Source organism: Parus major, chromosome 2 (genome assembly GCF_001522545.3).
Source record: "Parus major isolate Abel chromosome 2, Parus_major1.1, whole genome shotgun sequence".
Lineage (NCBI taxonomy): Eukaryota > Metazoa > Chordata > Aves > Passeriformes > Paridae > Parus > Parus major.
The window spans coordinates 63,329,273-63,390,238 of NC_031769.1; the positions used below are offsets into that span (position 1 = coordinate 63,329,273).

Sequence of the window (60,966 nt, forward strand, 5' to 3'; positions counted from 1 at the left end):
TATTTCTAAACAATATTAACTATGCCAAGAGAGAACACACTCTAGGGGTTTGGAGGTAAGATAAACAATTACTAATTTCCCCTATGAGTAGGAGATAATGAGATAGGCAAGCATTTTTTCTGGTAAAATGTTTCTTCATTTCAACATATCTACTTTTAGAATCCAAGTTGTTAGCTGCAAAGGTTTTGTTTTGATTAATGTCATAATTTTCATTCATTTAAAAGAGTCAGAAATGTCAAATCATTGTTACACAGGAAGTTTTGGGCTTGGATCAAAGTGACATTTCATTTAGCAATCTGGATAAACACACAGCTTAAAAGCCAACTGAATGAGAAAGAGAAACTCTAAAATCTAAGCAAATACTTCCAACTACTGAATCCAATTTCTGCTTGTATACAAGTCATCCCTTTGGGACTGAGAAATCCCTCTGAATTTTGGCTTTTTAGAGCAACCCTTTAATTCAATTCAGAACAAAGATATCGAGATGAGGTAAGCCACTTCCTGACTTCTCCTTAAAAACACATATTAAAAATATTAAATTTACACAAAGAAAAAAAAATTACGAAGATATGAATCTCCCGAGAGAGAGTAGAGGCACATGCAGGAGGATACATAAGCTGTCTAAGAACTGTAAAATTTTCCTGCTTACCACACACATTAGGTAGATGTTGCAGCATTGCTTGTTCTCAGATTTGTAGTGAAATCTTTCAGGATATTTTTAATCAATCTCCATTATTTGTTGCTATCACTGCTGCATTGCTCAGCAAAGCCTTCAGCTTTTATTAGAAGTTAAAATAATTTTACACTTGTTGCTTACACAGCTGCAAAGCAAAGTTAACTCAAACCCCCAGAAGCTACCAAAGCCCATGACAAAAACAGAGAGAATTAAGTCTTGTGAATTACACCAACCACATGACTTTGCCTCAGGATTTGATGATGCCTGGAGCAGACTATGCCAAGCTTGCAATTTTGTCAATTATGTTTCATTTCACACATTGGGGCTGTCATAGAATGAATTGTTATCGTAGATGTCCCTGGGGACATAGAGCTCAGGCAGCCTCACACTACATGCTAAAAAGCTTTCTCAGACAGGGCTTGTCAGAAAACACATCTTCCACACAGACCCCTGCACTACCTGCAACTGAGCCAGAACAAGGAAAGCAGAGCCTCCAGACACAACCACATTCTGCACAGAGGATGCTGCACAACAACAGCCCTGGGCCCCCTCTTTCAAGGGATGCTGCCCCTAATGCAAGTCAGCTGACAACAGCAATAAATTTAAAATAACAAAACTAGGAAATCTATGTGTTAAACAGAGAACTGCATCAAGGACACATGCATCAAAAAACTAGAAGAAAAATGTACTTGCCCAACTCCTTATGGTTTTCTCACCTTATAAAATCACTCTGGCAGAAGCAAAACATAATTCTGTACCAGTATCTTATTCTTCTTAGATGGTGCCTAGAATGGAGAACTAAGCATGAAGGCAGGTTTTTTAACTCCCCTAGGCCTTTGCATGGCTTTGAATCTGTTCCTATCACCTGATCCTAACTGCTGTCACCTGCCAGTAATTTCCTGCCTTGCTCTCGCTTGTTTTGCCATCACTGGATGCTGCTGAGAGGAAACCTTGCCATTGCAAAAATATTGAAGAATATTTGAAAGGCACCTATCTGGTCTCTAAACAAATTTCCAGAAGTGAGGAAGCAAAAATATTTGTTTCTATCAGCTGCTTCATCAGCGACAGGTTGAGGTGGTAATTAAACACTGTATGGTAATGATGGACTTAGCTGGGGACTGCTTGATGGCCTGGAAATACTACGCCCATCAGTGAAGACACACAATCATCTAAGATATTGCCACTTCACACTGCTTGCTGTCGTCTCTGTACCTGAACCATACTAATAACATGAGTGAGTCAAACCCATTTCACTGCAGCCAAGCAATCTGGCCTAAGTCACTCTCACAGAATTGGGCATGAGCAGAGGACATTTTCTGGAAACAAGGTGATTTACAGCTCCAGTTACTTGCTCTATCCTTCAGATGAGCCATGTTAATGATCTAACTGGGAGCTCCCAGTTTGCTTCAGCACAAAGTCAGCTATCACTGCACAAATCAGATGAGCCCCTGAAGTGGATTGGGAGCATTATCAAAGTGTGTGAATGTGGCTCAGCTCCAGGGGAGAAGCAGATGCAAGCTGGGGTGTGGTACCAAGCAGATGGAAAATGGTGTTTCCCTAAACAGTCCCACTAGATCTGCAGCAACACATCTGCTGCACCCCAGTGTGCTCCTTCTTCCTTTTTCCACTCACTGCAAAAAGATTTGGGCTGAATATCCTATTCCACTGAACCTTCAGTCGATGTTCATACCCATGGAGAGATGACATAAGATATGACCTTTCCCATGTATTTGCTTGCTACATCACACTAGCTGTGAAACAAGAAAGACTCCATGAAGTGTGAAGTGTTGGATTTCAGATCCTATTTGGTGCTCATGCTTTCTTTGCCATATTTCTGCATCCAAATTTTATCCCTTAGCTAAGCTGAAGGGAATGTATCTTCCTTCGTGTCTATGGGAAAACAAAGCAGATGGTCTCAGTCTGAGGGACAGATGTCCACATCAGAAAACTGTCACCGCACTTGACACCTTCCCAGCCATACTGGCCAAAATCCTCCAGAAAAGAAAAAACACACCTTGCCATTTTGCATACATTTACATTCATTTGCATGCATTCAGGCACCTACTGTGCAGAATGCTCAGCCTACCCATTTTTTAAATTACACTCAACCTCAGAAAGGCTGGTGTGAAGATTACTTGTTAGAAGAGCTGACTGCCTGGTGACTTTGGTATGCAAGCTATTAATAAAAAGGACCATTCCATGACATAGTCCTACTCTCTTCCTGCCTTTTGTCACAGGGATGAGTCTAGACAAGGAAGAGCAGCTCTTAGCAGCACTGCTCCTACCCAGAAATTCTGTAAAGGCAAATGAAAACCCTTTTCTGCTAGATTTTCTAGGACACAAGCAAAGCATTTGACACTGTCCCACATGACATGATCCTTGTCACTAATCTGGAGAGACACAAATTTGACAGACTCACCATTCAGTGGATAAGGAATTGACTGAATAGTTGCACTGAAAGAGCTGTGGTCAACAGCTCAATGTTCAAGTGGAAAGCAGTGAAAGTGGTGTTCCTAAAAGGTTGGTATCACGACCAGTGCTACTTAACATCTCTGTCAGTGACATGGACAGTGGGATCAGCAGGTTTGCTGGTGACACTGAGCTGTGTGGTGCAGTCCGCACACTGGAGGGAAGGGATGGCATCCAGAGGGACCTGGACAGGCTGGAGAGATAGGACTGTGCAAACCTCATGGAGTTCAGCAAGGCCAAGTGCAAGGTCCTACACCTGGGTCAAGGCAATCCCAAGCACAAACACAGGCTGGGGGAGAAAGGATTGAGAGCAGCCCTGAAAGAAGATCTGGAGGGTTGTTAACGAGAAACTCAGCATGGTCTGCAAATGTTCATTTGCAGCCCAGAAAGCCAAATGTATCCTGGGCTATATAAAAAGTAGTGTGGCCATCAGGTCAAAGGAAGTGATTCTGCCCCCCTATGCCACCCTCATGAGACCCTACCTGTAGTAGTCTCATTCAGCTCTGGTCATAAGAAGGACGTTGACCCATTTTAGCAAGTCCAGAGAAAGCCACAAAGATGCTCAGAGGACTGGAGCACCTCTCCTATGAAGACAGGCTGAGAGAGCTGGGGTTGTTCAGCCTGGAGAAGAGAAGGCTTCAGGGAGACTTTAGAGCAGCCTTCCAGTACCTAAAGGGGGTTCTGCAACAGAAGACTGGAGAATGACTTCTTGCAAGGACAAGGACCTTTAGTGACAGGACAAGGGGGAATGGCTTTAAACTGACAGAGAACGGGTTTAATTTAGGAATAAATTCTTCAGTGGTGTTGAGGCACTGAAACAGGCTGCCCAGAAAAGTTGTAGATGCCTCATCTCTTCAAGTGTTCAAGGCCAGGGTGCACAAGGTTTTGAGCAACTTGGTCTAGTGGAAGATGTCCTTTTCCATGACAAGGAAGCTGGAACTAGATGATCTTTAAGGCCCCTTCCTACCCAAATAATTCTATGATTCTGTGATTCTATGAAAAGACTGGTGACATTGTCAGAGTACAAAAAACATAATCCCATCTTGTTTTCCTTTTTTTTTTTTTTTTATTTTTTTTCCTGGCAGGGAGTTTTCTCTTCCAACCTCAAACAACCACAGAAGACTCTACATATTTTTATTTTCATAAGTGAGGCAGCAGTAATTCATTGGGATTGTGGTAGCTGGAATGCCTGGGGGATCTGGATGTGGGCAATCTGAATTAGGGGAGAAGTCAATGAAACACAGGAGAATACTGAAGTGCCTTAGCACGAGGTCTGTTTCCCAATGTGCATGCACATTGCTGTCTGAGATCATAGGAAATTATCCCACATGGAGCCTTGCATCCAGTAGGAGGGGAGAAAAAAAGCCAGATAAAAACAAACCAAACCAAAACACAGCAGATTGCTCAATGCTGTCTGTAGGCCATTTAAAAGGGGACGAAAAAGAGATCTCTTAATGCAATGTGCTCGGCCAAAGCTGAACCCTGCTCACGGGGCAACCTCTACAGGGGCAGGAAGGACATTCTGCCTCCCCATCCTGCATGGGGAAGGTCCAGCTGTGGGATGGGACGTGATACTACCACTCAGGTGGCAATTACTGCTGAGAGCACAGCAATTATGGAGATTCTAGGAAATGTTCTGTGTGTTTTACAGTGCTAGTTATGGCTGCTTGGTGCAGCAGGGTGGGAATTTTTTTGTTTGCTTCATTTTAGGGTCACTTTGTATTGGTTTTTCTCTTCTTCTCAGCACTGGTGATGCAATGACACCATGCCAGGGAAGCGGGGCTGTCTGAAGTTGAATGGTAGCAAATAAAGAAGCAGAGAGGCAAGATACACTGCACAGCACTTCTTGTTCATCACCCAAGGCCTTTGCCCTGTGTCTCCATCCCTGCCAGAGCTTCAGAGTGACTCAGGGTTTGTCCAACCTGCCATGCACAGCTGTGATGGATCCCAGCTTCTGGGAGTGGCATAAAGGTGGCAGAGCCTTTTCCCACAAAAAAATACTAACAGCCACAAAGATTTTCAGCCCCAAGGACCTTTGCCAATGAATCCTGTCAGCTTCCTTACCACCTCCGTAGCCTATCAACAAATCAACTATGCTTCTCTTTCACAAGCCATTAGATTTCCCACTTCTTTCTTTGCACAAGGCAAAAACAGTCACAGAGGCTTCCCAAGCCGAGCCGGAGACATGGCTACATACACAGCTACAAGTGAGGAAAATGCCACTTGTTTTCACTCTCTACCCGACACATGACAGCCTGTTACACAAAATCAGCAGCAAAACTCCCCCCCACTTTTGCAAAAAAAATAACCCAACCCAAAACTTATGTAACTCTCCAACTAATCTTTGTTAATCTTGAGCAAGGCATTTAAATCCAGGGAATAAGCCTATTCTTCTCGTCCCTCCACCCCCCAGCCTATCTGTACAGTGAAAAGGGAAACAAACAGAAGCAAAGTTTGCAGCCTTGTGATTTTTCCTTTTGACAAGAGCAAAGTGGCATCGTGTCCTGAGACTGCTCTGAAGTAAACCCTCCTCCCTTGCCTTATCCTATGCACTGAGCACCTTAAGAGAAAAGCTGCTTTAGGAGCAGCATTCAGTTGCTCCTGGCTGAAGCATGGAAATCTCTACTCTCGCCACGTACCACTGCCTTGCTTTTGTCTGGTATTTTTTCATTGCCTATTCCATCTCACATGTGAAAACAGAGGAGCGGCCATCTGAAGTGTTCCTTTACGGTGGGCAGTGGAAATATTTGACAGTCCTCAATCTGGTAAGCAAATTGTGTTGTACAGCAATACCAATATGTCTATTTGTTTGTCTGCCATCTGCGCCTCAAGACATATGCAGCTGGTGTATTAGCTGCTGTTAAACTGCTTCCTTTGCTGGTTTTTGCCCCAAAGGAAATGAAGGAGACACCTGTGCTTGTGCTGTGAAATGTATTCACAGGTTTCATGCAGAAAGAATATTGACTGGTGAGATGCTTGGTTTTCAGAACCAGTACTTTCAAGATTGCTGCCTCCTTGCAAAAGAGATATTGTCAGTGAGAAGGACAGAAAAGCGAGGGGTTGTCCAGCCAGGTCATATACAAATTTGGTGCCTGTTTTCTAACCTTTGGTTCAAAACATTTCAGCACTGCTTGGAGTTTTACTTCAATTTTTTTAATAGGCTTTTATGTCCTCTAAATTACAGGAAAAGTGAAACAAAGCAGAATACTGTGCTAATTTAGCCATTCAGAGTACCTGCATCATTTGACAATCAGTTGAGAACACAAGGGAAAGAAATTCCAGCGTGTGGAGAGAGGTGCTTGTGATATTATTAAATGAGTTTCAGCAGTGCTATCAACTGGTTGTACATTTCCTAAAAGCAGACAGAAAAAGGAGACTGTAATATGTTCTGGTTTTTCTAATGTGCTAACATTTCACAGGATAGAAATCAAAGTGAAAGTACATGAAATACCCAAGGGAGAAGGCTTGTTCAAAGTCCAAGGTGTTCATCAGCAACTCAGGGAAGTAGTGCTGGTAAGGTGGAAAGACCAGGCTTGTGGAGAGGGTTCCTAAAGGAAATGTAAGAGTTTTCCTAAGAGAAAAATTTCAGACAGTCTTTCTAATTTGAAGGATGACCACAGAGATCTATGCAGCCTTTCAGCCATCCTGTGTGACTGCCAGAGTTAAATATCAGTGGGAGGTCTGGTCTGGGGCATGTTTGTCTCTACTTTTGCCTTTCAGAAGGACACACCCTATGCTGAAGTTCAGTGAAAGCCTAAAGGCTCCCCAGCTCCAAGTGGGGCTTTTGGGGACCTCCAGGGAGGTGGGGAATTTGGTTTTCTTCCAGCCTCAACCATTCTGTGACTCTGTGAAACATTTGCAACCAAGAGGCAGTGAATGAGGCAGTGGAAGGATGAGGACACATATATATCACTGCAGTGGGGTGGTATTTGTACTGCTAATTGCAATATTGTCTATCGGTAGAGCCATTTTTGGGGGATAGCTGACCCCACTAAAATACCACTCGAATTTTCAGGCAAAACAGCATCTCCACCCCCATCCCCTGGCACCATTATAATAAGATTTACCAGCCAGCTCTAAAGCATGAGATCAAAAGGACAAAGCAAGTAACCAATCTCCCAGTATTTTGGGATGAAGTTATCACTGAAATTATCCAGCTTTCCTTAGTGACCAGCAGGGAAAGGCTCCACAAGGCAAGAGCATGTACAAGCATAACTTTACTGTCCCATTATCATCCTGAGTAACCCAGCCAAAAAATAAATCCAGGCTAAGGTAGCTAATAACCATTCAAAGCCTTCCTTTCATCTGTCTAAAGGAAAAACATGCCTGTTCATACTTCTGGTACTTTCCCTATCATCTGTGCCATGAGGGAAGTGTGCCTTGTGTGAAAGAGCAGTTCATTTTGTTGGTGTAAACCTACTTCCTTGACAACTGAACTGCATGCCTCATTCTTTCTGTGTTGTAATCTAATCATCTATCCCTGTTCACATTTTCTTTGCCACTCATTAGAGTGGCATTAGATTATCCTCTCAGTTACTCTTTTCTGCAAGCTGGAAGACCAAGATTTTTTCATTTCTGTTCACAAAGGGTTGTTTCTTTCATTAAAGTGTCTATGTCACCCTTTGCAGCAGTTTTTCAAGTTTCAGGAGGGGATAGGTGAGGCAGGCCGCAGTGGTCAAGTCGTGAGCATATATGGGTTTATACAGAATCCTAAGTGTTTCCTTGCTTGTAATTTAATTCTTCTTGACTCCTCTTAAATCTCTATTTGTCTTTTTTGACCACTGGTAGGTAAGGAGATAGCAAGTTGAGAGAGCTATCCACACTGAGTCCAGCATAAGTGGATGGTGATAACTAGTAGAGAACCCACTGTTGAAAAATATATAATTGAAGCTGCTTTTTAATTTTTTTCTGAAATGCTTTACATTGCACTTATCAACACTGATTTTTTTTTTTTTTGCCTAGTATTTGATCACTCAGGCACTCAGTACCCTGAGATTCTTTGGCAGTTTTACAGTTGGGTCGCTTTGACAGGGAAAGAAAAACCCCATCAGATTCACAAAATGTACCACCGCAGTATTTGCTTCCTTTGCCAGCTCATTTACAGATCTGCTGAACAGCTCATGTCTTATTAAATCTCCATGAGTGAGGGCTCTTGCTCCACTTCCCCAGCCATTTGACTCCCAACTTTTAACCACTCACTGATCTGGTCCCAATGCTAAAATGGAGCTGCCAGCCAACAGGGAAATGGTTTGGGCTGAAGATACTGCCTATCTGTCATGCGGAAAATGTGGCAGTGGGACAGGGTGTGCAAAATTACTCCTTCATGGATGGTAGTCCTTCCTCTTCAGAGATTTACTTCTTTCAAGGATTGCCAAAAAATGAAGAGGGATTAGGGAAAGAAATGCTATCACCCCCCTTCCTCCTGCTGAACTGGGTAGCATTTTTTGGTAAAGCAGCAGCAAAAAGGTGGTGAAATGTTCTTGAGCTGCTGTACAAGAGAGGAAGAGGGTGAGAAAACAACATGTCCCACATGCTGTGGCGCTCCCTGTGGGGCTCCACTGGACCTAAAAACTCATGCCATGGTCTAGCATTAAGCCACTTCCTATTGTTGCTGAGGAGCATCGAAGACCAAAAGATGCCTGTCAACCACACTCGTCCATCGGGTGCACATCCAACACATTCAATTTCTGTCAGTCTGGACACAGTCCCAGAAAACACCTTGGGATTTCGGGAGGTCATGGGGAAGAAGAGTGGGCAAAAGCTGTACACTGGGCTGTTGTGGTTCAGTGGATCTGCTGTGCTGGGCAGGCCTGGGCAGTGCCTTGGAGGCCTCCCCAGAGCCAGGAACACAGAGACAGCCTTTGTCCGGCTCTTCTGCCTGTGTTCTGCCAGACTGGGATTGCCTGGCTTCTGGCACTGGCTCTCTGAATCACTTGGAAATTTTCCCTCCAAAATTTCTCTTATCTCTTTGGAATAGCATTTAAAAATTTCTTTCTGTGGAAAGCTGCTCTGGCTGCCTCACTGTGATCTGAAATAGAAATACTGGGAAAAGTAACATTTCCTGGGGATGGAAATACTGCTTGTCTCCCAGTTTTGCTGGAGAGATGCTGGAAGCATTCCTTCTAGATATGACCCTCTTTTAGCACCTCATTCAATTCCTTGTTAGTCACGTGGCTCTCCCAAGAGAGCTACAGCTCTGACATTGCTTCAGATTCATCTTCTTAATGATCACAGCAATCAAGATTCAGAAAGGAAATATTTTTGTAGGGGAAAAAGAAAGGATAAGTGGTCTTTGTATCAAAGAGGTTCATTGACCCATTATTGAAGAAGCAGAAATGAGAGATAAAAACAGTTTTGTATTCATTTCATTCATCTGTGACACAAAACAGTGCAAGCGGAATCATTCATTGCCTGAAATATCTGAACTCATAAAAATCTGCTCACTGCTGCAAATCCATTAGTAAATCACTGCATAATGAGCACACTGCACCTTTAAAAACTATTAATTGAGTTCCTGCCCCAATTTATTCCTTACGCTTTTGTCTTTCATAACGGAAATACCTTTCAATTGTCCTGAAAGCTGCTTTATACTTATTTCAGAATAGGCCCAAATAGTATTTAGTAAAGATATTTTCCAGGACACTATCATGTGAATGGGTGTGTGTCTACACCAAATGTTGACTTTTATGTCTAATAACTTGCTCAGAATATTGGATTTATCCCTCCCTAAAGGGCAGAGCTATGAGCCTGATTTATTTGTACTAGCTGGAGATTTCAATATACACATATGGCAAGATCTTATACACGAAAGTAAATCATGTCAGGTTACTTAAACAGAAACACCCTTCTGATCACTGCACCAGATAAAAATTGAGCTTTGTCACTGTGAGTCTCAGTTTGGAAAATTGATCTGGCCAAATTAAATGTTTCTACAGCACCCAGCACCATGGAACTCTGCAGGGTCTAGAGAGGAAAGCAGCCTCTCTCCAGCAGGGATAATCATATCCATATTCTCCTCTTTGGGTTAATCATTAGCTTTCTGAATGCTTCCAGTCTTCCTTCTGTTCGTGTGGGAACACTTTAGGGAATCCTGTCTATTTACAGCCTGTGGATTTATATTCCATGAGCGCCTGCAATGGATTTTTGAGTGCCAACACTGTTGCTTGGGAAATTCACAGGACATCTGGAATAATTTGATGTTTTCACTTTTTTTTTTTTTTTAATGTCAACATTTTCCCTTTAGTGGAGGGCTACAAGATTTGGATGCACCTTTCTTACAACAACAACCCCAGTGGGTTTGGAGCTTGGATTTTAATCTACTGGGGGTGTACAATGCCAGACTGCACAGTACTAGGGATGATCCTAGCCAAGTTCAGTTTTCTGGTTTGAAAACTACTTGTATAACCTTCCACAGCTCTTGGAAATACAGGGTGATCACTAAAGCGTCTGAAACACCTTTGAAGCTATGATGATGAACAAGGGTAGAGCTACAGCAGCACAAATCCAAGTTCCTGAGGCTGAATTCAAACTTCTTCAGGGGTTATTCTTCTCCATGTTTAGCCAGACAAATGGGTCAGGTTACACATTCAGATAAGAATTTTCCATACACAAGATAACATTGTCCTCCCATGTGTATAACAGAATATTTACCAGGCTGAGAATGTGGCTGTTTTGGGACTGTTTCTTTTCAGTAATGTTTATTTTAGTTAATTTTGAAGCGGGGAAAGAAGCAGCCTATCCGTGTCCCATGATTAATGTAAGGCTGACCATGAACAAGATAATAATAGCCCCATCCTCTGGGAACCGGGCTTCTCCCTAATTGCTTTATTGGCAATTAGTCACCATGTGTCACTGGACTGTCACCACCCTCATGTTCATTTTTCATGCCTTCTACAGAAAGTTACTGCTGACTCTACAGGGTGTAACAAGAGCTTCTGTTTATTACCAGGCTTTTCTTAGCTCTTTGAGGACTTGCTATTGGTGTCCTGGTGAGGCCAAGGATTGGGACAGACATTTGGGCTGAACATGTGTTTGTGTCTAAGCACCCTGCACGGCAGCATGGACTTCACTGAACCAGACCCATGACTTAAAGGGCTGAATCTCTACTGGCTGAAATAGTACCTGCTAATTGTGACAAGGGGAGGGGAAAATCACACTTAAAACAGCTGCTTTAGGTGCCTCAGAATTGAACAAAAATCTATGTGGGTTCTGATGAACCTGCTTGGGTTTTTTGTTTTGTTTTTTTGTTTTGATATGTCTGTTCACCCTAGGCCTTGATAGGAAATATGGGGCTTTGCAGCTGAACTGGGTGATGCACAACCTTTGATACTTCATCCTGGGTGACCCTGGGCTGGTTACCCAGCCTGTGTCAGCACCTCCCTACCTCCACTGCTGTGGGTCTTCACAGGGAGAGGGCAAACCCAACAGTGGCACTTACTGTTGTAGCTCTGGGCTGTGGAAAGGATAGGGAAGGAAGACTCTCTTTTCCCTGTGCTGGGAAGAAACAAAATATTTTGGGACAGTTCACACAACTACAAACTATGGTCATTTTGTTGCTCAGGAAGACTCAGTCTCTGGAAACTAAAGCTTTCAGAAGCCCTTGTTTGACAACAGGCATGGTGAAATCATAGTCTCCTCCTCCCCTCATATATTTTGATAATAAAGGAATTTCTGGTGGAAAAACATTGCACTAATCCTGTCCTCTCCCAAGCACCACCCTTCTCAGCTTCTTCAGAAATTGATGAAGTAACCAGCCACAACTTCAGAGACTTTGCTCTAAGTAAATATATGATTCAGAGTAAGATCATGGCAAAAGAGATCTCATCCTGAAAGCTGTAGCCCTCTTTCCATTTAAGCATCACCAGCTGATCCAGTGTTTGCAGTAGGTTGCATTTCCCATATTGCATCGCTCTGGGACAACCTAGCCTTAAAAAGAAGAGGTCACCCCAGGAGTTAAGTGAACAGAACTGACTTGGTGCAAAATGCAGGACAGTGGGAGAAGTATTTTACTGCAAGGTTCTATTCTGCCTTTGCGTGTCTGACAAATCTGGTTCATCTTGATTTGCTGTGTAGTGTTAGAGAAAAATGAAGCAATTAGAAAAGCAATATTGGTTTAAACCACAGTAATATGACAATTTTACACATAATTTGGAGAACTGTTTTGTAACTGTGCACATATCTAGTTCTTTACCAAACCCTCCTAGTGCCCTCCCCAAAAAATCCCACCCTCACTACCTATACATGATTTAAAGAAAAAAGGAAAAAGACTTCAAACCAAAACACAACCTCCTAACCCTAAAATTCATTAGTTATAAATTGTTTCATTCAAACTTCAGTAAAACTTCATTTTTAGTTGGTGATGTCTGGATCTTTGCTTCTAAGCACTTGAAATCCTTTTCCGAATCCCTTTGAGTTCAGCAAAAGAGATTCTGTTTTTGTAACTTCTGCACCTAATTCTCACCTTGGATCATTTTGAGCTACTTGGCACTAAGATCAACTGCACTGGGAGTCCATAGAAAGAAGAATCAGTGTTGGCTAAACAGTGGAAAAACTATCTAGCAATTGCTTTACAGGAAATATCCTGGCATAATTTGTTCTTTCCTGCTGAGATACATCCAATGGTCAACCATTAACATAGGAAGTGTGACCGAGCTGGCTTTGTACATGTCCCTTCTCTTCACCCATCTGAATTACATCACATATCTCTGTTTAGTCTGTTAACTGGGATACTGCTAAAGTTGTCTCCTGACCAACTTTATTTAATCACTTTGGGTTAGTAGAAGAGATTTAGCCAACAGCTATATCCCTCACACAGGCTTGCAGCTCACAAACAAAACAGCTCCCTGAAGAGCAAGAACAGATTTCATTGAGGAACATGCTAATGAAAGCTGGATGAGTTTCCCTCATTAGGTGTAATTACTTTAGGTTTTGCAGGCTGTCTTCTATGGGGTGTCCTTCCTGGCTGATGTGTTGAGACTAATTAAGAAACTGCGATGTGCTAAGTGCGTAATTTCCAGCAGAGACCTTCTTTTCAGTGTCCTGGCTTTCCCAGTGTCCATGGTAAGTACCCTTTGTCTCTGGATGTGAAAATAATGTTTGCATAAATGATTAGAAGTGTATAGTACCAAAAGCATGTGTATGAAATAGGTAAGAACCAAGGGCTTTCTTATACCTTTGAATTTGGAATGGATTTGGACCATTTAGAAAACAATGCTGAGCCTGTTGTGGTTGAAAGCAAAGCCTCTTGCACAAACATTAGGGTTGCTGTCCTCAAGCGGACACAGATTGACCCCAAAGGGTGAATGAGGTGTAACCCCTCTGTTAATCTCATGGTCCAAATAGCTGTGGACTTATCAACTTAGGGCTTTTCTCTAAAGGGCAGCACAGGTCAGGAGGACATGAGAGGCTACCTTAGAGACAGCAAAACCTCACATCTCCTTCTCTGATGCCAGAGTAGCTTTAAATAAGCACTGGAGAGAAACAGATTCACGGAAAAATAATTATAGTCACAGCCTACGTCAGATTCATCATGGATCACCTACTCCCTCACAGACAATGCTGTTTATCAAGATGCCGTGGGTTGGACAGGAACTGATGGGTTATTTATACATGTAGGTACACCCTGTGAGAGTGATGCCTGCAGCCACCTCACCAGCTGAATCTCAGAGGCACTGTTTAAACATGGTCCACAAGCAGCTCAGCTAGCTGGCTCCATAAAAAGCCCTGCCAGGGATGGAGTCAGAGAGATTAGATAATTATCTTCCCTGCACAGCAGTGTTCACTGTGCTGCTTTCATATCCCACCAGGCATCTGCACCATGCCCACAGGACTGTGGCAGTCTCACTCTTCCAGCATCTCACACCCCTGACTTCTAACCCCAAGCATAAAGTGTTCCCAAATACACAGACAGGCCAAAAAATTGCAAATCAGCTTCCAGGTATCAGTAACTGAAACCAGGGATAATTTCCTCCAATTACGTTGTCCCACGAGTTTTACTATTGGGAAAAAAAATGGGTGCTCACAGTGTGCAGCTTTCACCTGCAGTTTAGGAATTAGGTTTATGAATTGTGAAGGTAAAGGGTAAGTCTATGTGAACTGCCTTATCAAGATCTGTTTTTACTTTGTTACTGAGCAAAACAAAGGCTTGACAGACAGTCCCTTGAGGAGAACTACTTGACCATCAAAAGATCCCATCTGCAAAGGGAAAGGGAAAAAAAAAGCAGCAGCAGCTAATCTCAGATTCCACAGAAAATGTCAGGGTTGGCAGTTTATAAAGCAGGGTTTTTTTCTCTCAGTATCAACACAGAACACTGCATCTCTGAGTAAATGTGAGATAACATGGGTTTATCTGGCAATGTCATCATTTTTCATGTAAAAAAACATAGAGACGTTTTGCCTTCTCAGAAATGAAAGCACTAACCAAATCCTACCAGTTCTGTTTGTCTTCTATTTTTAAATTTCTTTCATTCTGCATTTTGGTTCCAGTTTGTGTGTATATCTTTTTGGACACTGTATACCTACAACCGAGAGCTGGTTTACCCCAAAAGTCTTGATGGAGTCATCCCGCTCTGGTTAAATCACGCTATGGTGAGTAAGAAACACCTCAGCCTCTTGCAGAGAAAAGGGAGACTTTGCAACGTGTGCCTCACCATTGCATTGTGCTGTTTTCCGAAAGAGCTTCACAGCTCTTCCCTTCTCACCTCCTCCTTCCTGCTTATCAGAATCTGATGTTGAGCTGTACACAGCAATCAGATGCCTGTGCTTGAAGCTGCCTCAAGAAGCCTTTTAGCACACAAGGAGTGTCAGTGAATCGGTGCTTGTCAAACCTCTGAAGTCAATGAAATTATGTGTAGTCACAAGGAAAGAAAATCTCACTTATTGTGGTTCAAAAAAGGAATTGTGTCTGCTAACAGAAATCTCTGAAATACAAAATGGCTAAGAGTGTAACAAAGCAGCTCTTAATTTTCAAAAAAAGGTGAAATAACAAAAGAGACTCTGACAGCTCTACAGCTAATAAACTAATGTGTGCACAGTTTTGAATAGCTGGATTGCAATGATTGTTTACAGATTTTCTATAAATACTTTCCAGATTTCTCCTTCATTTGTTCTGGCTGTTTTTATGATGTGTTGAATAATCACATATTTCTCATCAGTCAAGTGAAAGGAGGCTGACAGTAACATGGAAACTGTGGGTGGATTGCAAGGTCAGGGAGGCCTCGTGGGGCGAATGGGAAGTGGGAGAGAAGGGAGAGGTTCAGCACTAGGCTGAACGAGAGAAGCCAAAAAGTATGAAATAATTTTATAGAAGACTCATTTCTCTCCAGACCTCATTTCTTAAGAACTGTGCCTTGCCATCCACTGCAGCAGTCCCCAGTGAGTGTTGAAGGTAAATCTGGGAGGGTTTGGGGTGTCTGGCTGAGGACAGCTCAAGGTTTGAGCAGCCCCTTGATTTAGACAGGTGCATTCAGAGTCGTGTGCCTGGAATCCAAACACACAGAGGCATGTCCGCATTGCTGATACCCGAGTGGTGAACCACAGCCATCGTGCACTTTTAACCTCGTCACCTGCTCTCTGTCCACCAGTTCATTTCCACCAGGACCTTTCTGTGGCTGTCCAAACCTCTTCACAGGTACAAAAGGGGACTGCTCTTTCTGAAAACCATCATCCACCAAAATGAACGATTCTTCATGTCCTCAGCATCATGCTGGTTTCAGGTCCAGGATTTAGTAAGGGGAACTGGTTTAAAAAAGCCTCACAGTGGTGGAGGTGCTGGGCAAGGGGGGAGGGGAGTAGCACAAAGTGAAGCTCAGAGAAGATAGGCTTTGCTGCTTGTTTTAATCCTGTCTCACAGCTGAGAATTTGCCCTTTCCATTTCCACATTTGTTTATGACATGGGAAGGTTGAGAGCTGTTAGGGCATACATTTTTCTTTCATGTGCAAGAACTCTTTGCAGGAACCCCTCAAACATATCAGTTATAACTTCTTCTTACCCTACCTACATCTACGTTTCATAACAGAGTTATTTTGACTACAACAAAAAGCTTTTCTGTAACAGAAATGTCAAAAACAGGTGTTAAAAAAGGAAAAACAGCTCTTCCTGAAAATTATTTTGACGAGAGAGAAACTTCACATAAAGCAAACCTCTATCACAACCTGGTATTTTATTTCTAAAGCTCTTAATACACTGCAGACATCTTGTGCTTGACAGTTCCTTGGTAGGAAATCTTCCTTCCAGTCACTATCAGGCATAAAACATCTGCCACCAGCATAGACTGATCCCTGCTATCGACAATCCTTGTGTTTTAGAGCACCTTCCAAAAGGTGCCTTCAGGCTTAGCTGAGACATTTCTTCCTTCCAACACAAAACATCCACTGGAAACACTAGGGAGACCCAGAGACATACCAACACTTTAAGGGACAATCTCCAAGTTCTGATTGCCAAGCAGACACTTTTTCTTTGGGTTCATTTCCTTGCATATTGCTGTTGCATGATGGCTCTGAGATTACAGGCATTTCATGACAGATTGAGGCAGCATGTAGCTGGCTTTTGAGGAGAAAGACATGGGTGTATCAGTAGTAACCATCAGTGCCATATCATTTGCAGTAGGAGTTCTTTTTTTTAAATCTCGGTCTATTTTAATGTTGTAAATATGGAAAACATATGTTGTTATGCAACTGGAGAGTGAACCTAAAAAAATAACCATGCAAAACCACTACAGGAATACTGAGCTCCTTGGCTTTGTGGTGATGCTGCAGCACCTTCCTTGCAGAAATGAATAACTGTCTTTTTCCTCACATGGCCTGCTTTTACGGCGGGAAAAAAATGTTGTTGCCCACTTGGCAGCCCAGAGCTGCAGAGAGAGCACTACAGTTTAGCCATATTTTTGCACTCTGAGCAGAAACATTTTGTTTTGCAGACAGGATGGTTAATGTAGAAAGGAATTTTGCTCATATTTGAAGGAGACCAAATATTCCAGACTGTCTAGGTTTCTCTCTTTGCTTTCCTACTGAGTTTAACCCAAAGGCTGGGCTTCAGTTTTCACTTTTGTTTGCCTGGGATAATTATGTTTTACCATCTATATACAAAACCTTGACCTTCGGGGATGAAAAAAGTCCGCTCTACTTATGTCTCAAGCACAATTATTTTATTTGAACAAGATTTTTGAAGTGGAAGATGGCTGAGACAAAAGATACTCTGGCCAATTTGTCAAGTGAATTTGTTTATTTCTTTCCTAGTCATCTCTTTTCAAGCTATGTCTGGATATTCTCCAGAAGGAGACTAACTGCTGGAGACAGCTTGGATTAAACCATATGCATGTATTATTCAACTTAATGGCAGTATTGGGGAACACTACACCTTGAAGGGTCTGACAGAATTGAATGCTAAATAAAGTGTGCCATTGGTAGGTCAGAAAAGGCAACTCAAAAATGTTTTGATCTATAACAAAAGATACATATAAATGTAGAGCAGATGTGCTCACAGAAATGGTAATGGTACAATTGTGTTTTTGTAAAAGGAGATTTATATTTTCAGTCTGTAGGCACAGTTCTTCTCAAAAGCATGATTTTCTTTATTTTCAGACTGCAGCTAAGTTGAGTTTGGCCACCTCTTTTTCTAATTTACCCTGTAGCTGTGTTACCCTTTCACCTTTACAAAAAACAGCATTTTAGCTCCCCAGGCATTCTGCTGACACATGGTTATGAACGGTGTATGTTCAGAAGATTTTGTAAGCTAAAGAGCTGAGAATAAACAAGGAAGGAAGGTAAATGGAGGCTCAGAAAAAACATCTCTTACCTGGCAGACTTTTGGCAAAGATGACAACAGATCTCCCTGAACTTCGGAAGCTGTGGTGCACTTTGCCCTGTTGTGGCTGAGCTGTACCTGAAAATAAAAAGAGAAAATGCAAGGGAGTGAGAGAAGAAGCAAGGTACATACAAGTAATTTTCCTTCACTGAAGCAGGCCACCAATGCCCCACTGTAGGAGTACCAGCAGGACTCACCTTGTCCCGTCTCATCTTGGTGCTTCTTGGCATATAGAAGCTGCTTGTGTTCTGCCTACGTAACTAAAACTCACCTTTCCCTGTGTGGACACATCTACATCAACAGAAATGGTATTTCAGATCAGTGTGATTTACTTCCATCTGGAAAAAATTTAAGTTATGTGAATATAAGTTACTCTCATGTGAGGGTATCTATGTGAAGGATTACATCTTACTACAGCTATTTTAGGAAGCTGCTGCATCACTAACCAAAAGAGGGGGCACAAATTCAGTTTGTAGGGCAGAACCCTCTTGTCCAGGCCACTCAAACTCAACTCCTACTCCAGGTGTGTACACGAGAACAACCTCAGGTTCATCTCTGACCATCTTAAATGATTCGCTTTTCAAGTGTTATTTAATCCTTAATAATTCTTACATTTCTACACAAGGGAGAAACATTTCCATTTGTTTGCATTTCACAGTATCTCAATTTTAAGCTGTCTGGCAACTATGGACATTCACAGGCTGCCAATTACATTCAGCTTTTGGCAAAAGAAGAAGAATGTGTGTGTGAGGAATATGGCACACAAAATTAATCACCCCACACTTTTAAGTGCAAAGATGCTTAGCTTTTCCCAGCACTATGCAGATTTTTTTTGAAGTTTCCATTTTTGTTGACATAAGCCCATTTCTCAGGGAGAAAGTATGAGTTTCACAGACAAATGTTATGGCAGGGAATCCTCCCGGGCTGCTGCTACCCCAGCGTGCACAGGTGCAGTCTCTGTAACCCTCCCCACAAAGAAACAGCTGGAGAAAAATATTCCACAGCAAAGGATGTGTCACTTCAGTCCCATGTCAGCCTCCAGCTGCAATGCAACATCACTTTCTTAGACTACATATCTAATGTCAGGGAGAAAGGCAATTAAAATTCTGGCATTGACATTGAGACAAAACATTTGCTAGTAAGCAATAGGATATTCAGACAGGGCCTTATTCCCAAATATGCATGTGTGCAGGCAAGAAACTTTATCTCTGAAGCTCTTTTACCTTTGATCATACAATTGGTCTAACGTTTCACCCATTTTTCATGATAACGCTCCCAAACTACCTACACGTCTGAGAAAAAAATATTAATGTTTCTTTATGAGTGAGCATGAATGGATCTGGAAAGGGCAGAAACAGATAGTAGCTGATGGTTCAGAGAGGGGTGCTGCTGAAATTAAATTGAGCAATAGCTTCCTCGCTAATCTCCTACACACCTGCTCAGTAACAGGACTCCCTGTGCCTCCTGCTCTATCCACAAAATAAATCTGTGGTTCCCTGAAAATGCGCTGATGGCTGGAAACACAAAAGACATGCAGCAAGCCTAGGAGAGAATTATTTCTTCAACTAAAAATGGCAAGGTACTACTTAAAGAAATAAAAGGAACAATAATGCATAAGCCCTTTCCACCCTGAAAAACAGAGAGGTTAAGAGAAGATGAAAAATGTATAGGGAGAGATTACAAAAGAAAATTTTGAAGGAGGCCTTTGAACACAGTCAAAATAATAGCAAAATAAATCAAAGGAGGGAAATAGTTCCAAACTTAGGCCAAGAAAGGAGAAACCATACAATGATTTAGAAAATTATGAGCATAAAACTAAACAGAGGTTATGGTGACAGGAAGCTGTTTAGTTTTATTATGTTCAGATAACACAGACTGTAATTGTTCATGAAAGCATCCAACTGAAAGAAATTTCCACAGACAGGAGGATGTTTCCCAACAAAGAATATCTGAGTAAACACCTCAAGAGACAACCAATGAACTGGCTTAGAGCCTCATAAGGCAACACCAAAGTGGGCTTTTCCTTTTCCTTTGCAGTATCGTAGTGATGGGGAAGAGAGAAGCATGAGTATTGGCCACAACTGGTTGTCAGCACACAAGCTCTGCAGGGAATTGGTCTGAAAGGAGAAACACAGGCAGTTTTTCAAAAGCAGTTGATGGTCTCCAACCGTGCCCAGTGGAGTTTAGTTTGGCCAGTGGTAACTGTTTGTGAAAAGATCCCTCCCTAAAGTCTCACATGTTAATGGAAAGCAGACATGGAGGGTATGTAAATGCAGACGAATCAGAAACAAACAGCTCTGGTCAACCGAGGCATCATTTCCTTCGCTCCGGAGTCAAACAAGGTCACACCGAGTCAACTGCCACACACGCGTCAGGAGCACAAGTGACCTCAGCAGCTCTAGGGAGATTATTCATGGGCTCAAAGCTCAGCCTAGGCTAGAGCCTGCAGCTGAGCACAAAGCCTACCCAACCCCATCTTCTCAGCCCCAGGAAACTCACTCTTACTTGAATCCTCAACGGCAAAATGAGGATATAGCATTAAATAAATACACAAATTACGGAACATAAAAATTCCATACGGTCTTAGCAAACACTGGAAATAATATTCAGAGAGGACTGTTTATCTCAGCTTAAACTCATGAACCTGAAATGTATCCTGGGAAACACACAACACAGGGTAGGAAACAAAAAGTAAGGAAGCAGGGGAATGTTCTTGTCTGCAGGAGATAGGTTAACGCGCCAATATCTGAGATAAAGTTCAGAATATGTTTAAGAAACTTTCTTCCCCCTGTATTCATATGCCAGAGTTTGTATGAGCAACAAAAAGAAATTTGTAGAAATTTTATAACTAGTTCAGATTCATCTGAGTTTTTCAGGAAAGAAGAAAAGAAACTAAAACCAACTGGAAAATCATAATGACTGCCAAAAAGAGACACAAAGGATTTTAAAACTGAATGTTTGGAAGCAGAATTCAGTGCTAAAAAAGTGTGATTAGTTAACTAAATATCTCTGATAATTTTGAAAGTCCCATCACTTTTGTCTCTTCACTATAGAAAGAAATAAAAAAAAATTCAGCTCTTGCAAAGCTGAAAGCTTTCTTCAATAAACAGAGGTTGTTAGACAAATAAATACATTAATATTTCAAAGAACATAAAAATAAGTACCTACAGGATCCCTGCCAAGTGTAGGAAAAGCTCTCTGATTCAGTTGGGTTCATTGATAGCCTGATCAGTACACACAGCTATTGTTTGAGCCTGTTTTCCTTACCTTAGAGTAAAATAGGGTTGTTTTTTTCCCCCTCCCTCTGTGATAATTATTTTTGACAGTTTCACTGTTTATATGTGAAACTGAGAAACTGTTAATTGAAATAAAAAATGAGTCACTGTTTCCAGCAAGTTTTGCCAATGTTTTGATCTGTGTCAATCTGAGCTTAATCATTAAGTTTTCTTTAAAGGAAGAAGCAAAACTGTATATTTTAATTTGGCCCCATACAAACACTGTGCTCCTCAGACATACATCAGTTTAAGAATACGAAACACTGTTGAGTAGGACTGAAAATATATTTAATGACTATACACCAGAGACCTATGTTTAAAAATAATGCGTATGAGAAAATACTTTTTTTTTTTTTTTTGAGAAGGGTATGAGAAGCCTTTATAGCCTCTCAGCAGATCTGATTAACCATGATATATGGTCTATCACTAATGATGTTGCCAAAGTCAACGTCTGTGGGCTGTGAGAGGGAAATCATGTGGAAAGCCAACAGTGTGTCGTAGGCAAAGGGCAGGCTCTGGGCCCTGCAGCCATCCACACATTCCCCTGGTGTCTGCTCTACAAATACTCATCTGCTGTCATAAACTTGCTTGGGTATGTGATAGAAATTCCTCTGTGATTTTACTGTTAATGCACAAATTCAGCCTGGCAGAAATAGACTCTGGGATAGCTAAAGTGCAAGGGAAGATTTTCCCACATGTTTATGAGCCTGGGGTGTATGTGTACATGAAAAGGGAATTGGGGGGCAGAGGGGAAAAATGAAAAAAAAAAAAACTCTTTATATCCACAAAGGAAAAATAATAAGATTTTTAAAAGATCATCCTGGGGGTGCTTGAGAAAGCTCAGAACTCTTGCAGAACTCTGTCTCAAGAAGGCATTTTTGCAGCAAATTTAAATGACTCTACAAAAAAAACCCATCTAGCTAATATGCATGGCAAAATATATTTTAAAAGATACAATTATTTGAATGGAAACACAGCACACTATCATGGGCCAATGACATCACTGGACTTGGGAAGAGAGCAGCTTGCAGCTTTTCTACGCCACAACAATTTTTTTTCTTTTTAGGTTTGTTTTTTTTTTTTGTTTTTTTTTTTTCATTTGTTTTTCCAGATCAGGATAGCTCCAAGACCTTTAAGAAACTGTTTGCAAAACAAGAGGCAGACAGTCCTACTCCTGAATGCTTTTGCTGTCCTTGGACATGGAAACACTCTTACAAGCAGTGGAAAGCTCATTGAAACAGGAAGAGCAGAAATTTCAACCTACCCCTTCCACTAAAGTCCTGGCTATTCCCAAAAGCAGCCAGATTTTCCAGTTTTGCCAGTAACTGTCAGGTTGTTATTGATTTATAGGCCCCTGAGTGTTTTCTCTAAGTGGAAGAGCCTGACAAAAATGAGTAGGTAAAGCATATCAGCCTTTTCTAAACCAGCACAGACTAAAAAGCAGATCTCCCAGCAATCTTTTGCAGCCTGCTGCTCAGCAGCAGTGCCAATGCACGGCGTGTTTGAGCAGCAGGCTGCCCTTCACAGCCTCTCCCTGTGACCATATCCTGCTGTCCACACGTTGTCTGTCTGCTGCTGGAGCGTATGTGCTTCCCAGCAAGAAGCTACATCTCTCTTGTGGAACACTGAGCCACTCACCCCTGGTCATGGACAGGTTGGACATGGAACACTTGCCCATCACGCTCCTCACTGCATCAATCTCTTAAGCCTTTGAAACTTCTCATTTTCCTTTCCTCTCTAGATGCAACAACACATTCAGTGCACTCACAATTTCTATGCATGCCTTTGGGCTGCCTCATTGTTCATACTTTCTGGCTCTTTATGCTGCTCTTTCCTGGGCATGCTCCAAAATACCTGTCAAAATGAGGTGCTCTAAATCAGCGTGCCAGCCAAAGGCTTAGGCTAAAGCCTCAAAATGAGGACAAGGTGCAGGTTTTCCATCATTGCTGCCTTGCCATGGGCATTTTGGGTTTTGTTCAAGGACAAACTGTTGTTCAACTATGGAAAATAAACTCTTTCAAATCTTTTTGAAAGCAGCTTAACACATAGATTTCTGACTAAAAGAAGTTACAGGGATTATATATGAAAACTGTGTGCACTGAAGATATTTTTCTGGTTAAATTAATCCAAGAATCATTTGTACTGATACGAGACCTCTGCAATCAACCAAGCAGGTTGTAGAGCTGAAAAATATCTTTGTGAAACAGAACAGGAGAAAATCCCAGTGCCAATTACTGAGAGGAACCAGAACATCAAAGAAATATTTTCTATCTCTTTTCTCTGAAAAAGGATAGCTGAGGTGGGAATAGTTATTTTGATAGAAGGATAGCCATGTATGAATAGCAGCTCCTGGTTGTGGTAGGAGGGCTGAGGGAGGACACTCAGCTTCCAGGGAGTGGTCACTTGGAAGCAGCAGACAAAAGTGGATGTCCACCTCTTAAACAAATAGCTAAATATCTGTATGCTGTTGATAGCTCACTGTACATTTAAAGAATTTAATATGTATTTTTCACAACCTGTAGCATAGATATATGGCATATTACCATATGAGATACTGACCACAGTTTCTGAAAAACAGAACCATTTCATTGGGACAAGAGGAATCTTCATACCATACATCCAGCAGGTTATGCCTTTAGGGAGAAAGGAAAAAAAAAATCCTTAGTTTGACCTTTTTTTCTATTTAAAAGTCTATCTTTCTCTGTTGCCCTCCTCCCATACCTCCCCCATCTACCCATGAAACTATTTACTTAATTAGCAGGAATTTAAGTACCTAATCAGCTACAGTTGTTGCTATAGTTTTCTCCTGATGGATTTCATTGACTAGTTTTGCTTTGTTGTTCCCCAACATTGTTTAAGCCATCTGTATTGCAATTCAAATTTATTGTTTCCTTTCACAGGGAATACGAAATTTTCAGTGGGGAAATTTCACCCAGGAAAATTATTTTCTGAAATTGTTACAAATCAGTCAAAAATCTAAGGAATTAGCATCCCATGAATCCCTGCATTGGCCATTTAACATCTGAGCCCATAATGCTTTCTGCTTTGCTCCCAACGTTCCCATGGTGAGGAACATCCCTCTTGAAGGCAGCTCCTCACCTCAAAACAGTTATTGTCACTAAACTGTCTGCCCAGAGCCGCAAATCCTCCATGCTCATACAGTTACCATTAAAGTCCTTGAAATTGAAGCTACAATTCAAACTCTTCAACGAGAAAAGCAAAACAAAAAAAACCAAAACAAAACAAAAAACCAACAAAACAAAACAGAGAGAAAAGACATATTTCTTCATCAATTTTAATCCTTTCTGACTCTGGAATAAGCTTGTTTTAAGTTCCTTCACACCTTCAATCACAGCTAACTCAAGTCCCTTGTATGTTTACAGCTCCATTTTTCCATTTACACAGGGAAGCACAACACACTGGGATTGCACTGGAACAAGTAATAAATGACACTATATAAAATACAATGACTAGAAGAGAACATGAAGGCAATTCAGCAATTGCTTAGTGAGTTCAAGGAGCACTCTTCTAACATCCTCAACCACACATAATGATAGAGTTCAATATCTTTTGTACCCTAATAGGAATTATAAAAAAAATATTGCATTACAAAATGCAAAAGGAGAGCTCACCTGTTATAAACATAGACCATGCTACAGGCAAACCTTATTTTTACGTTATATTAACAAGAAAATTTTTATGCTTATTACTCTAGGGGTACTTCTTCATTGTAAAAAATACAGTATGCACATTTGTGTACAATTATACTCAGTATTGTTAAATAATTTTTTGCTTCTGAGCAGGTGCCTGAACTTTGTGATCAACAATGACTGAAGGCGAGGCACTGTGACCTGTCAGTGACACACTCTCTTTTTCCCTCAGCACACAGCTGTATTGCCATTTGCTCTCCTGGAAATCCTTGCCTTGCCACATCGTTACCCAGCAAAGAAGAAGGGATTGATCCTACTGGGACTTGTCGCTTTTCTGTATATCAGTTGGTAAGAATTTAAGTATTGTTTTTGCCAAGCAATCTACTTTTTAAAATAAGGCCAAATGCTTTATTTTAGATCTAGAGTTCCCACCCAGACACATGGAGGACAGCAGTCTTTTCTGTGGAGAAATCATTTAAACTTCAGCTGAGACCCATGAAAATTATTTCTGAACGTAAGCAAGGCAGGTTTCTTCGAACCCTGAGACCTTTACATAAAGGTCTTGTAAGGTCTCTTATAGGAAAGTAACTAAGTTGCCATAAATTTAAGGATAATTTGAGTAATTTCTTCTGGGTTGGAGTTTTTACTTTCACCGGTACCATCAAATTTGCTTCCACTCTCTGTCCTGCTCACTGCAAAACCACCTAAAATCCCTGAAGGTCTGGGGGTTATGGGAGCAGGAGAGGAGTTTAGTGTTTGGCAGGAACACGTGGCTGGTTTTAGAAACTTGAGACAGAAAATGATACCCGGAGCCAGGTGCAAACTGGTGGGTAATGAGGAGGCATCTGCCCCACCACCACCTCCCACTCCACCAGTGGACACTGCCCACTTTTCCAGCAATGTACCAGTTGACCCCCAACCTGTTGGAGAATGATCCCAAGAGAATAAACTGCATCTAATCTGCACCTCCCACAGCTCATAGCCACCTGCTGTGTGTGTGTCATGCACCCCTGGAGTGGGCTTGCTCATTGCATCCTGGCTGCAGCACCAGGATATGGGGGCACGGCCACCCCATGTAACTGTGGACAGCTGCCAACACTTCAAAGCTCTCAGAGGATGCTTTATATTGAGACCAAACTCAGGAAGGGGGCTGTGTAATTTCAGGGTATGCCATGATAGAACTTTCCAGAGCTGAGGAAACATCCAGGCTCTAGGGTGGAGAATACAGAACACCTGTATAACAACAAGAGGTCAGCAAGAAAGCGACATGTCCTCATGCAAAGTCTTCTGAGAAGTCACTGGAACTATGAGGAAACCCATCCTTCCCATTCCTACTTACCAGTTCTCTCTCTCAGCTAGAGACCATCTTCAGCCCAGGGAGTGAAAATCTGAAATAATAATTTCAGACAATAAACTGCTCAGATGAAACACTGGAGGGACTTGAAACCCACCAGAGTGGCTGTGGAAACAAGGGACTTCACTGATACATTATAGAAGCAAATTAGGAGCCATTTATTCTAATCCAGCCCAGAGCCTAATAGGATTACGACCATGGCTTCCTAAATTCCTTTTCTATGTTCTGAATCACCCTATTGCTTAACACCAGATTTGTTTTGCTTGTCTTATGACAACATTTGGGTTTTACTGTCTTTGACACCAGACTGCTCTTAGCATGTGAGCCATGCTTTCCCCTGAAATGCCTATCAGCTGAGCAATTTCATCCCTCAAGAGACATGGCTCATATTAGGACCTGAATTAGGACCAAAGGATAAAGATCAACACAAGCATCAACACATCTGAGCCCTTCCAGTATCTTCTGCGAGTTGGTGCTGCACTGTGTTGTTAGGGTCCTGAGTGGAAGTTGGTCCCTTAGAGTGCTTGTCCCCTGGGTGCTGGGGCCCTGATGACTGGATAAAAGATATTAGGATGTCAATACCATCCACAAATCAGCAAGGAACCCCCTGCCTCCTTTCTTTTTGCCTCCACTCTGTGGTTCCCTGCAAACCACAGACGTCTTTCAACCAACAGAAAAGTTTTCTGGCCCTTGCAGTGAAATCTCAACACATGTACACATTTTACTCTTGGTGCTAAAACCTGGTGATTTAATAGCCCTATTTGAGCACCATATGTTTCACAAGCAACAGAGCCCTTCCTCCAAGCCTCTCCCTGGACTGTCATTGCCATTGCTGCAATGTCAATGGGCTGAGAAGTGTCTGGTCCCTCTGAGGCAGCAGAGAAGCTGAGCAGCCAGTTACACCTCACACCAGACACCTGCCTCTGAGCAGGGTGTCACTGTGGCTTTGAACACCCTGCACAGTCATTTGTTTGGATTTGAAAATACAGGTTGGAGTGCTTCATATGAGACACACCAGCTGGCCAAACTGCATGAAGATAATTTAGTTCTTCGCTACATAAAAGAAAGGTGGTTGTCACTCCCTGTTTTACTGTTGGAATATGATATGAAAAGAGGAGCCCTGTGCAGTGAAGAACACATGCTGACATTTGCACTGGCTCTACTTTGCACCTGGACTTCAGTGTTTCTGCTCAGCTTCTCAGGGGCCTTTCCTGCAGGCTTTATTTTCTTTTTTCTTTTTTTTTTTTTTTAATTTTTAATTACTTAGGTGTTTCACAGCTCTGTTTGTTAGATGAAAGAATCTTGAATCATGAAAATTAATCCCTACATTTAAATATTTCCATGCTCAGTCCAGACAGCTCTGCTATCAATTCCCTCAATTTCTCCACTCTGTTCCATAGGTGAGGATAGTAAATCTTAATTTACAGGCAAGACAAAACCATCTTTTTATAACCCACTCCTTCCTTCTTTTCCTAGAGAAAGGAAGAAGCATCTTTTCAGCCTTTTTTTACCTCCTTAGCATTTGCCCATTCCTCAGTGTCACAATACAGTTTCAGGATAGGGTGGCAGACCATTTGTCACTTCTCTTTGAGGCATGATGTTCAGGGTAAGGTAGCAGGCTGGGTGCCATCAGAAAAAATTGCAATTGCATTCCCATGTTAGCACTGGTGGTGGAAAGTATGGCATAATCCTCAGATGTGGGGGTTTTTTTAATAAAAAGTTAAACCTTTTAGGACCATTTGGACTCAAAAGTTTAAAAGTTTTAGGTAAGTACTGTCCTTGTTAAAATGGCACATCCTGATAACAATCAATGAAGACTTACCCTATTTTTGAAATTCTTTACATAATCAATACAAATATAAATAATTTTATTCACAAAAAAAATTCACAAAAAAAGTATTTTTTTTCCTATGCTTAATACATAAAGATCACTTTTGTATTCTTAAATCCAGGCATTCCCTACCAACCACTCTTATAAGCCACAAATAATGAACATATTACCAGCGAACTGACAGGCACTACAATATATTTTCTGAGAGAATAAAAAAGGCAGAAAGAGAGAGCACAATTAGAAGAAAAGAAACCCTATAAAGCAGGCATATTAATCCTCTTCCTTTTCCTTCTTTTCCAAACCATGCTTTGCAAACAGTTCTGTCACAAAAGGGTGAAGAAACTACATCTGTTTCCCACCCAACTATTCCTCTTCTTTTCCTTCTCTTACAAGAGAAAAGGTGCTGGAGAATTGACCTTGCCCTCTCACCTTCTGAAAACCTCTTTCCACTCCTCAGAGCAGTGGTCAAGAGCAGAAAAATTGAGACAGAGAGGAACAGCTCTGTGTCTCCACAGACTCTAGGGATCTGGATAGGGGCTGAAAAGCTGTTGTAGCTAAAGAGTAAACATATGTGAGAGCTTATTTGAATAAGCTTCACTTAGCATAGCCAAGTGCACATCCCTGTTCCTGAACATTTTGCTATTTTACTGTGCTTTTACTGCTGTTAATAGCCAATGCCATCAGGGTGACAGCAGAATATTGTGTGCATTTCAACCTACACTGAAAGCCATCTAATTTAGCACTGGCTCAAGTGTGCTTCACAGCAAATAGCCCAAGTGCCGAGGAGATGTATTGACAGCCAAGCTAATTTTCTCTGTATCAAGCCTGTTTTGATAACTCAGCCCCTCAGGAGTTGGAAATTTTGAAGTGGTTCTTCTAGCTGAATGGTCCTAACCAAAGGTAATTTCTCTCCTTCCTTGCCTAGGGTCCTGTGGATTTATTCTGTAACAGGAGAGTGGGTATATCCTCTCTTTGCTTTGTTCAGCCCCCCTGGGCTAGCAGCCTTTTTTGCCGGTAGCCTTGCTGTCATCGTCTCCTTCTACAACTTCGGAGAGTTCCTCAACCGTATGATATGGGGTCAGTCCAAGTTTTCTTCACTACTTCTATGCATATGAATAAAATACCCCTAAAATGAATTTCTGTGATTACCCAGGCAGGCAGGGAGAGGAAGAGGGCATGAGTACCCTCATGAGGGGAAGGTGTTGGGATGGTGGCATTTGGGTGTCAGATTGCGATTGTTGGGTCCCATCCACGTGCTAACAAATAGGGGACGAACTGGAGCAAGGGTCCCAACCCTAGCAGACAAAGGTTGGACCAGCTTCCTCTAATTTGGCTCAAGAAGCACCTCTTGCCAGCATAATCACTGGATTTTGAATTTCTGCTCAAAGAAGGGTCCAGAGAAGCCACATGTCTTGGGCTAAAACTTTTATACCTGCATCACATGTTGTTTGTCAGACTAGGGAATAGCAGTGTTTATTGCAAATTGACAGGAATGCATTAGTGTATCCAAGAAAGAGCTCTGTGGCGGCAGCTCCTTGACTAAAACAGCACTTTGGAAAGTTTTACAAACTCTTGAGAATTTTTCCCTTCTGCTTTGCTAGGGGTATAACCAGCTGTGACCTAAAAAAATGAAAAGCAGCTTCCTTGGACATAATGGGCAGTTGGAGGGGAAAAAATAAGTAGTTTAGGAAAGCATATTTAACAACTGGAAGAAAGAGAGAACTGAGGAAGCACCTTTGGGGGTTTGGCATGGAATGCTATTACTATTATTATTGTTTCTGTCATTATTATTCCTTCTGGTTTCCTCTCTTTTTTCATTCAAGATTGAATTTTTGAGGATGAAATTGTTTCTGTCAGGAAAATGTGTGTATTTTATTTAGGACAAATGTGTGAACATTTGCGATTTCTTAAACTAGCTTTCTGATGAAAGAAAAAACACTGCAAAAACACCTCTGAAAATAAATAAGACAACGTCCCTCTGTTCTCAGGGAACATTTGATGCCTTATCCATTTTGTGAAGTCTCACATGCCTGTCAAGCCAAAGCAGTGTCTGTAGCTAGTCTCTCACTATCCGCACTCAGCTACCTAAAAGCAGCAGATTGGCTTTCGAATGCGCTGAGTAACCAACTTCACCACTTGCTACCTTTGCAAACAAGATGCTTGCTCTACATGTCCATGTTTGGAGATTTTGGCCACATTCTATTCTGCATAAACATAATACAAGATGAGGGTTGCTGGTAAATGAAAACAGATCTGCAGCCTTTCTGCACTAGATCTGGTTTAAGAAGCATCACATAAATAGTAAGTATTACTAATCAAAGACTGCACCATCACTACATGATGGCATAAGTCTTTATATGAGATATCTGATACATCTATATATCATATTTTTTCATCACTGAGTCCATATTAGTAATTTCAGGTCTAGCATATGCCTTCTGCATAAGATGGAGATAATAAGAATTAAAACAATTTGATTTTCAAAGTGTTAAATGATTGGACAAAACATTGTGCCAAGCAGAGATCAAATTAACTGCAAAAATTAGATGCATATTCAACAGATGACTAAAGAAACCGGAACAAGCACTCAACTTTACTGTGCACACAGAGAGGCTGAAAAGCACCTCAGTTGTGATAGCATGAATGTAACCTCAGAGTATGTATATAAACAATACACAATATTCTCCACTGATATCTGGTGTGCTCTTGGGATCCCTGGAGGCCTCATCTGTGTGGTGGGTCTGCCTCTCCATGAACAGTTGGTATTTTTCAAAGGAGCCACAGAATCCTGCCCTTAACAATTATATGGTGTTTTCATCCACATGCAAGACACTCTCCTTGAGCTAGCGTTCCCCATGCTGGTGCCAAGTGTTTTTCCTGATCCACTTCCCAGCTGCGTCCACCCAAGAGAAGAGCAGAACTTCCTTAAGCTGGTATCTATAATGAAGTCCCACTAAGTCTTGAAACATAGCCACAGGGAAGCTATTCCAAATAACAGTGTGCCAGAGTTTTAATATATTCCTGACTGAGACAATTTTTGGTTCAGCATTGCCAGAGAAAAAAGAGCTGCAAACTGAATGGAAACATGATTCCAACATACCTTTGTTCCCACAGCAAAAATGGCTCCATGTACTTTTTTCATCATACCCTTTCCTGTCTCTCCTTCCCATCACAATATGGCAGAAGATGCAGTGGAAATGATCCTGCAGAAAATAAAAACCCAAAAACCAACCCCCCATGTAAGGCAAAGCCATCAGTAGTGGTAGAGGACAGATCTCTTCATCTTTCCATACTCTCCACCCTGCCCACCTCCTCCCTCCCGGAAAAGACAAAGTACAGAGAAGGGCACTTTTGATCTCTCTTTTGCTTCCTCCTCATTCCCCAAAGGCAGTTTGGGTTACAGGTTAATGCAGTTATCTACTAGGTTCCTATAGGCACATCTGAAAACACCTTGTCTAAGAACACCTGAAAGCCACCAAGCAATTAGACCTGATACTGGTGGGATCTGACAAGGCAGAGTTCTCTGACTGGGCTGCTGGCACCAGGATTCTCCCCAAAGGAAAAAAATCTGTGGCTGTTGCTTCCTTTCATTTCTTTCCCACTGGAATGAAGAACAGTTGCCCAGATGTGTTTATTCAAAGGTGCAAGAAGCGATTAACAAACAGCTCCACCAGAGTGGCAAGCCTGGCTCCCTTCTGGACTTACATCCTGAGGCAGACTGTAGGCTGCTAATGAAGCTTGTTCCACAGCACACCATGCTTCATATGGGCTCTTCCACACTCCCTTATAAATCCAGGCCATTATTATTTTTCCTAAAACCAGCTACATAAATATTTACTCTTTTCTACACTTAAAGCTTTATTTAGTTCCAACTTACTCCAAAGTCTATAGATGGCAGCTTCCAGCTTCAAGCAAATAAGTGTTAAATCTACATCCTGTGCTTGACCGAAGAGATGCAGCATCATTTCTGAGAGCTGGAAAATCTAGGCTGCAGAATAATATAACCTTTTTTTTCCTTTTCAGGATGCCAGACCCTTAATTCATTTTATTATTTATAGACAAACTGTTTCATACAGTATCGGAGGTTTTAAAAATGTATTATCTCTCATGTGCCTCTCCTCTCCCTCCCCTTGCACAGTTGGATTGGTGGTAACTAAGGCAACCCAGCTGCACAGCCTGAGAGGCACAGAAAATAGTACCAGTAATGACTTCTTTTTGTTTTAAATCCCAGAGTTTCTAGAGTACAAGACAATGTTGAGCAATAGAGAAACTCCAAAGAGGATAATTTGAAACAATGAGCTGATTCTTTTACTGCCATAAATTTACCTCAGCCAAGAACTTGGCTGCAGGGTCTGAGTACCAAAGATGAACCATGTCATAGTTTCTCCCCTTCCTGATGGGTGGAAAACATCACACAGGGAACTGACCTCATGTTTCTTCGACCAGTCAAACTAGAATCCTCAAAAATCCTAAATAATGTAAAGCAGTGCTTGCTTGAGGTTTGCTCTTGTTGGGACAACCAGATCCTTGGGAGAAATTTGGATCAGAGCTCCCTGTCAGACAAAGCAACCTTTCAAGTGAGGTCTCTTATCTAAAACCAGCATTTGAAGACAGAGCACTTTCTTTTTTCTGCCATCTAACACATCTCAAAAAAAAAAAACCAAAATAACATTCATCATCTGCTTCATTTCAATACTCTGAAATGCAGCTGGAGAGGAGCTGTAGCTAGCAACAGCTACTTGCTCCACCAGTGATTGATAAGCCTCCTGAGGGACACCTGGCAAACCACTTGCAAGATTTTGTGTGTCCAAGGCCTCTCCCAGAGAAATGCTTATCCCCAGGTGGTAGAACCATCCTTTGGGAAAGAAACAGGGGAAGAAAGGAGGCTGATTGTTGGAGCGTGCAGCAGCTCCAACAGGCCCACCTGGATGCTTGCTGTCCTCCAGAAGGGAAAGCTTTGGCCAGCAGCTGGCTGAGGAACACTGTCAAGGGCAAAACAAAAATTAAGGTTATTATAATGCAAGGAATAAGGAAGAACAACAGTAAGAACCATTGCCCTGAGAAAAAAGAGAAAAATAATGGTGGATTAATTTTCTCATGCTCAGTGCAGAGAGATGCACTCTTCCAGATCTTCTATGAGCTCTTAAATATCTCGGGAAGACATTGCTGAAGCCTATTTACCTAAGGCTGAAATGAAGTTAAACAACAATCTTCTCTTTAGCCTGTTTTTCCTTTTTTTTTTTTTTTTTTTTTTTTNTTTTTTTTTTTTTAATTTTTAATTACTTAGGTGTTTCACAGCTCTGTTTGTTAGATGAAAGAATCTTGAATCATGAAAATTAATCCCTACATTTAAATATTTCCATGCTCAGTCCAGACAGCTCTGCTATCAATTCCCTCAATTTCTCCACTCTGTTCCATAGGTGAGGATAGTAAATCTTAATTTACAGGCAAGACAAAACCATCTTTTTATAACCCACTCCTTCCTTCTTTTCCTAGAGAAAGGAAGAAGCATCTTTTCAGCCTTTTTTTACCTCCTTAGCATTTGCCCATTCCTCAGTGTCACAATACAGTTTCAGGATAGGGTGGCAGACCATTTGTCACTTCTCTTTGAGGCATGATGTTCAGGGTAAGGTAGCAGGCTGGGTGCCATCAGAAAAAATTGCAATTGCATTCCCATGTTAGCACTGGTGGTGGAAAGTATGGCATAATCCTCAGATGTGGGGGTTTTTTTAATAAAAAGTTAAACCTTTTAGGACCATTTGGACTCAAAAGTTTAAAAGTTTTAGGTAAGTACTGTCCTTGTTAAAATGGCACATCCTGATAACAATCAATGAAGACTTACCCTATTTTTGAAATTCTTTACATAATCAATACAAATATAAATAATTTTATTCACAAAAAAAATTCACAAAAAAAGTATTTTTTTTCCTATGCTTAATACATAAAGATCACTTTTGTATTCTTAAATCCAGGCATTCCCTACCAACCACTCTTATAAGCCACAAATAATGAACATATTACCAGCGAACTGACAGGCACTACAATATATTTTCTGAGAGAATAAAAAAGGCAGAAAGAGAGAGCACAATTAGAAGAAAAGAAACCCTATAAAGCAGGCATATTAATCCTCTTCCTTTTCCTTCTTTTCCAAACCATGCTTTGCAAACAGTTCTGTCACAAAAGGGTGAAGAAACTACATCTGTTTCCCACCCAACTATTCCTCTTCTTTTCCTTCTCTTACAAGAGAAAAGGTGCTGGAGAATTGACCTTGCCCTCTCACCTTCTGAAAACCTCTTTCCACTCCTCAGAGCAGTGGTCAAGAGCAGAAAAATTGAGACAGAGAGGAACAGCTCTGTGTCTCCACAGACTCTAGGGATCTGGATAGGGGCTGAAAAGCTGTTGTAGCTAAAGAGTAAACATATGTGAGAGCTTATTTGAATAAGCTTCACTTAGCATAGCCAAGTGCACATCCCTGTTCCTGAACATTTTGCTATTTTACTGTGCTTTTACTGCTGTTAATAGCCAATGCCATCAGGGTGACAGCAGAATATTGTGTGCATTTCAACCTACACTGAAAGCCATCTAATTTAGCACTGGCTCAAGTGTGCTTCACAGCAAATAGCCCAAGTGCCGAGGAGATGTATTGACAGCCAAGCTAATTTTCTCTGTATCAAGCCTGTTTTGATAACTCAGCCCCTCAGGAGTTGGAAATTTTGAAGTGGTTCTTCTAGCTGAATGGTCCTAACCAAAGGTAATTTCTCTCCTTCCTTGCCTAGGGTCCTGTGGATTTATTCTGTAACAGGAGAGTGGGTATATCCTCTCTTTGCTTTGTTCAGCCCCCCTGGGCTAGCAGCCTTTTTTGCCGGTAGCCTTGCTGTCATCGTCTCCTTCTACAACTTCGGAGAGTTCCTCAACCGTATGATATGGGGTCAGTCCAAGTTTTCTTCACTACTTCTATGCATATGAATAAAATACCCCTAAAATGAATTTCTGTGATTACCCAGGCAGGCAGGGAGAGGAAGAGGGCATGAGTACCCTCATGAGGGGAAGGTGTTGGGATGGTGGCATTTGGGTGTCAGATTGCGATTGTTGGGTCCCATCCACGTGCTAACAAATAGGGGACGAACTGGAGCAAGGGTCCCAACCCTAGCAGACAAAGGTTGGACCAGCTTCCTCTAATTTGGCTCAAGAAGCACCTCTTGCCAGCATAATCACTGGATTTTGAATTTCTGCTCAAAGAAGGGTCCAGAGAAGCCACATGTCTTGGGCTAAAACTTTTATACCTGCATCACATGTTGTTTGTCAGACTAGGGAATAGCAGTGTTTATTGCAAATTGACAGGAATGCATTAGTGTATCCAAGAAAGAGCTCTGTGGCGGCAGCTCCTTGACTAAAACAGCACTTTGGAAAGTTTTACAAACTCTTGAGAATTTTTCCCTTCTGCTTTGCTAGGGGTATAACCAGCTGTGACCTAAAAAAATGAAAAGCAGCTTCCTTGGACATAATGGGCAGTTGGAGGGGAAAAAATAAGTAGTTTAGGAAAGCATATTTAACAACTGGAAGAAAGAGAGAACTGAGGAAGCACCTTTGGGGGTTTGGCATGGAATGCTATTACTATTATTATTGTTTCTGTCATTATTATTCCTTCTGGTTTCCTCTCTTTTTTCATTCAAGATTGAATTTTTGAGGATGAAATTGTTTCTGTCAGGAAAATGTGTGTATTTTATTTAGGACAAATGTGTGAACATTTGCGATTTCTTAAACTAGCTTTCTGATGAAAGAAAAAACACTGCAAAAACACCTCTGAAAATAAATAAGACAACGTCCCTCTGTTCTCAGGGAACATTTGATGCCTTATCCATTTTGTGAAGTCTCACATGCCTGTCAAGCCAAAGCAGTGTCTGTAGCTAGTCTCTCACTATCCGCACTCAGCTACCTAAAAGCAGCAGATTGGCTTTCGAATGCGCTGAGTAACCAACTTCACCACTTGCTACCTTTGCAAACAAGATGCTTGCTCTACATGTCCATGTTTGGAGATTTTGGCCACATTCTATTCTGCATAAACATAATACAAGATGAGGGTTGCTGGTAAATGAAAACAGATCTGCAGCCTTTCTGCACTAGATCTGGTTTAAGAAGCATCACATAAATAGTAAGTATTACTAATCAAAGACTGCACCATCACTACATGATGGCATAAGTCTTTATATGAGATATCTGATACATCTATATATCATATTTTTTCATCACTGAGTCCATATTAGTAATTTCAGGTCTAGCATATGCCTTCTGCATAAGATGGAGATAATAAGAATTAAAACAATTTGATTTTCAAAGTGTTAAATGATTGGACAAAACATTGTGCCAAGCAGAGATCAAATTAACTGCAAAAATTAGATGCATATTCAACAGATGACTAAAGAAACCGGAACAAGCACTCAACTTTACTGTGCACACAGAGAGGCTGAAAAGCACCTCAGTTGTGATAGCATGAATGTAACCTCAGAGTATGTATATAAACAATACACAATATTCTCCACTGATATCTGGTGTGCTCTTGGGATCCCTGGAGGCCTCATCTGTGTGGTGGGTCTGCCTCTCCATGAACAGTTGGTATTTTTCAAAGGAGCCACAGAATCCTGCCCTTAACAATTATATGGTGTTTTCATCCACATGCAAGACACTCTCCTTGAGCTAGCGTTCCCCATGCTGGTGCCAAGTGTTTTTCCTGATCCACTTCCCAGCTGCGTCCACCCAAGAGAAGAGCAGAACTTCCTTAAGCTGGTATCTATAATGAAGTCCCACTAAGTCTTGAAACATAGCCACAGGGAAGCTATTCCAAATAACAGTGTGCCAGAGTTTTAATATATTCCTGACTGAGACAATTTTTGGTTCAGCATTGCCAGAGAAAAAAGAGCTGCAAACTGAATGGAAACATGATTCCAACATACCTTTGTTCCCACAGCAAAAATGGCTCCATGTACTTTTTTCATCATACCCTTTCCTGTCTCTCCTTCCCATCACAATATGGCAGAAGATGCAGTGGAAATGATCCTGCAGAAAATAAAAACCCAAAAACCAACCCCCCATGTAAGGCAAAGCCATCAGTAGTGGTAGAGGACAGATCTCTTCATCTTTCCATACTCTCCACCCTGCCCACCTCCTCCCTCCCGGAAAAGACAAAGTACAGAGAAGGGCACTTTTGATCTCTCTTTTGCTTCCTCCTCATTCCCCAAAGGCAGTTTGGGTTACAGGTTAATGCAGTTATCTACTAGGTTCCTATAGGCACATCTGAAAACACCTTGTCTAAGAACACCTGAAAGCCACCAAGCAATTAGACCTGATACTGGTGGGATCTGACAAGGCAGAGTTCTCTGACTGGGCTGCTGGCACCAGGATTCTCCCCAAAGGAAAAAAATCTGTGGCTGTTGCTTCCTTTCATTTCTTTCCCACTGGAATGAAGAACAGTTGCCCAGATGTGTTTATTCAAAGGTGCAAGAAGCGATTAACAAACAGCTCCACCAGAGTGGCAAGCCTGGCTCCCTTCTGGACTTACATCCTGAGGCAGACTGTAGGCTGCTAATGAAGCTTGTTCCACAGCACACCATGCTTCATATGGGCTCTTCCACACTCCCTTATAAATCCAGGCCATTATTATTTTTCCTAAAACCAGCTACATAAATATTTACTCTTTTCTACACTTAAAGCTTTATTTAGTTCCAACTTACTCCAAAGTCTATAGATGGCAGCTTCCAGCTTCAAGCAAATAAGTGTTAAATCTACATCCTGTGCTTGACCGAAGAGATGCAGCATCATTTCTGAGAGCTGGAAAATCTAGGCTGCAGAATAATATAACCTTTTTTTTCCTTTTCAGGATGCCAGACCCTTAATTCATTTTATTATTTATAGACAAACTGTTTCATACAGTATCGGAGGTTTTAAAAATGTATTATCTCTCATGTGCCTCTCCTCTCCCTCCCCTTGCACAGTTGGATTGGTGGTAACTAAGGCAACCCAGCTGCACAGCCTGAGAGGCACAGAAAATAGTACCAGTAATGACTTCTTTTTGTTTTAAATCCCAGAGTTTCTAGAGTACAAGACAATGTTGAGCAATAGAGAAACTCCAAAGAGGATAATTTGAAACAATGAGCTGATTCTTTTACTGCCATAAATTTACCTCAGCCAAGAACTTGGCTGCAGGGTCTGAGTACCAAAGATGAACCATGTCATAGTTTCTCCCCTTCCTGATGGGTGGAAAACATCACACAGGGAACTGACCTCATGTTTCTTCGACCAGTCAAACTAGAATCCTCAAAAATCCTAAATAATGTAAAGCAGTGCTTGCTTGAGGTTTGCTCTTGTTGGGACAACCAGATCCTTGGGAGAAATTTGGATCAGAGCTCCCTGTCAGACAAAGCAACCTTTCAAGTGAGGTCTCTTATCTAAAACCAGCATTTGAAGACAGAGCACTTTCTTTTTTCTGCCATCTAACACATCTCAAAAAAAAAAAACCAAAATAACATTCATCATCTGCTTCATTTCAATACTCTGAAATGCAGCTGGAGAGGAGCTGTAGCTAGCAACAGCTACTTGCTCCACCAGTGATTGATAAGCCTCCTGAGGGACACCTGGCAAACCACTTGCAAGATTTTGTGTGTCCAAGGCCTCTCCCAGAGAAATGCTTATCCCCAGGTGGTAGAACCATCCTTTGGGAAAGAAACAGGGGAAGAAAGGAGGCTGATTGTTGGAGCGTGCAGCAGCTCCAACAGGCCCACCTGGATGCTTGCTGTCCTCCAGAAGGGAAAGCTTTGGCCAGCAGCTGGCTGAGGAACACTGTCAAGGGCAAAACAAAAATTAAGGTTATTATAATGCAAGGAATAAGGAAGAACAACAGTAAGAACCATTGCCCTGAGAAAAAAGAGAAAAATAATGGTGGATTAATTTTCTCATGCTCAGTGCAGAGAGATGCACTCTTCCAGATCTTCTATGAGCTCTTAAATATCTCGGGAAGACATTGCTGAAGCCTATTTACCTAAGGCTGAAATGAAGTTAAACAACAATCTTCTCTTTTTCCTTTTTTTCCTTTTTTTTTTTTTTTTTTTTTTAAGTACTTTTGCATTCAATGCATTTTCCAGAATCATGTAACATGTTTTCACAACTGATTATTTTCCCTGAGTTTTATTTTTGTATTTATGGGCTTTTGAAACCAAGCTCCCTTAATACCCTGTAGCCTTGGGAAATCCAGCCTATGTGGCAGCTCACAAATCTGTGCAATATAAAGCAATACTATAATAAGATTGAATTCTTGATGCTGTCATTATTCCGAGCAGCTGTTGAGATTGCAGAAACCCGAATGGCAAATGAAGGGATGTGAAGGGCAACTGTGTGGAGTATGAAGCCATGCTACCATTGTACTGGTACAGGCCTATCAACAGCAGTTTTTGACTGAATGTTAAAATGCTGATGTTCTGCCCGTAGTTATTACTCCAGACACAGGTTCCACCCTTTGTTATTACGGTATCCAGAAGGGATTTTTAAACTGAGATTCCTTTCCAGAGGATTTGTTGTATCACACCTTTAGAAATGAAGAATAAGAGTACAGAGCCTAACTATTCCTTTAAGTAATAATTAAAGGAATATCTATACTATCATAGAGATATATATTTATCATATATAAATAATGTTTATATCCATAATTTCACTATATTGCTGATATTGAATGGAACTCAGATTTTACTGGATCTAAATCCCAGAGTTTGCAAACTAAATATGGATATTTACTTTTGACTCATCCGTTCCTCCTAGTTGTACCACAAACCTGTGATGGCACATTTATGTCCTTCCTATTTTGTCACTCCCCAAAGCTGTTTATCCCTCAGGCAGAGATGACTGACTGTGTAAAAGAAACCTGCACTATTTGTCACAGGTCCTACTTTTAGTGATATGTTTATCTGGTGATCCACTGGAGGCAGACTGGATCAGAACCTCTCTCACAAACCAGGGCTTACGAATTCATCACATGGAGGCCAGATATTAACAGGTGCTTGTTAACATGCTGGTCCTGGCCTGCCAGACAATTTTTTTTCTTTTTGGTTTGGGTTTTTTTTCCCTCACCCATAAATATTTATTTGGTCAGTACACACCAATACAATACAGCAATTAGTGTTTCAGAACCTCTGAGGTCTACAGACAAGGAAAGATCATTTAAAGGAGAGTTTCCTGTGAGTGAATGATCCTCGGAGGGGAAGAAGAGAGGCTGAGATAATGTGTTAGAAAAGGTACCCATAAACAGTTGATTATTGCCACACTGGGTGCCCCACAGTAGCACAATAACTGGTGCTTCAGAAAGCTGTGGGATTTCAGTAGGTCCTGTGCTGTCCTGACCAGCCATGTGAGGATCCCCCAGATATCCGAAGTGCAGGGATTACTCATCTGCTGCCCTTCCAGACAAGCTTTACTTTTAAAGCTTTTCACATATTCTTACAACAAGCTAGGTTTGCTTGGTGACAGATACTTTCTCCCACTGGCAAAGCACAATTATTCTCAATGGGTGTGGCCCATGGCAGATTTCAAATAATTCCTCAGTCATTGAGTAATCTGTTACTTGCTGGGGACATCCCAGGCTCATTTGACTTCTGCAGCACTTTAGCATTAGCAGCTGGTCCAAGACATGCACTTGCAGTTTACTCCCACTCCCAAATGGGTAGGGTTCCCTGGGGATGTTGGGAGGCTGGGGCCAGTTTCACCATCCTCCTCATGCCTGATGTGTGAAAGGACTTCTCTGTTGTGCCTTCCCCCTCACATCCCAATAATGTCTTCTCGCTGTCTCCAAACAGGGGATTCAATAGTAATACTGGACCACAAGTGGAAAGGCAAGTGAATCCTCCTCTTGAAGCCAAGCAATCTCTCCATGAATGCTGAAGCCATGAAGTAGAGGAAAATAAATGCAGCTGTGATAAATCCTTTCTCCAAAGCATTGCAGATTCTGGTGAAGCCATTATGACATCAGACATATGGAAAACTGGTGGAAAATATTAAATGTTTGCCTCTTTCATGATAACTCTGCAACTGCTATGAATAAGAAAATTGTGTTCATCTGTTTACACAGATTTCTCATCTCTTGCACAACGTACGTGAGGATGTGTCCATGGTTAAAAGCTGTCACTGGTAAATGCACTCCCTCATGAGCCTCGCACCACTCTGTAAAAGACCTGTGAATGCAAGCCAGCTCTTGTTTGGATTGCCCTTCATCAAGTCTGGAAAAAATTAAGAGGAGAGATAATTTTAACAGTGCTGTGACTTCCAAGCTAGCTAGATAACAAATTGGGCTAACAAGCACTGTAATTAGAAATGTCTGCTCAGAAAGTTCACCATGAAGCCGAGTTCTTATAATGAGAAACTTTCTGTAATATTAATATGCTTAATATCTGCCCTCCATTTTAACAGGAAATCTGAAAGCAACAGTTTCTTCCTTTTTCTTGGTTTCAGTTAATCTCACAGCAAAAGTAACCTAATTATACTGACTGTATGATTGCTTTGACAGAAAGCATGTTAATTTAAAGCACTGTTTAACATAAAGCTGCCTGCCATATAATTACACTCCATTCACATGTTTACTAATTTTCCTCAATATAGTTGATTTCTGTTATTAGCCTCAACATTTTGTTAACATCCAAAACACTGGAGATCTGCTTTGCAAACTCCAATAAACATGCAAAACCGCGAGTAGCATAAGTGTTCCTTAATGGTCAATGTGAAAAAGAAAAATCTCTCTTATTATTCCTGCATTCAAAGAGGATTTGAAACTAGTTGCAGTACTTAAATGTCTAACTCCATCCTCATTGCCAAAGCCCCTCGCTTAGAGCTACTGTGCACACAGTTCACTGGGCTGCTATTTTCACCTTTCAAATGCCGCTGGAGCTTAGCAAAAACGAAGCACATTGTAAGCTGCCTGTGAGCAATAAAAAGATAATGCGTATACATGAGATTGTTCTTCTCATGTGTTAAGCACCTGATAAAAATTCTAATCTGGGAAGTTAACATGCTAGGCCTAGACTGTAAACTAAGTGAACTCAATGAGAGACTGTGCATGCATTCAATAATTCCCAGCCTATCTAGATAACTCGCTCCAGCTAACTTTGCAAGGGGAATGTAAGCAATTACACATGCCCACACACAAACACATTCCTCCCTCCTTTTTTGTTGAAGCTGAAAGATGCTGGTCAAAGGAAATACATCAGAGAGACAGACAGAAGAAAAAACGTGAAGGGAATTAGGAAATAAGAGAAAGTTATGGAAACTCCCTGTACAGGTTTGTTGGGTATTTTTGTCTCTACCTCTCTTCTTTTCAAATTGTTTTCTTTCTTACTGATACTCCAGTACAAACAGTTGAATTGTCAGAAACTCAAAATGAAGCCTGGGCCCCAGTACAGAGGGATAGGTCTTTCCACTTCCAACCAGAGGAGCCAAATGGCAGACCTCACCCTCAGCTCCTGCTCACACCAGGGGTACCTTTGGGATTTGATGTGATGACTGAGCTGTTGGACTACAGGGCTTTGAGGAGAATCATGTTTATTTCTTTGAAAGGGGCTCAGAAGAGACCCTTCTCTCTGCTACATCCTGTATGGAGAGAAGCTGGATTCCAGTCATACAGTTCAGGAAAGCAATGAGGAGTGCCTGTCCCCAGAATACTGGGGGTCTTGGGTTTGCTTTGCTCCTTTCTCTCATGTTCACAAAGGCCCGAAAGGAGGAAAATGTCATTGCTCACAAACCAACATTTTCCCAGTGACTTTTCAAAAGGCTTTACTGAGACACCCTGGATAAGGATCTGGCCTTGACGACATTTACACCAGATTTCTCTTTCCAGTCCATCAGTCTCTCTCGCTTCATTTTAAGTATGCAAAGTCAGTCAGAACTGTTTATTTATAGCTGTCGATGTTCACGGCTGTATAAATTAGCTGTTATTACTGAATGAGGTGCCCGCCCACTCACCCAGAGCAGCTGCACAGGAGCCCTTTCATGCTGCTCCACAGAACACAGCCCCAATGGGGAGGGAAACTACGCTGTTCCAGGCAGACGAAGGGACCATGGCTCAAACCCCTGGGCGAAAAAACAGCAATTAATTTTTTTCCACAGTGCAATCTGCAGCATGACAACCACAATTACCTAATACTGTTTAGACCTGCCACTTGCATTTGGCAGAGAGAGAAAATGAAGGATTAAATTCACCAGAGGGAAAAAAACTACCCAGACTAGAACTTACCCCTGGACTTTCATTCTATAAGATTAAGCGTTATTTGTTTAGAGGGGGTGAGGAGGAAGGCACAGTGGGGAGGATGGAAATGCAAAACTGGTTATTATTTGAGACAGAGCACCGTCAGAAAATAAGGACCCATCCCATACAGACACACTGAGCTGTTTCCAGCAGAAACAGCTGGAAAGCAATATCCACCACCATGAGGAGCTTTCATCTTAACTCACACCTTTGTAACAGTTTACTTCCACAAAAAAGCATAGGCAAGTGCTAATTTATTCCCTCCCCAGTTTCCCACACAAATTTCTTGGTTTGGGTCTCTGCCAAAGCTTCAGGGTCACAATGTGACCTCAACAACATAATTTAAGATTGTTCCAAGCCTTCAGTGGAACCAGTGAGGATTTACTTTGATGGATATGCAGCCAGAATCTGGCATGCAGAAAATATGCATTTACATTCTACCAAAGTGTCTAAAATAGTTGCCCAGGGACGCTGAAATTCAATTTGAGACCTTGTATTCACTTGGCAAAGCACATAATTAAATATTTTGTGCCACAGAATTAACCAGAGTCTCAGGGGTATGGGTAAGAGAAGGCTTAGAATCAACCATGAGAGTCAAACTAAGACCCACTTCCCAGGCAAGTTATTCAGTAAATATTGTAAAAAAAACCATTGCAGTTATATATATGGGTTCATAATATTTTTTGTTAGTATTTAATCTTGCTGATTATCTGTAGTAAACTCTTACCTCAGGGGAAGAGGTTATTGGCAGTGTGGATTCATATAAATAACCCCAATATCAAGAATGACTCCCGAACTAAAGCTCCTGCTCACAGCTAAAAACTGTTTGTCCTTGAATTAACCATTTGGAAAGAAGAATCGGGTAAAAATCAAATACAATTACAATAGGCCAGACATCAGAACAAGTGGTCAAAAGCCCCAAAGCAGAATTTTTGCCTTTTAAGGTCTCCAGAGACCCTACACTGCAAGGAGTTCAATGTTCCTGAAAAGCAAACCAAATTCCCTTAGTGTTTGATGTCAGTAGCCTTCAGTTTAGATTCCAGACACTGGTGAGTCTAAAAACAAGAGTTTGAGTTAAACCTTTAGGATATGGCCCAATAAGAGTTCTGAGCTATAAAATTTAATGGTAATACTTGGTGTTTCAAATGTCACTTTCTATCAAATGCTCTCAAAACATTTAAGCAAAGCTTCAAACTCCTTTCACCTTGAGAGGGTAATTTCCCTCACTACCTGGAAAACAGCACATATATAAGAGAATAATGCTTTATTTTACACCCAAGACAAGCAGAATTACCTCCTCCTCCAAGTATGCAGCAAAATATGGTTTCACTGTTGGTATGGACTACGCTCCTTAGGGAGCGGAGTAGGAAACCAATACATGCCAAACAAGACTGCTTTTTGAGATGTTAAATCAAGTTTTTTAATGTGGAAACCCCCAGTGAGTGTGCCCAAGCATCAGTGCCCAAGTGGGAAATGAGGACACGTGTATAAAAGGAGCTCCATGGTTAAGCATTTCTTTCCATCAGGCTTTTCTAGCTGTGGACAGAGAGAAGCACAACATTGGAAGTGTGCTTCAAAAGGGGAAGAACCACAATTTCAATTGTGGAGTCATTAAGGCTGGAAAAGACCTCTAAGATCATTGAATTCAAGCATTAACCCAGCACTGCCAAGCCCACTACTAAACCCTGTCCCAAAATGTCACATCCACACGTCCTTTCAACACTTCAGGTGGTTCCAGAACTTCTGTGAGCGTCCCGTTCGACGACCCTCGTCGAGCCTGACGACCCCCAGCCCTCAGCGTCCCTGCGGCAGCGCGGGGCTCAGAAGCGGACACAGGACCGGAGGTGTGGCCGAGGACCCGCTGCGCTCAGCACCGCAGCGGGAACGCCGCTACCGCCGTGCTCCCCAGCCCCAAGGCCAGCGCGGCAGAGCCCGGCGGCTCCGTTCCGGCGAAGGTGCCGGCGCTGCGGCCGCTCCGTGCGGGGCAATTCCCGGAGCTTGGAAGCGCGGCAGGGCGGGAGCGCGGCCCCGCTCCCGAGGCGCCACAGCGCCCCCTGCCGGCGCACGGCTCCCCCGCCCGCCCTCAGCCCTCAGCCCTCAGCCCTCAGGAGCAAGGGCGGGAGCGGGAGGGCCGGGGGCGACTCCCGGCCCGGCTCTGCCGGCCCCCAGCGCCGGGAACGGCCCTTTCCCACCCCGGAAAGCTGCCACATCCTCCCCAAAGAAGGTCCTTGCAGCATTATGGGCGTTGGTGGGCGATTTCAGCTTTGCCGATGGCGTTCCGGGGTGCAGCAGCCGGGGGTCGCCTCATCGTTCTAAAAGGCGATAATTAATAATTTGTTACGAGGCGAGCCTGGTGGATTCCCAAAGATGCACCAGCGTTTACGTCTCAAGCACGGGGGCAGTTCTTTGGCACAGGCGGTCTTGCCCTCGCACATCTGTGAGCCCAAAGCAGCCCCAGCCCAGGGCGAGTCCCCGCCGTGTCCCACTGCGGCGAAACACAGCCAGCCGACACCACCTTATTAAGCCAAAATCACAGGAAGAGGGGGAACAAATTGAAGAGGGAGAAATAGAAGGTCATTTTGGTCAACGTATGTAACAATTACGTGCAAGATAAGTTCACATATGTGCAGAAGTTAATAGAGCGCATTATTTTTATCCATAGGTTTAGGTTTGTGGATGTTCTGCACTTTTTTTTTTCTTTTTTTCGCCCCTCTTTACCACCCCCTGTTTTTTGTAATTTTTGCTTTCTTTTTTTTTTTTTTTTTTTTTAAACAGATGTTGCCAAGTGTTTTTGAATCACACATACTCCAAAATGCCTCGCAATCATTTGTGGAACATCCCCCAGGCTCTAAACCCTTATATCACTAACGCAGCCTCCTTGTTGCTAGCTTGCCAAACAATAGCCATTGTTCCTGAAGGGTCTAGCCAAAACCAATATGATGTGCAACTGCCTTCCCACTGTTGTCTTTGAAAAACTACTTAAAAGTTCCAGAGATGCCTTTACGGATGGTGTACAGCACAAATAAACCCGAAAGGAGCAGAACAATTTGAAAAGCTTGTAGGAACATTGGAAGTGGGTGGAGTAGAAAAAAGAAAGTTGTAGGGGATGGAAGAGAGAAAAGCATTATGAGAAAGTATTTATATTAAATGATAGTGTTTAGTTTTAGTTTAGTTTAGTTTAGTTCTTTCATGTTGCAGAAGTGAAACCAAAAATAATTGAGTGCTCATATCACTACAGCTTGCATATAATTAGTGAGTTTGGTGGTTGTGCAATTGCACCTAAAACGATGCTTTTATGCAGTTCTGATTTTGGAAATAATCACTTTGAATAAGGATTTGGGAGGGAATATAAAATGCCTACCCTTCCTGGTTGGAGAGATACATTATCTGAAGAAGAAGTATCTGGAAATTATAGGGGTCACAGACCCACAGCTAGATATATATATATAGCCTGTAGCTTATGGGCAGCCTAGTCTGTATTGAATTTAAAACTTAAGCATTGAGGTGTGGGAAAAAAAGAAAAAAAATGGAGTTATTTTGAACTGCCATCCTAAAAATTGAATTTATTTCTTATGTGTAGTTCATTAAAGAACAGTGAAGGATCTGCTTAGCTTTTCTGCTATTAGTAGTCCAGGCCACAAGAGAGGCTTCTTCATGAACCAGTGGACCTTCATACTGTTGTTCTCTGTGTTGCACATCTCTGGATATAAAGATCATTCATCTTCCATCAGCGGTACATTTATCGATAAAGAAAGCCCTGCAAGGCAGGTCAAATCCACATGCACACTGTGTGACGTGTGAAAATTGACTTTCAAGTTTTCCTTCGCATTTCTACTTGTAATCATCGATCTACTTAGTCATCCTAAGTCTCAGTCCTAGACTCTGATACAAATTCAGAGCAGAACTTAGACCAAAGTCCTGAATCAGAGGTGTAGAAAAAACTTGAGGAAGTGAAAAAAAGTCATCACAATTACTTCGGAGAAACACTAATTTAAAAGAAAAGCAACCAACATGCTGGCAAATACCAAAGCTGATATTTCTACATAATGTAACTCAATTATGAGGTATTTACTAATCACATCATATTTACTGTTAACAAATTGTTGCAAGTGCCTGCTACAATGGGCCTCTGTTTAGCCATTACTGGCTACTTGACAAATGATCCGCGGTGTTAGAAGGTCACAGAAAAGTAGTAGAGAAACACTGTGAAGGAGGAAAAAAGGAAGGGAAAAACCCCCAAACCACAACTTTACAGCAAGACGAGACTGTGGGAGAATCTCAGCCGTGCTCTTTAAGTACAGCCATCCCTTCTAAGGAAGAAAATCATGACCAAAGTAAAGCACAGCCTTGTGGGCAAAGCCTGTGCCACTCAGACGTCCCCCCAGCGTGTGTCCCTGGTGACGTGTCCGTGTGCTCATGGTGGAAGCATGTTCCACTCAATGTACAGCTGCAGCGCCTTCCTCCCCGGGGGACACGGCATCTCTACGTCCAGAGAAACAACACGTGGGCCCAGGTCTGACCCCCCGACCTCCACATGCTGCAAGCTGCTTCCAGAGCTGAGGGAAAGGAAATGACCCGGAGGAAACACTGCAGGACATCATTCCATGAGTGCACTCTTGTGGTCAGCTGGGGAAAAGACCCCGAATCAACAAACGAAAGTCATGACAGAAATTAGGTTGATCTCGTCGTTACACTGACAGAAAAAAGTCTTTCCTTTTCGTCGTTGTGGTGCCTTTTAGGAGTTTCTGGTTTGTTTTGCTAAATTGCTGGGGTTTGGAATTTCCCCGGTTATCAGAGCCCTCCCAAAGCGCTCCTACGCTCTCTGTCTGTGCATGTGAATGCCGTCTCCTATTGCCCAATGAGAAAGGCATTTTTAACAAATTGATAAGACAGAATTTTCCCATACAGTCACTATCAGGCAATCAGTCTTGTTAGAAATGAAAAAATGTGCTCTAACTTGGACTAGCCCTCCAGTTCCTCCCCCTTCCTCATCCCAGGGTCAGAAACAGATAGAGAAACATCTCTCAGTCTACAGCACTCGCATTCCTGAAGCAAATACCAGATGCAGTCCTGTGCCCTGGGTTTGCTCCAATTGCCCACCTACATTAACTGTTGGGGAATTTCAAGGAAGCAGGAAAAACAGCAGCTGAAGGAATGAAAAAACAGCCACTGTGTCCAACATCGGTAGCAAGCACACAAAGTCTGTGTGCTGCATCTTACTTGTGTGTTGCCCCATATGGTTTGAGGAGCAATCAGTAAATCCTGATTTCCCTCATACAGACTGAAAATATCTGAGACCTGACTTGCAATGAAAACCATGGGGTTTGTACAGGAGGGTTTTCCTATGGGAATGAGGCAAGGGACAAAGTGGACTTCCCTTTTTGCTAACATACCATCCTATAAAATACCTTAAGTGTCCAAAGCATTGAAGAGGAGATTTGGGTTTGGGCTATGAAATATGGTCACAGAATAATTTCATAATTAGTGGAGCGGTTCTTTCATTTGATTCCAGCTGCAGTGAGCTTTTGTTTCTCCTTGTTGTTGGGAGCAGCCAGGGCTTTCCAAGGGCTGGCAGCATGAGGCAGCAGCTCATATCTGTCAACAAGGTACTGTGTGGGCCAGCTTAAAAACCTCTCTTCCTGCCATTGTTATCCTTGAAGCCCTGGAATTTCATCCAAATGGATTTGACCCCTTGCAAAACAGCCTGTGCATACTTCCCTGATTAGGGTATTCCTGTTAGATGAAAAGAAGGAGGGGGTGGAAGTGGAAGAAGAGCGGCTTTCTCCACCCCTGCCCAAGCAACAGAGCATCTTGCTGCACAATGGACCCCAGGATGGGCACGTGGCTTTGAGGAAAAACAGCTTCTCCATTGTCCAGTGGGGGAGCAGGAGGTCTGCCCCACAAGGAGGGTCTGCAGGGCTGTGCCCCACAAGCAACGACTGCTATAGGGGAGAGAAAAGAGCTCAAAGGATACAGTTCTGCACCCAGCTTGCATTTGCTTGTGGAAGAAATTTGTTGGTGTCATTTTGACCCAAGCTTTAGGAAAAGTCTTTTATTATGGCAAACGCAAGTCTGGAATGCATTGTCCTTCCCCATGGTGCAGCTCTCTGTCTGCCTCAATGCTTTGCCATGCTTGCAGATAGTTCTCAAACCTCTCCATCTGTTTTCCCTCTCATTTTTGTACCAGCCCTGATGAATTCCCTGTACCTTACTAGATGATCTCAAAATTTCATATAACTCAGAATAATCAGCTATTAGTATTACCATCTGCTTCCAGCTCTCCCACTTTGTTTTTCTCCATTCTATTTCCCCAACCTTCCTACAAAAGAAAATTCATAATTTCTTCCATGACATGGCTGCTGATATCTAAGAACAGGCCATGGCTGCCACTTCAGCTCTATCACTCGGCATATTCCTCTGCCCATATATGAAGGTGTTCAAATAATCAAACTGGATTTCCCAGAAATACATGAATACTTAAAGCAAAAACTACCTTCAAAACATATGAAATTTAGAAGTCTGGATAGAACATTACAGACTTAATCAGAAGAGGATCTGGGTCTTCTCGCTTCTGGCACAAGACTTCATTCCCTCTGTCTTCACTGGGCTTTGGATCAATGCATACAAAAAATATTTCCACTGGGCATTAACTTTGGCCATTCACCGAGCTCTGCACTCCTGTGCTGCCATGTGCTGTTATTGTGGTTCTAATTAACAAAGGTTACACTGTGATATCTATTGTTTCAGCAACGTTTTGGCCACAAAGTTCACATGATCATACTGAACTGAAAATAGAGGTTATCAAACAATCGAGCTAAGCACATTACTTGCAGTTACAGCCCCTGATTTGTTTTATCCCCATGCACTCACCTTCTTGTCCTGCCTTCCCATCTCCCCAGCTGTACTGCCTGCATACCAGCTGGAGCAGTGCTGCAGCTTTGCTATGAGTAGTGACCCTGCATTATGTCAGCAGCTGAATTAAATCCCACTGCTGTACCCATCTAAAGTAACATTATGACAGGGGTGACATGGGTGTGCCTTGGCAGCCACATGGCAGTAAATGATATTACAGCAAAGACCACTGGAAAGGACAAAGCACAGTTGAGCTGAGTTAAACCTCGATCCAGGCTGCTCCTAGCCAGTGGATACAAATGATGATTGACTGAGAGACTGAGAGTTCTCCCTGTGCCAAAACAATGATGAGAGATAAAAAGGGATTTAGACACAGCCAGAATCCAAAGAAACAAGCATCACACATGCACACAATCAGGTATTTTGAAACAAAAGTGCACACAGGAGATTGAAATTGTGGAACAAACTCTGTTCTTAGCACCACTGTCAGTAGTTGTCTAAACTACATCAGAGCTTTGGCCCCTGCAATTCAATAGAACTTTCATCTTCTGATCAAAAGGCTTATGCCTGGTAAGTTGCATAAAGTGATCTCTCTATATGGCTGTTTTCTTATATACATTTCCCCCATCTTAGACTCTGTTGTTGAATGAGACCATTTTACTTTTATATTCAGCCTGTCATGTTTTTGTTTCTAAGGAGCTAGCATGAGGTAGTTATGCTTGGATCACAAAGATGAATGCTGATATTCAAAATTTACAAAATGTTAGCTTAAAATAACTTATTAATCAAATTAGTCCAATACCTGGAAGCTATTCTATGGACAGTGTTACCTGTTAAAGCCCTGCTTGGTTCAGTTTAATTATGTCTCTTAGAGATTCAAGTCACTGATAAGTGTGGTCTGCCACCATACTCTGCTTTTCACTGACTTTAAATGCCATGCTGAAAAACTGTGACATTAAGAGTGCTTCAGCATGGGGTTCTTTTTGTTTGTATTCTGCCCAGAGACCCCTTAAGCCCTATGCTGTTCTCAGAAGCAAAATGATGTCTAGAATCTCTTTTTCTGCCTTTTGTGCTCTATTTATGAAAAATCAGATTTCCTCATAATTAAGTGACACTAATTAAGTGGACTTCAAACCAAGATGGCAGCCCTATTCAGGGAAGTAAAATTAAGAGCTTGCAACATGACTATTGCACTCCATAGTAACAATCTGGTACTACAGCCTCTTCCCAGAGACCACCTTTTTTTTCTTTTATTTCTCCCACTAGCTTATTCCTCGACAGGTTCTCCATATAGAGGAGACTTATATAGCTTCTCTTGAGCTCTCTAGCTTGAGAGAAAAGGTTGCCAGCTATCTCCAAATCTAGCAGTGGTCCCTCCACCAAAACTTGTTTAAAGCAAGGGTTATTTTTGGGGCACACAGGTCTGCTATTAGCTGAATACTTTGTGCCTGTCATGGAGGGGTTACCTCCTTTTTCATAAATGCAACCACAGAAAAATTGCATTCAGTTTAATTACATGGTAAGATTTATCCTTTTCTCAAGAATTAAAGTTGTTTCAAATATGGTGGTGAAAACAAACTTTTCTAGATCTTGGAGCAAATGAAACCAAGTCCTCGAAGACAGCTATTCTTGGAATACCCCAAAATGAACATTAAGGGAAAAGATGCAGGCAATTCTTTGGTAAGAGGCTAAATGTCAGATCTGATAAAGCAAGAAGAAAATTATTGTTCTTTCTCAAAAAATAAGGGGGCAAATCTGGTCAGGATTCCTCAAAAAATTTCTGCAAGAACTAACACAAAATATGTTAATTCTGAATGGTAATTCTGCTCTTCTCAAGCATCTGCTTTGCTTTCCCAGGTAGTGCACTGTTAAACACAGTATCGATTAGCTTTGATTTAATGCAGGTTCTCCTGTGGCTACTTACCCATAACAATGAAGATTTTTCCTCCCTAAATGGAAATAAGAAGCAGTAACATTTTAGAGCAGTAGGTCTCAAACCCCATGGTGGCTTATACATGAAATATAACAGTTCAGAAATTAAATTATAAAGTCCTGTTCATTCTTAATAAAACAAAATTTAAATACTCCCTTTATTATGCCTACATTTTATTTCCCTTCCTAACTTCCACAATAATGAAGGCTGTAGCTATAATAAAATCTGGGAAGCTAATGGAGACATAAAATACCTTCAGAACCAGGTTAGAGTGGTAAATATCAGCCATATTTCATTTGGCTCCATGTGACAGAAACACCTAGTTTGCCTTTCCCAAGCAAATGTTTGTGGTTCTTTAGGAACACAGAAGAGTTTGCATTTTGTTTAAACTGGTGCCACATATGAAAAGAAACGGGAACTTTCTAATGCAGTTATTTCTAGTACAGTTATTCTGTCCCTGCATGAAATTCATATTGCAGTGAGAAATGAGCTGCATAGATTATTTGTGCACTGGAGACTTTTTGCTAGCTATGTCATTCCTAAGCTCTGTAAAAGCTTGCAATTAAATGTGGCAGACACAAGAAATTACATAATGTTAGGCTCACACAACACAGAGCTCCTGAGGAAGGCCAGAACAGCAGACAATCCCATCCCAGGCCTCTGTTGCTTTTCAGGGAGCAGTGGCAAGAACACGTTCTTGCACAAGTACCATTTGTTTATTTAATCTAGTTCAGGCTGTCCTCATGTGAGGCATCCAGTCACTGGATGGCTGAGCAGGACACAGCAGGTGACATGGGAGGTAGGATGCCATCACTGTGCCAGACAGCTTGTGCAAGGGCACTCTACTGCCGAAATAAAGGTGATGAAAGATCATGCCCACCCTCTGCCCCTTCTGGCAATGACCCTGAGTCCTGTTCCATGTCTGTTCAGCTGACTTGCTGTTACACACACAGAGAGCAGAAAGGAGCAGCAATATAAAGCCTTGGTTGGCATTTTGGAAAGGTCTTTGGTTGGGTTTGTTCCCCCTGCTTCACCCCAAGAATAGTATTTCTATTTCTGCCTCTGCCACATCTCCATCTCTAATGGCATCTCTAACGTCAGACACAGAGCAAGAAAGAGATACAAGAAAGAGATTTTTGGAAGCTACTACAAAAAAACCCTTTTGCTAAATCTGTCTCTGCACTCCCAGTTTCTGAGTACAGGTTGAGACCAACATGAATTTGAAGAGGCCTCTAAAAGCCCCATGTTACTTCACAGCCTTTGAGCCAGGCTTTCAATTACTATCTTTTTGTGTGAAAATGTTAGATGAACTTAAAAAACACATTTTCATTAGAATTTTTTTAAAGTGCTTAAAAAAACACAGTGTTGCAAGGACAGGAGTCAGAACTCTGTGTAATGGATACAAAAATACTTTAAGACTTACTTTCTAATCCACAACTTGCTCCTGCTTTCTTCCATTTTGGTCTCCTACATGTTGTACGTATTTGTGGCACTCTTCCAGTGGTGAGGTTGCAGTGAGAGTGCAGACAGCAGCCCTCAACTGCAACAGAAAATGAGCTTCTATTTATGCCAAAAATATCTTATGCCATTTATAAATGCCAAGTTGTTTGGTTGCGGGTTTGGGTTTTGGTTTTTTTCCTAAGATATATGCATTTTGGAAAACATACTTGCTTCCTCAAAATGCTAAGCAGCTTCACAATGTCTCATAGGGAGGAAATATAACTAATAGCCATCTTTTAAAAAGTGACAACTGGCACATGAGTAGTAACTGTGCCTCGTGCAGTATAATTGCTGGTATTTCAAAAGGTGACTTTGTAAGCAGGGATGTTTATAAAGCACCCTGCTGTCTGAATGCTATTCAAAAGTTGCTGTGGATTTGTGTGATTTTTTTTAAAAATTTTGTTTGTTTTGTGCTTTTATCTTCTCTGTAAAAGCAACAGTTTGACATTAAAGCAGAGTTTGGCAGGCAATTTATCTCTCAAGTAACAAAACTGTGGTCTCACATAGTGTCTGATATCAGAATAGAACAAATGAAACATGGAGATAAATTCTGAAAATTATTTTTAAAGACCTACTTCTAAAATACTGTGGCTTTTTGTGAAAAAACAGATGTGCAAGAGAGAAGCATAAAATGAACTTCTACCAAATATTTTTTTTGCTGAAATTTCCTCAAGTGATGCATTTGGATTACCTGCTGTCACCTCAAGCAGGTTCATAGGATCATGGACTAAACCAGGTTAGAAGGAGTCTAAGGAGATCACCCAGTCCAGCCTCCTGATAAAGCAGAGCCAGCTGTGAACACTGGGCTTTTAAAAAACAAATACCCCAATTATTTTTGTTTCTATCTTAGCCACCACTTAGGACTAGAAGGCAGCCTCCTCCTCATCAAGCTTTTGATTCATTACATATGAATTTCTTTTTCTTCTTTAAGTACGAAGGTATTTATTTTAATATGACAGAACATGAAGCCTTTTCCATCGTGCAGTGAGCAAGGCAGGGGAAGAAAAGCTTCTCTTGGTAAATAAATACACCAGCACATACAGGCAGGGATTCATGGAGACAATGGAAATGTGGACATCTGACTTGTACTAGTTAACTGCAGGAAAAACAGGTAAAAACCACAACTGCCTTCAACATCTCTAGCTATGCGTTTGCCATATGGAATTACAGTGATGTAAACCCAGAATAAGCAAGCTCATAATCAAACTTTTCAATCTAGTTAAAGGAGGTGTTGGGGAGAGGTATTGTTGACAAGAAACTGAAGTGTAATTGAACCAGTATCATGAACAAGAAGTAGCAGAAGTAGTCAGAAAAAACTGTTGCTCCCCCCACCCAAACCTCCCTCAAAATGAAATTTTTGCTTTCAGGTCTGACTTTGATACTGTTGTTCACAAGTAGCAAACTTGAATTTAAGCCCAAAACAGCTTAAGGACTTCCAGGAAAGAAAGTGGCTCAACAACAGAGTAATAAAAAGGTAAGGAAATCCACATCATGTACTGAGTTCTGAATGTCTGCTCAAAGAGTGAGGTAATGTGCAATGTGACAAAGTAGGAAGCTGCTAATGACAGACAAGCTCCAAACCAGATTGTTCCTGGGGATTCCCAGGTGCCTATCAGATAAAAAAAAAAAAATAATTGCAGCAAGGAAAATGCAAGAAAATGTAACAAAAAAAAAAAAAAAGGAGAGTATTCTTATGATCTCTTGGTTGTGTAACAGTCTCCATAGCCTCATCTTGAGTCACTTTTCCAAAGCTTTGTCAAGTCAATTGTAAATACACCTCCTAAAGAAACAGAATTGCATTGGCAGGGACAAAGATATGGTGATCCAAAGGGTCTTTTCTATCTCTAATTACCATGACCTCAGCTGGACATGCCCAAAAACTTTTAGAGAGGAATGTGTGCTAACACTTCCATGAGGACATGGGCCCCTGGGGAGGTGAATGTGCAATTGCTCCAGCAAAGAAACATCATCTAACTAGTCAGGAATGAAAAGTTATTGTACACTGAGCCAATATTAGTCCAGTTGAGCAATGTCTTGTCTTTTTTTTTTTTTTCTTTTCATCAACAGTCTCCCATTGTGATGCATGTCAGCTAGGCTTTCTATCCCACTTAGCAAAGCATCTCCCAGATTTCAAATATCTTTAAACTTCAGATGAACAGTGTAATTCAGCAACATTTTATCATATTTTTTTTTTAAAATTGTATCATCAGATAAGCAAAGTTTTGTTTTGGGAAGAAATTGCAATATGTTTCAGATAGTCTTTCAGAATGCCTTCACTCTAAAAATCAGTGCTAACTAGAAATGATTGTACTGCTGTTGTTAACACTACTTGAATGAAAAAGAACTGTTAAGGAAACTTTATAAATATTTCTATGCTGGAAACTTTTCAGTCAAAAAACCCCCATGTTTTAGAAAAAATATTTATTTTTTTTGTTTAGTTTTCAAATAACAAAGATTTTCTTTCAAATTGTTACAAATTTTTCAGCAACATTATACACAAGTTTTTTATTTACATCTTTCTATTCAACAGGTACATTAAAGTGTCATAAGAAATTTTTTTAAAAAAGCAACAAATTTCAATCACATCCATCTATTTTCTTCAAGGAAAAAGGAATTTCTGAAATTTATTGTCGTTTTATTTTAATAAGAAGAAACACAACTGGTCTGTTCTGATAGCAAGTCCTGAGAAATTGTCAGGACCAATATTACTAATGACTAAAGTGGTGATTGTTGACTGCAATTTGATTCTGCATTCCCAGAAGAACTTATTTCGTAATCAGTGTGAACCTACGTGGTTAAACCAAATCAAAGGATTAACATAAAAATCAGCACAGGAGCTTATAACCATGTCAGACCTAGGCACACTCATCTCTGGCTTTCAGTGTCTGATGCAAAGACCTCGGAATTACATTGAGAGTGGAGCTATTGAGAAAGTTGGGGAGGCCTCAGCTTGACATGGAACAGCAACAGAGTGCCCTCTAAGTCAGAAATCAGGGGAAGATGTTGTAGTTTTAGGGTCTTTCCCATCCCAAAATCTGCCCCCTGCAACCAATGCAGCACCAGCTTAAAACTTGCTGAGACTGAGAAGATTGGAAAAGCACATACCTGTGGACATGACATATGCCTCTGGCTCTTAATATCACTTTTGTCAGTGCTGAAGATAAATATTTTAAGATAAAAAATTACATTTTTTAACTTTTATTTGTTAAAACAATAAGGGATAAAGCTCCTGCTTCTTGCTCCACAGTGACGTGATTTTGTTTGGTCACTAATAGCATTCAAATTGCCTTAAGGGCTGTGATGGGAAAGGGCTACATTTAAGAGGAAGGTTTGAATGAGACATGAACTACTGCCAAATCTCTGAGGGAAGTGGAGATGTTTTTAATATCATCATCATCATCATCATCATCATCATCATCACTTTGTTATTGTCTTGAGATCAGCCTTAACAACAAGAGCTATTTTTGAATCTGAAACATGGGTGAAAAATGCTTGGGTACTGAGCCAAGGTTTCCTAGGGCACTGTTCCTTAGCTGGGTTTTTAAACATTGTAGAAAACACTTCAAAAAGTTTATTGTGTTTAACTTTTTTTTTTTTTTTTTTTTTTTTTTTTTTTTTTTTAAGTAATATACACAGTACAATGCTCCTTGATAAGAGTAAACCAGACCTGGAGATGCTTGATTGCAGCTGAAAGCAGGCAGGGCACCCCCTGCTCCAGCACTGGGAGCTGCTCACCTTTGGGACACTCAGGGTAGACACAGCCATGCCAGAGGCACCAGTTTCTGTGCCTCAGAAATCCCTTTGTCCTCCACGTGTGTGAAAGGGCTGCAGTCAGAAACTTACCCAACCAAGTTCTTTTAGGGTCACTACTTCACAGGGCCTCTAACCCCACATGTGGAGCCCAGCTAGGACTGCAACAGATGGAAAAATCTGCTCCTTTCCTCCCTACAGACTGGCTTTCCATAAGAGCAGTGCTCTTCTGGAATGTAGCTTGGCTGTGTTTGTTAAAAATATCAAACTGTGTGGACTGCACACGACAGATGCATATCAGCAAGGAACTCAGTGTGTGCCCCACCCTTAACTCGTTGAAAACAACCCGTGTGCAGCAGAGTATGCATTTACCCATCTTGCTAAATTGGAAAGGGAAAGATCTACAAGGGACTGCTACAATATAAATCAGGCACATATTGCTCCATTTTCTCAATTAGGAATGTGCTGTTAAAATTTGGAATGAGAGTTTAATGAATGCAAGATGAAAGAAATGTTTTTCTGTGTTGTTATGAAAATTCTCATCTATTAAAATAAATATACTACAATTGATATTTTTTTTCTGAGGTAGTTAAGGAAAGAAGAGCCTTTCCTGTCAGCAGAATGTGATTTTTAGGAGGTCATTACTTGGTGGAGAGGAGATAGTGGGCACCTGTTTCCAAAAATGTGACAGCTTCTCTGTGTCCTGAACCAAGATAGTTGATTAAGTGCATATTGGATTAAAAATTATGTTCTAGGGGGATCCTGCTAACTGTATGAATGCCTTAATGTCTACAGTATTACCATATGAGAGCTGCAAGATGGTTTGGCAATGAATTCCTAAAAAGGGATTATTTATTGTTTTCCCCTCAAAACTGAGTTCTTAAAAAGAAAGAATATAAAGTCAGAATCAAAGAAAACCTGGCATCTGCCCAGCTGTATGTTGGAAATAACTTATGAATTAGCACTTTGTAAAGCACAAACTCAGCCTGTGTTTTGGAAGGGTTTTCTCCGTTGCCCTTTGTTTGTTACTGGGCTTCTCGGCACCTGCTTCATACTGTACATATTTGGAATTTTTCTGTATTCTTCATCATTTCAAAGACAGGAACATAAACAGCTCAGCTTTTCCTGAGATGACTGTGTCTCTCTGTGTGTGTGTGTGTGTATATGCATCACTGAAACTTCCTAGACTCAAATGCTGTTTTCTCTTGCCAGACTCGCCTGTGGGTCTTCCTGAACAGCAGGCACTTTTTCAATAGCAGCTTGGAGATACTGAGGGAGAATAGAAGGTCATTTTCTAAGACAGGATGCCAAGAGGACAGGAATTGAATGGTGCTGGCTGGTCACTAGACGCCATGTAAATCAAGAATGCAGCGTGGTCCCCAGGGAAATAGTTCATGAGCCTGGAGTATATGATAAACCTGCAACCAAAGCCTTCTTAGGCAAGTGTGATAACAATGTGTCACATTCCAGAGGAGTCAAAAACAAAGGTTGTAAAAATCCTTGCAAAGCAGCACTCCCTCAAGACAACTGCTTTCAAGGAAAAGGAAAGATTTGGCAAGTTCTGTCACTTCTGGCTATTTTCTGAAAACAGCACTGAATGGTTTAGGGTGAGTCTGTCTTGAAGCCTCTAGGTAAGTGACAGCAGAAAAGAGCTGTAAGAGTCTCTAACCTTTAAAAGGAAAAAAATTAATATGCGTATGCAGCCACATACTGAAAATAAAGAAAATGCCACAATAAGGAGGTGGTAAACAGATATTTCCACAGTACATTACAAATAATTACCTGTTTGAATGTAATGTTAGCCACCAGCTAGATGAAGCCATCTCTTTAATTGCTTTCTTACCTTTTTCATTTGCATATTACACTACTTTCATAAATAGGTAGTCACTTCATTGCTGCTCATAAATTGAGAGCAAACAGCTCAAGATACGTACTCCTTCTGTTTGCATTGTTCAGGCACCAGTCTTTGCAAACAGATAATGAAATACCTGCACTGAGGAGATGTTATTTACTATTAATTAATGATGTTGGCTGACTAGCCAAGTTCCATGGTCTGCAGGAGAGGGGAACAACAGTGGGACACCAAAGATATCACCCTTGCTAAGGTGACAGGCAAAATCCTGACATGTGTGTATGAAGCACAAGATTCCACAGGTAAAGCATAACATAGGATGTCCTGAGAATCAAGGAAGGAAAGATCAAGTGTGTCCCAGAATTCAGAAAGTTACTACACCATTCTTTTGTGAATCAGATCAAGCTCACTGCCTAACCCTGCTTTCAACTTTCAGGTTTGCTGCTCCTCTTTCAGATCTGAAGGATATCTGAGCTCATATGATCTTTTGTTCCAGATATTCCTGCCAACAGCAGTACAAACAACACAGATCTTTGTGGTGCTGCTTCATAAAAATTCTTTGATATCATCAAAGGTCCCTTCTCCCTAGCAGAGTATCACAGTGCACCTCACAACACTCCACTTCAGCAGTGGGATAAAGGCCTTTGTGCCAAACTCTAGAGCCAGAGATGATTAGCTGAATTGCAAAGAAAAAAAAGGTAGAAAACTGGAAGAAGAAAAAAAAAAGAAAAAATAGCAAAACTGAAGGCTGGGAAGACTGCCAAGGTCACAGCTGAGCTGTCTGTAGCAAAGCCATGTTTTTCACATGGATCCCCAAGGGCTGTTAAGTCAGGCTAAGGTAGGCAGTGACTCTTTATTCTCAAAGGCACCCAGAATTAATGCATTGGTGAACATGAAATACACATCCACATCCAAAAATAGTTACAAAGAGAGCATCTAGAATAGGATCTGCAGTGCAAGAGTGTAACACCATACAACCAGGAAACCAAGAGTGTTCAAAACCAGGTAGATGTCCTGCATAATAACTTCCATTTTTGGCACTGTTTTTAAGGCATATTTCCACCTGTCTTACTGTTTATGTAGTGCTCTATTTCTGACTACAATTATATGACAACCTCTCACAGCCCTCAGAAGGAACTGTTTGGATGACCATATTTTAAAAATTTAAATAAAGGCTAGCAAGCTACCAATCATTCTTATCTTTCAAGGACCAAAAATTATCCTCAAACACTCCAGCACCTTTTAACTAAGAATAAAGTATCAATTGGATCTCAGGGAGTGCTAATAAGCTCTTTAAAAAGTGCCTTTGTAACTGTCTCCTGAAGAAAAATCCAAATGTTGCATTAATTTTACTTTCTTTTCTCAGAAGTGCATTTAAGACAATCATCCCTTTGCTTCACTGGTAATCCACATAGCGAAAAAGCCTTCGCTTTCTCCTCTGCCCTATCTGTGCTTATGAGGAAACACAGAGCCTTAGAAATATAGGAAAGTTGCAATGTCAGTCATTTACTTTCACAGACCTCCCCTTCCTCCCAAATAATGTTTGCTGGCACTCTGGATAGACAGAAACAAATTACCCATCAACTGGCCAGAGCATAACAAGGGTTTGGGAAGCCAGGATATTTTGTTGTTTCTGCAGCTAAAGAAAATGCAGCCTTTGTATCTGAGTAGTGCAAGAATTGCAGGTCTCCTTTCCTCCATTCCATCCCTATCCTGGGCAATCATCCAGTTTTCCAACAAAGTTCAA

At 41.4% G+C, this 60,966-nt stretch overlaps 1 protein-coding gene and 2 long non-coding RNA genes across 3 annotated transcripts; 2 read left to right on the forward strand and 1 right to left on the reverse strand.

Moving 5' to 3' along the window:
• Nucleotides 1-5,495: 5,495 nt before the first annotated feature.
• On the forward strand, nt 5,496-29,886 carry ADTRP (androgen dependent TFPI regulating protein). Its single transcript, XM_033519276.1, has 6 exons — nt 5,496-5,910; nt 13,070-13,204; nt 14,630-14,731; nt 25,106-25,221; nt 28,984-29,135; nt 29,882-29,886. The coding sequence occupies exons 1-6, from the start codon at nt 5,758-5,760 to the stop codon at nt 29,884-29,886; spliced, it is 663 nt and encodes a 220-aa protein (XP_033375167.1). The 5' UTR covers nt 5,496-5,757.
• A 4,928-nt stretch (nt 29,887-34,814) lies between these two features.
• On the forward strand, nt 34,815-41,783 carry LOC117243904. Its single transcript, XR_004495935.1, has 2 exons — nt 34,815-34,986; nt 40,895-41,783. It is a non-coding gene; the product is annotated as an uncharacterized LOC117243904 (long non-coding RNA).
• On the reverse strand, nt 37,024-41,272 carry LOC117243905. Its single transcript, XR_004495936.1, has 3 exons — nt 41,192-41,272; nt 38,834-38,891; nt 37,024-37,112 (listed from the first exon to the last, which is right to left on the reverse strand). It is a non-coding gene; the product is annotated as an uncharacterized LOC117243905 (long non-coding RNA).
• Nucleotides 41,784-60,966: the final 19,183 nt, after the last annotated feature.

What these genes read in the sequence shown, in the direction of transcription:
- ADTRP (XM_033519276.1), top strand. Translation starts at nt 5,758, where the DNA reads ATGGAAATCTCTACTCTCGCCACGTACCACTGCCTTGCTTTTGTCTGG. An exon ending in ATTTGACAGTCCTCAATCTG is followed by an intron (nt 5,911 to 13,069) that starts GTAAGCAAATTG and finishes TAATTACTTTAG; the next exon opens with GTTTTGCAGGCTGTCTTCTA. An exon ending in TCTGGTTAAATCACGCTATG is followed by an intron (nt 14,732 to 25,105) that starts GTGAGTAAGAAA and finishes TTTTTCCCTCAG; the next exon opens with CACACAGCTGTATTGCCATT.